The sequence below is a fragment of the Felis catus genome, chromosome F2 (assembly GCF_018350175.1).
Source record: "Felis catus isolate Fca126 chromosome F2, F.catus_Fca126_mat1.0, whole genome shotgun sequence".
Lineage (NCBI taxonomy): Eukaryota > Metazoa > Chordata > Mammalia > Carnivora > Felidae > Felis > Felis catus.
The window spans coordinates 77,764,895-77,836,983 of NC_058385.1; the positions used below are offsets into that span (position 1 = coordinate 77,764,895).

The 72,089-nt window shown below is 42.7% G+C and overlaps 1 long non-coding RNA gene across 1 annotated transcript; it reads right to left on the minus strand.

Moving 5' to 3' along the window:
- Window positions 1–28,021: 28,021 nt before the first annotated feature.
- Window positions 28,022–44,744, minus strand: LOC123383129. The gene is made up of 3 exons (XR_006592531.1): window positions 44,266–44,744; window positions 39,026–39,158; window positions 28,022–30,841 (listed from the first exon to the last, which is right to left on the minus strand). It is a non-coding gene; the product is annotated as an uncharacterized LOC123383129 (long non-coding RNA).
- Between the last annotated feature and the right edge of the window lie 27,345 nt (window positions 44,745–72,089).

Genomic DNA, 72,089 nt, shown 5'->3' on the forward strand with positions numbered 1-72,089 from the left:
ATATCTTCCAAAAATTCTCTCATACCTTCTCATCTCTATCTACCTCTCTGTTGTCTACAAAATCCCAAGACATCTACAACCTATACTTGTCCTTGATCTCACCTTCTTGGCTCCCCCTCTCAATGGCCCTCCGGCAGCCTTGCTTGCTTCCTTGTTGTCTCTCAAGCACATTCAACCTGCTTCCTCCCCAGTGTCTGCACACCTACAACAGCCTGGGGCTTGACTCTTCTGGGCTTGCTCCCTCCTTTCCTTTAGGTCTTTGATCAAATGTGACCTACTTGATGAGGCCTCTGATGAAAATACTTTCCCACCCCTGACACTTGTCAGTAACTTCGCCTGAGCCTGCTTTATTTTTCTTCATGGTATTCATCGCAATATGTACACACAAATGCATCTTCCGGCATACATAGATGTGAGTTTATTATATATCTCCTTCCATAGAATGTGCTCTTTGAAGACAGGAAAATTTTATCTGTTTTGATTATATCTCAAATATCAAAGCCTAGAATTAAAAAAAATAGTGTAGGGGCTTCAGAAGTATTTCCTCTTAAAAGAATGAAGAATAGGTAGGTGAATGAATTATTTCTAAGTGAGTCAGAGTTTAGGAGGGAAGAGGGATCTCATTGCTTTATAAACTTTCACACAAACAATTTAACAATCGTAATTTAATTCCTTCAAATTCGTCCTGCAAAAGGCACAAAACTCAGACATCAGTTAAGGCTATATTTAATGAAATGTCTTAAGTTTAAATAAGATAATTTCCTAAAATAATGTGTAGAAGCATCCAGGGTACATATGGCAAGCATATACATATGGCTTCTAATTTATGATCTCTGTTGTGTTTTTGAAACTTATCACTTCTAGCTCAAGAAACAAAACTCAGGGGGTAAAAATTTTATCTCCATGACACCTCTTGGGATCTTCGCAATCATCCTGGTGTAAGTTCAGCTCCTACAAATTCTGTTTTCAAGGTCGCAGTCTCCCCTTCGATGCATCACACTGCCGTGTCATCTTCTCTGAGCGCTCATGGACTTCTGCCTGAGCCCTAGACTAAGAGACAAAAATGTAATAAGTGAAAATGGGGGTGGGGTTTAAAATGGGATAATGGGCCCAGCCAGCACCCATAATTAATAAGGATTATGGATCACATCTCGACATAGACAAAGTGTCCTTGGTAGAGCTCTGCACATTCATCCTGACAGAGGCAAGGTAACACAGGAGGGAAGGAAATTAGCAAATAGCATGAAACACTGGAGCGTCACCAACCCTGCAACAGCCTTAAAGAAATCCTCCCGCTGCACCCAAAATGAGGGGTTATCTTCTGTGATATCATTTCGTGTCCAAGACGTAGAGTTAGGTCAACCGCTGAGTGTAGGGAGAAGTACCCTGGGAAGTCCGGGGAGAAAAGAGGAGCTATGAAATACACATCTCAGACAGCAGGAGAGCAAGGCCACAGGAGCAGGGTGATATGCATTCCCAGCTGCTCGCAGAGTCTGTTAGGAGTGTGAAATCACAAAATTAAGCAAAACCCAACTTCTAGGCTGTGCAATTTTCTCCAGCGATGTTCAGCCACTCTGGCACAAGCACACAGAGGCTTATTTTATCTGGGATTGGAGTTTTGTGAAGAAGGAAGAAAGGGGCAAGGAGATTTGAGCAGCACAAGCAGGCAGGAATTCACAGCGGGCCAAGTACTGTGAGAGTAACAGTCCTTGGGCAAGAAAACAAAGGATAATTATGGCGGCATATTTTCAATGCAGGTCTGCTTTTGAAAACGTTCTCCATTTGAGTAGTTACAACAATCAAAATACTATTGTGCTCAATATAAAAGTACCCCGTTCCCACTAAGAGCAAAGCAGTCTAGAGCCTTGTTATTCTCTGAATGGGCTGCCAGCTTCTTAATCCAATAGGCTCTCCTGCCTGTTGGGATCCTGTGGAGCTAATGGCCCAAAGTCTCCCCTCTCACCACTTCCTGTTGGCATGGCGTCGCCTCAGCTATCACTGGAATCAGACAGCTCCTGCGACCTGTTTGGCCCAAAGTCTTAGCGCAGGATAGAGTTGGAGAAAAGAATTCCAATTATTAAGCACCAGCTGCATGCAGGACTTTGTCAGGCAGGAACAACACATTGTACATCTACACACATTACACCGAGACTTACACGTAGCAGATACTCAAAAGGACTTTGTTAACTACAAAATGAATGATGCTATTTTATTTGCCAACGCGTAGAGTTTCTTTGGTTGCTTGCTCACTGGAGCACACTTTGTCCTCAAAGTTAATAACTACTTTTTTTCAGAAACTCTTTGAAGATACACAGTAGCTCCTATCACTTCTGCTGTTCAGTTGAAAAAAAAAATTAAATTAGAAATACATTCTGAACCTCTGCAGTTTAAAATGAATAACAAAAAAAAAACCCCATTCTAATCAAAAGCTCTGTGATATAATATTTAAGCTCACAACTGGCTGCTCTCAAGCTTAGAAATAAAATATCCTAATGGAATAGGTGGTTCTCTATAATCTTCTTCCTGGGATTCATTACATCTTGCCTCTCAGAGAGGACAGCTGGTGGATAGAAAATGAAAGCATTTCAACAGCAGATTTTTCAGCTCAGAGCCAGCATTATTTACTTTAAAACTTGCGCTAAGAACACAACCGTAGAGAATTATCAATGAATAGTGCATTGGTATGCAAAGAGATCGCCAACAATTTGCTAATATTTAAGTGAAATATTATCCCACAAATAATCATAGGGACAGACTCATCAAAGAACATTTTTATCTTCAGGTTTGAGAGTTAGCATTCGATAATGAGGTGTACTCGGAGACTGGGGGAGAAAAGCACAAGCGAAAGAAAAGGAGAGTGATTAGTGTGTTTGAGGGATAGAGAAGGACAGGAGCACTTACCATAATTTTTAAAAAGAAGGAGACAAATTCCATTACATATACGTGTTGCGATTGCTACAATTCAATAAACTAATATTTAAAATAATTCAGACTAGGGGCGCCTGGGTGGCACAGTCGGTTGAGCGTCCGACTTCAGCCAGGTCACGATCTCGCGGTCCGTGAGTTCGACCCCGCGTCGGGCTCTGGGCTGATGGCTCAGAGCCTGGAGCCTGTTTCTGATTCTGTGTCTCCCTCTCCCTCTGCCCCTCCCCCGTTCATGCTCTCTCTCTGTCCCAAAAATAAATAAACGTTGAAAAAAAAAATTAAAATAATTCAGACTAGGGGCGCCTGGGTGGCTCAGTCGGTTGAGCGTCCGACTTCAGCCAGGTCACGATCTCGCAGTCCGGGAGTTTGAGCCCCGCATCAGGCTCTGGGCTGATGGCTCGGAGCCTGGAGCCTGTTTCCAATTCTGTGTCTCCCTCTCTCTCTGCCCCTCCCCCGTTCATGCTCTGTCTCTCTCTCTCTCTGTCTCAAAAATAAATAAACGTTAAAAAAATTTTTTTTAAATCATTCAGACTAGATGATCTAAGCTATGACTATCTTTTTGTGCAAAGCCAGACAAACAGTGTTGCAGTTGTAATATCTGATTGTGGCTTTGGTGTATCCTCTTGTGTCTGTATCACTGGGGTCCAGAGTGTGTTCTCCATGCAACATCCATATCAAAAGCACGAATGATCCGCCATATTGAAGAATCCACATATTTTAGCCCTTCTTTGAATACTTAGAATGTATCTGAAAGGCTCTGGGGGCTTCACGGTAAACGTACCTAATGAATTTTATTTTAACAGACTTGCAAAGAAAAAGCTTTCCCTATCTTCTTTTACGCTCATTATAACACACAACACTTCTGATGCGTGGGTTTATTCCCCACACCAAACAATTCTCTGTGACACCACCTGGGCACCCTACAATTCAATTCAATTTTGACGCTAAGTTGGCACCAACCCAGGATCCCAAGAATTGCCTTACTATAACAAAAGGCATTCCTACTACTCGCAGAATTCCCAGAGTTTTAGGAACCCTGTCTCAGGAATTGGGAGTAGAGACCAACCTATGGATGTTCCATGATTTTACAGTACCAATTCCCATCTCGGTTGACTATGTAGGTGTGTGTCCACCTATGTGTTCATCCATTCCTTTACTCATTCTGTAGCACCTTTTCGCATTGTGGAAACAAGTGCTATGTGTCACAGACCAGGAGTACAAATGGACTGGCTCAATTTTTCCCTTGAAACCTATTGTTCCAGCTTCCAGACCACTTTACCTCGTTTAGCCTGTACCCTGTGGACGTATGGAAGTGTAAAATGAGAAGCACATGTGGCTGGTGAATTGTAGCAAACTTTGTTAGTCACTGGAACCACCGTGTGCCAGTGGAGTAATGTCCCGGTTCTAATGATCCAGAGATATTTTCACAAGAGTTCTGAGATCCTAAATTATAATAGCTTCCAGACATCCCCACTAATCACCTCCCCTCCCTAATGTGGCCTGCTCACTTTGCCCGTCCATATCCACGTAACGGGAGACGGTGTGGGGGTGTAGGAAGAAGACACTCACTGAGGCAACCTTTCACTGGAAGGCCTCGCTGTGTCCTTGGATGAGCCAAAAAGCCATGTTGAGATAGATGTTGTTCTCTAACAACTGCACATATGTTTGTTTGATTTTGCCTAGCTTTTGTTTCTAGATGGGAATAAGGAGTGTAGCTACTTTATACTAGGATACTCTATAGTATACTAGTATAGTATATAGTATATGGTATACAGTATATAGTATATCGTTGGTGACTGTCAGTCCATAATTAGGTCTAAATACAGAGACCTGAACGGAAGAGTTCTTTCAGTGTGCTGTGAAGAGAAAGAAAGAGAGAGAGAGAGAGAGGAAGGAAGGAAGGAAGGAAGGAAGGAAGGAAGAAAGGAAGGGAGAAAGAAAGAAAGGAAGAAGAAAGAAAGGAGCCAGGATTGGGATTTGTAGCCTTTGGCAGTTGTTACCTTATTTACTGCTTGTTCATACTGAGATAATACAAGGTCCTATAATGAGTGTAATGTTTTGCAAATATGAAACTCATCCATTTTAATTTATTCCCAAGCCAGGCTCCTAGGCTGTCTTCCACCTCCCTGGTTGAAGCCTCAGTTTCCTTGCTGTGTCCTAGAACAGGGGCCATGGAGAAGTCTGAGGCTTGAAGCTGAGTTTTTTTTACTTGCTAGTTGATATGTAAAAACAAAACAATAAATGAAAGCAAAATCAAACTGTCATGTTAGGGGAGGAAAGGATTTTCAAATTTCCTGTAGTTATGTTTTTTACCCTCAAGAATGGGTCATAAAATTGATTAAGTGACATTAAGAGAAGTTTCAGTGTGCTTTTTTGTTTTGTTTTGTTTGTGGGTTTTTTTGGTGTTTTCTTTGTTTGTTTGTTTTGTTTTGTTTTTCTTTTTTGGTGCGTTTGTCCCCAGTTATTGATTAGGACACAACAGAGCCAATAGACTAGAACAGAATGCATCATTCACAACAAGAATACATACTGCTTTGTGAAGCATAGGTCTGTGAAGCAGGTTATTGCAATCGGTGCAAAGGCCCAGAGAGGGAGGAGAGCAGAGGTGCTGGCGAGGAAAATGACAACTCCAGGCCTAAGGTCCCTTTCTGGGACTGTAGCAGGAGATGCCCAGCAGATTGCCTCCGCACGCACACTTAGTTATGCAGGTGTGGCAGGTAGCCTGCTTTCTCCTCGGTCCTGTGGAAAGAAACGGTGTCAAGGAGAAAATGCTAAAAGAACCAGAGTGCTGGCCATGTTGCCAAAGACAGTGCAGCAAAGCCCCTTGTCTGCGAGCCATGCAATCAAGAGTATGGGTTGAGCCGGGGTCTGCTCCACAAACGGGTTTGGAGGTTTTTCTCCTTTTCCATTTTTTTATTTTTACTTGCTTTTTTTTTTTTTTTTTTTTTTTTTTTTTTTTTTTTTTTTTGTAGAGAGACAGGTGGAGTGAGGGGCAGAGAGAGAGGGAGACACAGAATCCGAAGCAGGCTCCAGGCTCTGAGCTGCCAGCACAGAGCCTGACGTGGGGCTTGAACCCAGGAACCGTGAGGTCATGACCTGAGCTGAAGTGGGACTCTTAACTGACTGAGCCACCCAGCAGGCGCCCCTGAATGCCAGCATTTCTGAATGGATACCACCACCCAAGAAATTTATCTGGGTTTGCTTTTCTTCTCACTGTGCGTCCCTCACACCTCCACCTGAGGATTTCAAGAAAATCGGATCTGTCAGCATAGAATCCCACTCAACACTGTATCAGACCCAGGAACTCATTTTATTACAAAGGAGACAGACAACAATGCACATGCTTATAATGTGCTCCAAACTCTGTGAAGTGGCCAAATGAAGTATATGACCTTTAGCTTCAGCTGGCGTGTTCCTTGAAGCTGTGTATGCATGTGGCATCTATTGTATGCATTGCCTCAAGAGCTGGAATGCATGCATCTGTATTCCAAGAGGTCACAGTAGATTGTTCCCTGTCCACAAACCACCAATATCTCATTTGTGGAACTTGTACTTCCCAACGTTGAAACTTGGGCTTCACTAGTAGAACTTGGGTCGTCGTCTCAAGAAGAGGCTGCATCTCCTAGGGCCACCATGTAAGAGAACCACCAAACTGAAAACTGCCAATCCCATCCTGACATTTTGGGTGTGCAGAAGGTCCAGCAGACCAAGTTGGTGTTACTCTATTGGTAGGGGTCAGTGATCCCGATGACCTTGATTCTCTAGCGTTGTTGCTTACCTACGGGGATAGAAAGGAGTGTGTCTGGAACCAGGAAGCTTGTAGGAGTAGCTCCCATTCTGTCCTTGTTGAGGACAAACATAAATGGGCGAACTCTGGCAACCATGGCCCCCCCGGGATGGTAACAGAAGCCTCAGTGAACCAGACTCAGGGTCCCCCCACTAACTACACGACCCAACAGCTGAGGTGCTGACTGAGGAAATTCGGAATGGCTGTTGGCGGATGTGTTGAGTAACAATTGCGGGCTTGAGAATAGAGGCAGGTAGGGGGAGAGTTTGTTCTACTTTCCCTAAATTGAGTCTTTTATAGAGGTTGAGCTGGTCACGCCATGGAAGCTGACTTTGGGGGCTAAAGGAGACACAGTAAATCCCAGCTGTACTCCCTGCCTCACGCTTCCCTGTTAAGATGTTAGGGCTTGGGAGACCCCAAGTTTCTGTTGCTTCTCCCTTTCCTAGCAGTATCATAGTCTGCACCTAGAAGATGAGGTGGCTGGTTGCTGCCTTGGGTATCACAGGTTGGCCTGACCTTGCTAAACGCCCATCCATGGATTCTCAGAACCCAAAGCCTCCCCTTTGCCAGTCTTGTCGTGGGGGAGCCAGAGCAGGACAAGCCAGGATGCAAGTTTGAGTTTTTGTTTCAGAAAATTGAAAATAAGGGAAAGAATTCTAATCAGAAGCAATGCGGGAGACCCAAGAAGCCTGGGGGCACACTCATTCACTGGTGAAAGTGAGGGTCTAAATACTGAAATGTCTGAGGCCAAAAACCAAATGCAGGGGACAAAAATAGATACTCTGGTAAATGGCATTGATTCTGGAGGTCAGATCTGGGCAGAAATGCAATCTAAATGGAAATAGGTCAAGTCAAAGAAAATACAAAAGCAAAATAAAAATTGCAATAAATAGCAGAGTATATTAGTCAAATGTATATGTGTCTGTCTATCGTATCTTTCCATCTATCTTTCTATCATCTGTCTAATTTGGGGTTGTGTAACAGAATACTCAGAATCTCAGTGGCCTACAACATCACATGTTGCTTTCCTTGCTCAGCAGGGACAAGGCTGATCTCATCTGGGTCCGGTGAACTTGTCTACAGGGTACAGGTAAGATCAAGCTTTGCTCTACTTCTGAGGTCCAGTCTGCAGAGTCAGCAGCCACCTGGAGTGTGTGCCTCTTTTGGAGGATTACAGCAGCACAAGAGGACACATGAAACCACATAACATGATTAACCCACGTCATATCCCTTTACATTCCATTGTCCAAGGCAAGTCATGGCCAAATGCAAAGTCAGTGGTTCAGGGATATACACTCCACCCCAGCTGGTGAAGGAGAGGAGGGGTATTTGCCGAACAACAGTCTATCACCAGTGGGCACACTGTGGCTTTCTTGAAAGGATGGGCACAGGCGACTTGTGTATGTGTGCCGGTTTCATCAGGCCATTGGCAGGGCTAGAGCGCACCCGAGGTTTGCCCACCCACCAGCTCAGCTTTGTCACTTCACCAAGAGTGAATCAGACATCCTGGGACTCACCTCAAGTGGAGACGAATGTGCACGTCAGGATGCCAGTTAACTAACTTATACAAGAGTTGACTATTTTTGCTAAAGTAACCTGAACATTTATTTCGATTGATCAGAACACTTTCTTCTTAAAAGCAAATCTATGAGGATGTCAGGTTAACAACAGCTTCTGGCTTGGTGAGTATGAACTCAGCACAGAGCTCTAATGGGTGGTGTCTCTCGTAGCCTTAACCTGTGGATCCCTAATAACAGGAGGCACCACTGGGGTGAGCGGGCTTTTGCATGTCCCCTGTCCTAGCACCAGAGAACATGATGCCAACAGGACTCTGTCATTTGGATTTATGTTGACCACCCTGCGCCTAATTGAAACGATATTTCTTTGTATATAGGAAACAACTCATTAGGATGGAGATTGCCATCCTCTTAACCTAAAGGCTATATTGTTTATTTTTAAGGGAACTTTCTATAGTAGAGCATCCATATCCTTATGAGTTGCTTTCATTTGTCAAGCTGAATTGTGAAGGTGTCCATTTGCACCATCTATAGCAGCCATGCCTATGCAACGGCCTGCATGCCTTGTTCATTCTGGGTCACTGAGGTTCAAATATTCTCACTGTTCTTTCTCATACGCCTATTTTGAGTTTGGTAAATATGGCTACTCAGCATGTAAAGAGTTAGTGAGATCTTTTGGGTTAGCGAGTTTATTTTTTCAATTCTGACTTTTTATGATAGGCATGAAAACATTCGTTGATCGCTGCCTTCATGCTGCCGTTTCATATTATGTTACAAATACGTTTTTGGCATTTGAGAAAGTTTCATGAGTATTTTGAATATCTTGTTTTCTCATTTGTAAATTGGCAGAAAAAACCCCTGCTTTACTTGTCCTATACTGAAAAGGAAATTAGATAATGTATGAAACACAGCTACTTGGTTCATGGGAGGGCCTCAACAAATGGTTGATGAATCCGGTTAAAATTTTGAGATGTTTCTATTAACTTTCAAGCAATATATATATATATATATATATATATATATATATATATTACAAGGTAAAATGTTTTAATTCTATTTGGCATTGATTGTTACTGTTGTTTTACATCTTCCTTGTGTTTTCTGTTTTAATGTTTAGAAGCCTTTTTGTCAGGATAGCAAATCAGGTTACACCTCCTTCCCTACCCTTTGTGTTTTGGACCTATTGTCCTCACACATAGAAAAATCTTGATTGATTTGTTCCTATTGTTTCATCTGTCAACACATGACAACTCAAGTCAGCAAACAATAGGAAAAGAAAATATCAAAACCAGTTGAACAATAGACCCAATTTTAATTTTACTGCAAAATCTCCCCAAGGAAGATAGCAACAGAAATGCCACTGTCAGCATTAGCAATGTGCATTTTTCTACTTTGTTCTTCTATTGTGAGCCTCCCTGGCTCATTTTATTCCTGACAGAATTCTCTATAATGGTCATTAAATTTCAAAGTACTGCACAATTAAAGATTAGTTAACTATTAGACCATATAATGCCACTCTGATTTATGCAAGCTTCATTAAAATCTTTTTCAGCTTAAGATCTGAAGGGGATAGGAAATGCATCAGATTTAAGAACCCCAAACAGCTTAATGAGACTTTTCCTTTCTTGAACTCCAGCTATGTGCTTGTGTGGCGCTAGATGCTTCTGAGAATGAAAAGAATTATAAATGGTTGGTAATAATGACAAAAAAGATAATTTGGTACTTACAGAAGAGAAAGGAGTTTAAATGTATGGCCAAAAAAAGGTATTTATTTATTTATTTATTTATTTATTTATTTATTTATTTTTGCATTAGCAAAGTGGTAGAAGGCAAAGGTTTTTGATTCAGACTAAACTGGGCAAGTTAGGCAATCTTTCTAGATTCTATTTAACTGTGTATTAGTTTTCTATCGATTTGTAGCAAATCATCACAAACCTGGCAGCTCAAAGCAATACGCATGTTAAATTTCAGTTCTGTAGGTGAGATAATAGGGTCAAGGATGAGATAATAGGGACAATAGGATGGTCAAGCTCTTATCTGCACGATGGGGAGAAGAATCCACTTTCAAGCTCCTTCAGGGAACTGGCAAAATCTAATTCCTTGTGCTTGGAGCACTGAGGTCTGTTTCCTGAGATTAGAGGGGGTAACTGAAAGTCCCTCTCTTCTCCATATCGTTCATATTCTTTCTCACATGGTCCTCTCCATTTTCAAACCAACCATGTACAGCTGGTCCTTCTCATGCTCTTTCTGACTTCCAAATCTTCCTGACTTCCCTTTGTACCTTCCTCTTCTACTGCATCCCAAGAAACTCCCATGATTTTAGGGACTCCTGTGATTAAGTTAATCCTGCCTGGAAATTCCCTCTTTCTTATGTCAACTGATAAGCAATCCTAACTACAAGTGTTAAGTTTCTTCACAGCAGTACCTACTTTATGGTTTGATTGGGTAGCCAGAAAAAACAGAATCCTTGGGGGGTGGGGCAGCACCTTTAGCATGTTGCCTACCCCAAGACATACGATGGGGGTAATAGAAGGATTTACCACTGGACTCTTAAGAAAATTAAATGGCGTTAAGTAGGTAAAGAACTTATTGCTAGCACATGGTACATTTAAGAAGAATGAGCGTCACCATTTTGGTTACTGTTATTATCGCTACTTTTATTATTTTTCGGATTTGAAAGATTGGAGAAGTCATAAATGGACCTTCAAAGTACATTGTGGTTCCATGCTAGGATTTGCCTCCCTCTAGCAGAGAGTTATTTTGAATAGAACCTAAGCTATGCCACCCTATATAGAGAGAAAGGGAGAGCATATATATATATATATATATATATATATATATATATATATATATAATTTATATTATAAATACATATATTATTTATATTATAAACATAATTGATATTATTTAGAACAACAGAGGAATCCAAAGTTATGTGTGGGCACCCTTATCCTTCATTTGAAATCATACAAGACATGTTCTCTGACCCTACAGGATTGAAACTAAAATCAGTAACAGAAAGAGAGATGAAAAAAATCCTAAGTTTTGAAATGAAACAATATACTTAAGAATAACACATAGGTCAAAGAGGAAGTCACATGGGAAATGAGAAAATAGTTTTAATTGAGCAAAGTGAAAACTTAAGAAAGCAAATTTGTTGACAGTAGCTAAAGCAGTGCTTAGAAGATTGATGGCATTAGATGTTTAAATATTTTTTAAAAATAAGTTATTTTTTTAAATGGTAAGAAAAGCAACACTCTCCATTTCCACCTTAAAAAACCAAGGAGAAGAAGAGCAAATTAAACCCAAAACAAGCAGAAGAAATGGAACAATAACGATGGGAGCAGATTGAATGAAATGGAGAATAGCAAAACTAATAGAAAATCAATGAAACAAAAAATAAAATTTGCTAAAAAGCTCAATAAAACTGAAAAATATATAACCAGGTTGACCCAAGAAGAAAATGTCAGAAGTCACATATTGCCAATATCAGAAATGCCAAAAGAGGCTAACACCAATGCAAGAAAGAAACATGGGAAAAACACAAATGATACATGCCAAACATTCTACATCTTAGATGAAGTGGACCACTCACTCGTAAGACACAAACTAGCAAAATTCAATAAATGAAAAATCGATAACGTGAATATTGCTATCACTTTTGAAAAAAAGATGGAATACCTTCCAAACAAGAAAACTACTGGTTCAGAAATCTTCACTAGGAAATTCTATCTAACTTTTGAAGATAAATTACCCATTTTATGCAAACTGTTCCACAAAAATAGAAGAGGAGGAAACATTTCTGAATTTGTTTCTTGAGGCCAACACGATACCAAAACCAAAGACATCAAAAGGAATAAAAATTACAGATCAATATGACCTGTTAATATGAACACAAAGTATTCTTACAAAAATATTAGAAGGTGGAATTCAGAAATAGATTAAATGGAAAATATGCCACGACCAATTTGGGGTTTGTAAGGCACTAAAATATGAGAACTAATAAGTGAGTTTATTAAGATTACAGGATACAAAATCAGTATACAGAAATCCATTATATTTCTGGATACTGGTAATGAAAACGCAAAACTGGTAGAAATACAAAAAAACATAAAACATTTGAAAATATATTTAATATATGTGCAAGATTTGTATACAAAGCAGTGCTGAGAGAGTTGAAAGGAGTCTACATTAAAGGAGAAATGTACCATGCCACGTTGAATTGGAAGACTCTATACTCTTAAGATATCAATTCCAATAGCTTAGTCTATAGATGAAACACAATCCTGAAGAGAATATTAGCAAGACTTTTGGAGAAATCAACAAGCAAATTCCAAGTTTATTTTGAAAAGCTAAAAAACAAAAATAGCAAAAACTATTTGGAAGAAAACAAAGTTGAAAGACTCAAACTACCTGCTTTCAAGATGTAGTCTAAAAGCTACAGTAATCTAGACAGCCACCTATAGGCAGAAGCAAAGAGACATAAATCAATGGAACATAATAAAGTGCCCAGAAATAGACCCACACACATACGATCAATTGATTCTCAACAAGATGCAAAGGCAAGTCATTGGAGAAAGGATTGTATTTTCAACAAATGGTGCTGGAAGAATTGGTCATCCACAGGCAGAACAATAATTCCTGACCCATATCTCCATTTATTTAAAAATTGTGCATGATACTTACATATTTACCTTAGGTTGGTTCTCCCAAAAGCAGACCCTAGTGAAATATTCAAGTGCAAGTATTATAGTGAAGTTCAGTAGGGATGGTATTGGTGGGGGAATGAGGAAGGAGAACAGAAAGGAATCAGATAATTAGGGCACATTTTCCAAGTGAGGGCTAAGGCCCAGATGAATCCGTCAGGGATATCCGGATTGCAAGTTTTACAACAGAGATGGTCCTGACTTGAGGCAAGAGAGCTGGATGTTTTATAATCATACACTGATGATTGCTTGGCTAAGAAAGTATAAACTCCAAGGTACTTGTGGCTCTTCATGCACACAAAGCAGCTTTGGTAGCCCTGGGCCGCTTGTCTGAGTAAAATCTCATATGTGAGCCTTTAGCAGCAAAGTGCACAGAGGCTAAGAGTGGACACATAAGAAGTGTCCTACAAGGATACATGGGGACCTGTGTGGGCACTGAAGCTGTGGACAATTCCAGACCACCTGCTAGGTATACATGGGGAAGAGATAAAGACACTAATGATAAGGATTCACAGGCCAGAAAAGGGGTACAGAACACCTAAATAAAAGGTGAGATCCAGTTCCAGATCCAATATGTGAAGTACCTGTGAGTTACCACTCCTGTTCCCACAACAACAGAATCTTAAAGAAACTGAAAATCATGAGGGACTGAGACCTCAGGGCAAATTGCCACCATGAAATCCAGAACGATAAGTGAATCTGGAGAGTCACAACTCAGATTTGCTTAACCAGAGCAGAAAACACTGGAGCTAAAATTGGTAGGAAAACTTAGGTGGCAATTTTGATAGATTGCTGGGTACAGAAAGAAAAAGAAGAAAAATACAAATTACTAATATCAGACATCAAAAAGGTAACAAATTCCATTAGTGACTCTGTGCCCACAAATTTTAAAAAAATGTTTATTTATTTATTTTGAGAGACAGTGAGAGTATGCGAGTAGGAAATGAACAGAGAGAAGGAGAGAGAGAATCCTAAGCAGGCTCTGCATTGTCAGCACAGAGCCTGATGCAGGGCTTGATCTCACAAACCATGAGATCATGACCTGAGCCAAAATCAAGAGTTGGATGCTTAACTGACTGAGCCACTCAGGCGCCCCTATGCCCACACATTTTGTACCTTAGATGAAGTGAACAAATTCTTTGAAAGTCATAAACTACCAAAGCTTACACAAGGAGAAATAGATAATATTAATAGTCCTACATCTATTAAATAAATTGAATCTATAACGATAACCTTCTAAAAAAGAAAACACCAGGTCCGGATGATTTCAGTGAATCTCACCAAACATTTAAGAATAAATTGTACCAATTCTTCACAAACTTTTCCAGATAATAGAAGCCAAGGGAATATTTTCTAACTTATGCAATGAGTCTAGCATCACTCTAAAGCCAAAAACAGACAAAGGCGTTGCAAGAAAGGAAAACTATGGACAAGTATCTCTCATGAACATAGATGCAAATGTCCTCTGCAAAATATTAGTAAATGCAATTCAACAATCGAAAAGAAAGGACTAAACAGCATGGTCAAGTTGGGTGTAAAACACAAGGTGATACATACTGCAGGGAAGCTCCACAGATTTCTAGGAGAGCATCTGTGAGGGTAATGTACAGACTGCATGTAAGTCGGGGAGAGCTTCCTGGAGAAGGGACATGGCCAAAGATTTGGAGATGTATATAGATATAGGTATAAAGAAAGATGATAGATAGATAGAAAGATAGAGAGATATAGAGATTGTTATAGATAGGTAGGTAGATGATAGATGATAGATAGATGATAGATGATGATGATAGATGATAGATGGATAAATAGATATAGAGATAGATATATATAGGTAGGTAGATGATAGAGGATGATGATAGATAGATAGATAGATGGTAGAGATAGAAAGATAGATAGATAGATAGATAGATAGATAGATGATAGATAGATAGATGATAGATAGAGATAGGTAGGTAGATGATAGATGATAGATGATGATGGTAGATGATAGATAGATGTAGGGATATAGAAATATAGAGATAGATATATATAGGTAGGTAGATGATAGATGATGATGATGATAGATAGATAAATAGATAAATAGATGATAGATAGATAGGTAATCTGTATCCAAAACACCATGTATCATATGGCTGAAGTTTAGGACCATGAACTGGCAGAGGACGCAGAGCTCAGCTTATAAGGTTAAAGCGGTTGAGTGTGAAGGGTGCCTGGGTGGCTCAGTCCATTTAGCAACCAACTCTTGGTTTCAGCTCAGGTCATGATCTCACGGTTTCGTGAGTTCGAGCCCTGCATCAGGCTGTGTGCTAGCAGCACAGAACTTGTTTCAGATTCTCTGTCTCGTCCTTTCTCTGCCCCTTCCCCAGCGCTATCTCTGTCTCTCAAAAAAAAAAAAAAAAAAGTGGTTGAGTAGGTAAGAGCACAGATTTTGCAATCATAACCTGAGTTTGAGTGATAGCTCCCCACTTGCTGGCTGCACGTCCCCTGGAGAATTATTTGAAACTTCTGTGCCTGAGTTCCCCCACCAGGGAAATGGAAATTTCTCCTAGTGTTTTGATGTAAGTTGATGTATGTAAACCACTCAGAACACTGGCACATAGTTAGCTCTTACCCTCTGTTTGCTACTAATGTTATTAATCTAGAATTTAAAATATATTGGCAGGAGCGTATCCTAAAGGCAGCTCGGAATCACTGAAATATTGTAAATAAGAAGTTTGCAGAGTGATATTTTCATCTTAGGAATAAATGTAATCACTCTGGAAGCAGTGTAGAGCTGCAAAATGAGCTTTGGAGAGGGGGTTAGAGTCTTTAGCAGTTGTCAACCAGGACAGAAAGAATGAAGGCGATGCCCACCCCATACCTTTAGAGAGAGATCTGAGTGGGGAGACAGCTCTGAGAGGTGTTCCGGAGGGAGAATCAGCAGGACTGGGCACCTGATTTAGTGTGGAGATTGTAGGAGAAATGCCGCCTGGGGAAACAGTAAATAATCTGCAAAGAAAGTACACGCCTACCAGACAATTCTTTATTGCTGCAAACATCGCTCTGGAGTAACAGCTTTGTAAATCACTGGCGTGAATGTCTTCAGGAATGTGAAGAATCGGAACAGGAGCGGTAAACCTCACTGGTCCCTGACATAAGCAACAGAAACCTGGGAGAAGAAACCTGGAAGGCCGGCTGGGGAGTGCACAAAAGTGGAGAAGAGGAGACAGGATGGTTTCTAATAGCCACAAGGTTCTGGCAAATCCTAGCAGCTTACAAGCATAGAGACCATTAGAAGGCCCCTCTGCCCTGGACACATGGGCTCATCAGCTGAGATGCAGGTTCCGAAGGAGGAAATATCACACAGGCAAACACACACACACACACACACACACACACACACACCCCTGGATCAGTGTCTCCAATACCTGCTGTAGGTTTGAGGATCTCCCTAAAATATCCAGCACCGCTTGACTTAACTGTCTTTCTGAGATGTGCAGTAACTACTCTGAAACAAATCATTTAGCTCAATGTTCTCATTTTCCATGTAAGAAAAGCTGAGGGTGTAGACATAGTTACCAGTGCTCCGAAGCAGAGCCCACAGCGCCCCCCTTTTGCAGGGAGGCTCCTTCTCCACTGCTGCACTACTCTGCCATTTTGCTCCTCTCCCCTCGGCCCCTTCTCTCCATCCTTCTTCAAAAAATCTGATACGTACTACAGAATGGAAGGCATTTTTCCATGTGTAAGTTTTCCTGAAGTTCTTTCCTACAAGATGCCGTACTCAGCCCACAGTCATAAAAGAAAATATAAATACAGGGGTGCCTGGGGGACTCAGTCGGTTAAGTGTCCAACTCTTGACCTCAGTTTAGGTCCTGATCTCATGGTTCATGAGTTCAAGCCCTGCATCCAGCTCTGTGCTGACAGCAGGGAGCCTGCTTGGGATTCTCTCTCTCTCTCTCTCTCTCTGCCCCTCCACCTCTGTCTCTCTCTCTCTCTCAAGATATATTTCACTACACACAGAGGAGAAGAGAAGGCATTCCAGGCAGACACATGCATATCCAAAGGCACAAGGACAGGAGGGTGAGTGGTATAATCAGACAGAGGAGGAATAAGTAAACAGTCCTGGCTCTCCAGGCTGCCAGCCCACCCTGCAGGCTTTGGATTCGCCAGTCTCCATGGTTGCAGGAGCCAATTCCTTAAAATCTGTCTCTCTAGGGATGCCTGGGTGGCTCAGTCAGCTAAGCATCTGCCTCTTGGTTTTGGCTCCAGTCCTGATCTCACAGTTTGTGGGCTCAAGCCCTGTGTCGGGCTCTGTGTGGACAGCATGGATCCTTCTAGGGACTCTCTCTCCCTCTGTCTCTGCCCCTCCCCTGCTTGCTTGCTTTCTCTCTCTAAATAAATAAATAAATAAATAAATAAATAAATAAAACTTTAATTAAATAAATGAACGGATGAATGGATGAATGAAGGAATGAATAAATAAATAAATAAATATCCTTCAAACGTGAATGGCATGCTTGTGCTTCACCCACAGGTGAAGAGAAACATCGCAGTCACCTAACGATCCCCTTCTGTTCCCTGAGAATCCACTTTTGGTTTCCCGGCTTCTGAGTGTCCTCCCTTATTTAGCTAATCAGTCACTTGCCTGGGACATGCCTGGAAGATGGGGCGTGGGAGCAAGCCTCCTCCCTCTGGCATGCTTCCGCTCGGCGGTTGCCCAGGTGCTGTTTGCCAAGACTGCCCCTGTCACATTGCACCTGCTGGGCCCTGCCAGCACTGCTGTTTCCATCTGCAGGGGCCCCATCAGCTGCCCATCGTGCCCCATGAACCCCAGATCTGCAGCCACTCATTGTTTCCTTCCAGCCACAGGAGAGCCCTTGCCTCCCCAGCACAAAGGGCGGAGGCAAGTTCCCCAGAGGCCTGGGGAGACTCCCTGAGGTGTCTCTTTCTGGGCAAACAGGCAGAGCTGGGGCGGCCTGGAATGCCCTGCGTGCGTCCTTGAGGACTCTCAGCTTAGGCTTCTCTATTTTCCATTATAAAACACTCTCTATTTGTTCAGGTAGTACTTATTATGTCTATTTGCATCATGTCCACATGATTGACTCTTATTTTCTAAAATTCAGTCCTGTTGTTTATAATACTCTTGTGAGTTCTGTCACCTAATTTCGGTGGTTTTTATCAATTCTGATGTACATTTCCCATTCATGCCTTGTATGCATTTCTTAATGTGTTTCAGCCAGTTTTGAAGTAGTGTGTTCCAGTTTTGATCGTCCAGGTCTGGCATGTTTTCCTTGTCTCCACGATCTCATTCTGCTGCATTTTGCTCACAGTGACGTTCCAGGGAATTTGATCACCACACTGCTCTCATGCTCATTTGAAGTCACTTTACTTCTTCTGAAGTTTAGGTCAGACAGCTACCCTAATTTCACAAACCCCACACTCTGTCGTCATCCTGGGGTTTTAAAAATGTGGCAATTTGCTTTCTGACCTTCCAGAGACATCTTTGATTTTATGACTCCCCTTTGTAACAGCCTAAACCTCTGCGCACGGAAAAAGTGGCTCTTCCAAAAGCATTTCCCTACATCCTCTCTCCAACCGGATCTCTCAGTGCCTCCCACCCTGAATATTCCAAGTCAGTTGCCCAGGACTCTTTACTTACTCCTCCTCTGTCTGATTATACCATTCGCCCTCCTGTCCCTGCGCCTTTGGGTGTATCTGTCTGCCCAGAATGGTCTCTCTTCTCTGTGCATAGTGAGATCACATTTCCTTTACAAGATCCAGATAAAGCGGTGTCTCCTTTGGAAAAGTCCTCTGCTGTCTTCAGGGAGATTGTCCCTTCTGAGGTAGTGAGCTCTCACCTCTATTAGCACTCAGACTGCCTGCAGACAACAGTGGGCTTTGTCGCTTATGAGCTTTGTTCTTTATTAGCTGTGTGAGCACGGATGAGTTAACTCTTTGAGCCTCATTTTACTCACATGCAAAAGGGTTTAACAATCAACTATTCTCAGAGGCTTGAGGGAATATCTTTTTAATTTTATTTATTTATTTTGAGAGAGACAGGGACAGCACAAGTCGGGGGAGTGGGGAGAGAGAGAGGGAGAGAGAGAGAATCCTAAACAGGCTCTGTGTTGCCAGTGCAGAGCCTGATACGGGGCTCAAATCCCCACAGCCTTAAGATCATGACCAGAGCTGAAACCAAGAGTTGGACGCTTAACCAACTGAGCCACCCAGGTGCCCCGAGGCCCAAGGGGATATTAAATAATATAATAGTAGTGGTAAATTTTTTCTCTTTTCTTTTTTAAAAATGTCTCCCACAGTAGATCATAAGATTATTAGGTCAGAAACTGTCCTCTCTTCCATCCCATTCAAATGCCTTTCTTTCCATCCTCCCAATTTCCTCTTGTCTTCTTCTCTGCTCTCACACATTTACTGGAAGCCTCTGCTAAGTGACATGTGGTAGGAACACAAAACACAGGGAGGCATGATCTTTTCTCTGAGAAACTAACTTCCCGAGTTAAGTTGTACGACAACTGCCACGGGGCACTAGAGAGTGTGAAAGACAGTGCTGTCATTGAGGAGATGGGGGGCGCCTCTGAAGGAGCAGTGTGGGGGCGTTAGACAGACACACATCTGGTCCAAGTGGAAAGTGGCTAGACAGAGAAGAGGGCCATTCAGGAAGGGACACACCATGACACACACCATGCCTGACATTTGCCAGAGGTGCATACAGAGAACACAGAAGGCTGGAGCGCATGGGTGGAGCGGGATTCTGGCCCGTCTTGAGTGCCTTGGATGCCATACCCAAAACACTTGGATTATTTTATTCGCGAATAGCCAGCTAAAGAGGCCTAAGCAACATATCCAATTTTTCCAGTTAGCTCTGGCTCTCCTCCTTCTGTATACAGGACTACGGGGGAAAGACAGAGAATCAGAGAGACAGAGACAGAGTCAGAGAGCTAGGCAATTCCACATTTAGGAAGGAGCTTGGGCAGCATTGCCAGAAGAGAAATGATGAGGATTTGGACTGTGTTGCAGCAGGAGAGTGTTTGCTGAATACATGAGGCATTAAATCAGTCATTAGTGCTGGGCTCAGCGGGCTCCTTCCTCCTCGAGAGCCTGCCTTTCTCCTGTATGTGTCCCTCTCTTCCTTTGGATTAACGCCACCAAAGTGGCTTCTCACTCACTCCAGAAGTGATGATGTAATTTCCTGCCCTAGCTCAGACTTCACTCTCTTCATTATAATTGTGTTTTTATCTCTTTGGCTCCAACCATTTATGCAAGGGCTCCAAAGAATGGTTCGTTCTGCTTTCTGGTTTTATGTCTTTTTATTGCACCACGGTGCAGTCTTAAAAACCCCTAGTCTTTAACAGTTCCAAAACAATCTGCAAATATTAGCTAACTCGATTTGCACCTCGGCCCCGGGAGGCTGGGTCAGTGTGATTATTTCTGCTTTATACATGAGAGCACTGGATGGAGAAGGTTGAGGAATTTGTCTGAGCTTGCAAAATAAAGTCAAGACCAAATGCATGATTCACATGAAGACTACTCCTGACTGATCTCTGTTCTGTTTTTGAGAAGCAACTAGAGGAAAAGAGGGGTTGGAGGCTGGTCAGGGGAATCCAAGGACAACTTCCTGGCTTGAGCAAGAGACTCCATGAACATTAGCCAGCTTTTTCACTGGAGGTCATATCTGTTTATGTGTCTCTCGCCTGTGAATGCTCCTTGAGGGCAGTAATGGACATGCACCCACCTTTACAATTAGCATGATGCATAGTATGTATTTAGTAATAACATATGCATCTGGCAATCCCAGTCAAAATTGCACCAGCATTCTTCTCGAAGCTAGAACAAGCTATCCTAAAATTTGTCTGGAACCACAAAAGACCCCGAATAGCCAAAGTAGTATTGAAGAAAACCAAAGTGGGAGGCATCACAATCCCAGACTTTAGCCTCTACTACAAAGCTGTAATCATCAAAACAGCATGGTATTGGCGCAAAAACAGACACGTAGACCAGTGGAATAGAAAAGAGACTCCAGATTTGGACCCACAAAAGTATGGCCAACTAATCTTTGACAAAGCAGGGAAGAATATCCAATGGAAAAAAGACAGTATCTTTAACAAATGGTGCTGGGAGAACTGGACAGCCACATGCAGAAGAATAAAACTAGACCACTTTCTTATAACATTCACAAAAATAAACTCAAAACGGATAAATGAGCTGAATGTGAGACAGGAAACCATCAAAACCCTAGAGAAGAAAGCAGGAAGAAACCTCTCTGACTTCAGCCACGGCAATTTCTTACTTGACACATCTCCAAAGGCAAGGGAATTAAAAGCAAAAATGAACTATTGGGACTTCATGAAGATAAAAAGCTTCTGCACTGCAAAGGAAACAATCAACAAAACTAAAAGGCAACCGATGGAATGGGAAAAGATATTTGCAAATGACATATCAGATAAAGGGCTAGTATCTAAACTCTATAAATAATTCACCAAACTCCACACCTGAAAAACAAATAATCCAGTGAAGAAATGGGCAGAAGACATGAATAGACACTTCTCTAAAGAAGACATCCAGATGGCCAACAGGCACATGGAAAGATGCTCAACGTCGCTCCTCATCAGGGAAATACAAGTCAAAACCACACTCAGATATCACCTCACGCCAGTCAGAGTGGCCAAAATGAACAAATCAGGAGACTATAGATACTGGCGAGGATGTGGAGAAATGGGAACCCTCTTGCACTATTGGTGGGAATGCAAACTGGTGTAGCCGCTCTGGAAAACAGTGTGGAGGTTCCTCAAAAAATTAAAAATAGATCTGCCCTATGACCCAGCAATAGCATTTCTAGAATTTACCCAAGGGATACAGGAGTGCTGATGCATAGGGGCACTTGTACCCCAGTTTATAGCAGCACTTTCAACAATAGCCAAATTACGGAAAGAGCCTAAATGTCCATCAACTGATTAATGGATAAAGAATTTGTGGTTTATATATACAATGGAATACTATGTGGCAATGAGAAAGAATGAAATTTGGCCATTTGTGGCAATGTGGATGGAACTGGAGGGTATTATGCTAAGTGAAATAAGTCAGAGAAAGATAGATACCATATGTTTTCACTTTTATGTGGATCCTGAGAAACTCAACAGAAGACCATGGGGGAGGGGAAGGGGAAAAAAAAAAGAGAGAGGGAGGGAGCCAAACCATAAGAGACTCTTAAAAACTGAGAATAAACTGAGGGTTGAGGGGGGTGGGAGGGAGGGGAAAGTGGGTGATGGGCATTGAGGAGGACACCTGTTGGGATGAGCACTGGGTGTTGTATGGAAGCCAATTTGACAATAAATTTCATATTAAAAAAATAATAATATATGCATCTGCAATACAGAAGGTGCCAGAGATTCCTTCCTTTCCTTGACCAGAGCAAAATGAGTAGCATTAGACACATTTTCACTTCTACTTTATTTGTGGGATCTGGAGTCAGCCTAATTCCATATCTTGGCTACACCCACACCTTGCAATCTTTTTTATTAATATTTAATTTTTTAATATTTATTGTTGAGAGAGAGACACACACACAGAGCACGAGTGGGGGAGGGCCAGAGAGAGGGAGACACAGAATCCGAAACATGCTCCAGCCTCTGAGCTGTCAGCACAGGGCCCGACGCGGGGCTGGAGCCCACGAACCGCAAGATCATGACCTGAGCTGAAGTCAGACACTCAACCGACTGAGCCATCCAGACGTCCCCCCACACCTTGCAATCTTGGACAGATGACTTAGCCTTCCTAACTTTATTTTCCTCACTTCTGAAACAAAAGAAAACAATGACAAACAGTAATAATACTTCTTCAAGGAGTTGATGTGTAAGGGCAACTGAAATAATTAGAACAAAGCAGAACACAGCCGTTGTGAACTACGCGCTCTTCCGCCTCCTGTCTTGAACACACGCGGGCACCAAAGCATCCATATTTCACGTCCCCTCACCGTGCCAAGTGCACAGGTATCAAATGGTGAACGTGAAATACATGTGCTTTGGGAAACTTAACTGCCTCCATCCGAAAATTAGAAATAGCTGAGCACTAGTTATGCTAAGGTAAGCTGTACAGTCGTCTTTCCAGGACTAATCCAGGTGGTTGTAACTAGAATTCTTCTGAATTAATACTGAATACTTTTGGTTGGGCAAATGCTTTTTGTTTTGCCAGAGAAATTCTGGGAATAAGATTTGCCTCATACAAACATTAGGACAGCTGCATGTGGCAACAGCTTGTCCGTACCTCGTGTGGGACTCTGCACCCATGGGTGCTCGTTCAGTGTTGACTGGCAATGAGGATAATTTGGCCATGAGGCAGTGTTTTTCACTAACAAACACGGAGAACTATATAAGATAAAAAAGATGCTCACTGTCTCACTATGTGATACGGGAGTGGTCAGAATTGTTTTTTAAGTTTATTTATTTATTGTGATGGAGGGGGGGTGGAGAGAACGGAGGAGAGGCAGAGAGAGAGAATCCCAACCAAGCTCTGCACTGTCAGTGTGGAGCCAGAGGCAGGGCTCGATCTCACAAACCATGAGATCATGACCTGAACCCAAATTAAGAGTTCGGTGCTTAGCCGACTGAGTCACCCAGGTACCCTGGGAGTGGTCAGAATTTTTACATCCAATTCATACTTCCTGAACTCTGAAGATAGAGTGGATTCTTTATATTCACAGATATACAAGCTGGCACACTGATCTGAAGATGACTTTACACTGAATGCCAATTGTATCTATTCTTTTATTCTAAAATGTTTTCTGTGTTTTGAAATCTACAGGATGAAAAGTGTTTATCAAACTGACCAGATGTCGAATACACTATTTTTTAAATTTAATTTTTATTTGCTCTTTGTGTGTATGTGTGTGGCATCATTTCCCCTAAAGTGCCATATGGTATTCCCTTGCCAGGTTTTGAAGAGATGAAGAATTTTGTTCAAGTGTATTTTGAGACACCTGTAAGACCCTTAGAGAATGGAGGGAACTGCAGAGGCACAACCAGAATTGCAAATCACTCACATTGGAGTTTCACCGGCAAAAGAGGAAAAAATTAAGTGGGAAATGCAGAACAAAGTGTATTCCTAGTACCTATATTCTAGGCTGTCACTTTGATAATTCTGATTCAGGTTTCTGATGCATCAGGATGAATAACCAAGAAGGCAAAAGAGACAGAGTTTTAAAGGAAACATCAAGAACTTGTTTCCCAGAAGTAGATTATGCATGCAGTATGCAAATTACTTCTTGAACTTCTTGCTGAAGCAGGAACACAGAACAGCAAAGGCCATGTGAACAAGGCACATTCTCTCGATGACCTCATCCTTTAAGAAAAAGGGGAAACAGGAAGCTAAGCACGTAGCAAAGAGAACATTGCAATCTTTGCTAAAAGGGTCATTTATGTGGGTGTGTTATATTGAAATTACAAGGCTTTTTCCATCCTAAATTTGAGTGCCATGAGAGGAGTTTTCATTGGATGGGAGAAAATTTATCTCTTAGATGGTTTCATCTCATTCTTGGTTTTGAGAAATAAGAGGGGGCTTCATGAATCTCTTTAGGGTTGCTTGTATTTTGGACATACATTGACACCAGGGAAAGCCTTGTTTTGGCTACATGGCTTTGACCATGGTCTTACAATCCAAATAAGCAGACTTTCTGTAAGTAATGCCAAATGTATGAAAGAAAATTCATTCTTTCTTATTCCATCTATTTTTTTACTGTTTATTTTTTTTATTTTTGAGAGAGAGAGAGAGAGAGCAAATAGGGGAGAGACAGAGAGAGAGGGAGACACAGAATCCGAAATGGGCTCCAGGCTCTGAGCTGTCAGTACAGAGTCCAACGCGGGGCCCGAACTCACGAACCGCGAGATCACGAGCCAGAGTCGGACGCTTAATCGACTGAGCCACCTAGGCACCCCATTATTCCATCTATTTATAGTGCAAAGGCTCTGACTTCAATATTTTTTCTCTCTCTGCTTCTATTATTAACTTGTGCATACCTCCATTGTGACAAACACATTTTAATTACATTTTCTGCTTGATGAATTTCCAATTCCCTGTCTTTTATTCTATGTAACCCCGAACATAGAAGAGGGACTGAATAATTGAAGAATCTCAAATGCTTAGTGAATTGGAGGGAAAATAAAAATGGGATGATTTTCTTCAGACATCTAAAACCTTACTATTTGCTAATTATCACTGCACCAATTGTTGTTTGGCTGGACCCCCAAACACCCGAAGCCCACACTGTTTTCAGAGGAATGTATCCAAAGCCTTAGCATGTTAATTTGATTTAGACTTTGATTTTGCTTCTTAGGAAAAGAGAGGCCATGTTCCTTCCAGCTCAGATTAAAATGGCATGGTTGTCCCTCTGTATGCCTCTAATTGGCCCTGGTTGAATTCTGTTATGGATGTGGGTGGGGGGTCTGTGCCACGAGCCAGATGCTGTGTCAACCTCTGCTGAAATGGAGCTGGAATAGACATGGCCTCTGAGATGGAGATCCTACAGTGCAGCTTGGGAAATGGTTTTCCATGCAGGAAGGGGTTTATGAAAAATGCAGTATCTTCCTTCTAAACTGTGTTCTTCACAAACTTTTTCCTGCCTCTATGTATGTGGTGACATAGAGCTATAACAGCACCCAAAGGGGCCTTAGCTGAGGGAAAGAGGGATAGACTTCTGGTGATGGGAATGGTCCCTGCATTGGACACCTTCTGCTTCACTGCTTATCGTAGTGATAACATTTAAATTTGTCTCTGTCTTCTGTTTTGAGGCTGGCAGGGTCCAAGGGCCTAGAGGGAATTAGGAGGGATAGATTCCTAACGATGACTACTCAAGGCACTTGTAGACCTGGGAACCAGGGCTCCTCCTCTGGGTCCCCAAACACTGGAGTGCCCCATTCCATCCCTCAGCAGCCGTGTCCCACCACACAGAGCACGGAGTCCATGGAGACCTGGGACGCACTGCTGTACCTACTGAGAACCTAGTTCTTTCTTTTAAACCACTGTCTTGAGACACAGGCCTCTTAAATCCCTAACAGCTTCCCACCTCCTGCCAGGCCTATCTGACTCACTTTCTAAGAGCCTTTCCTTCCAAAGGCAAGCTGCCCTAGAGGTGTATATACTTCCCAGCTGCAGGGGCAGGAAAATGTATGTGTTCTCGAGGATTGGAGTGCTGTGGGTGGGACTCAGGTTGGACGGGTGGGCAGCTTGACAACAGGTGTGCCCACAGGGATCCAGTGAGGACAGGGTGGTGACAAGGCTGAGGTCTCTCTTGGAAATCTTGCTCCCGGCTCCGTGAGTGTGAGGGCTGGGCCTGAGGCTGTGACCTCGCTTATACAAGAGAGGGAAAAAAAGAAGGTCAGAAGCGATGCGTGGATCAAGGCCCAGAACGCTGGTAGTAACAACAGCCAGCACTTACATAGTACTTGCTGTGTGCCAGGCTCTGTTCTAAGCCCATTACAGTTACTACCCCGCCTTACCCTTATGACTGAGTCATACAGACTCTGATGTGAATGAAACCCCTTGGATTGTGCGAATCACAGCATGACTTGTGAGTCCTACAACGTTATGAATTAAGGCCACTATTAACACCCCATTTCGTAAATGGAGACACTGGGGTGTGGAGTCAAAGCGACTTACCTACAGACACCTGGTAAGGCTTGTTCCCAGCCCATCCACCTACAAGTCCGTGTTGAGCCATTTCCCCGCTCTGCCCAGTTGAGAATCCATATGGAAGATCCCTCTGGGACTAGGCGTGGGCTCCTTCATTCACCGGCTTTCGCGTCATATTTTCAGGACCTGTCGCTTTAAATGTCAAGGCCTAGAATTGGAGAAGCAGAGGGACTTACTGGCAGAAGAATCCTGTGTAACCTTTGGCTGAAAACCCTCAGTGGTTCCCTGCTGCCCTCGGATGAATGGAATCCCAACCACGGAAGCTGACTCACAAGCCATGTTAACATCGGATGGCCTGTTTCGCTTCGGAAGTGTGTCACATCATTTCCATTGCCTTTGGACAGTGGCACACGGGTCCCTTGTTACCAGGGTCTGTGGGCAGTACCTCTCCCCCCAGTTAAATCCCACTCATTCTTCAATTGTCAGCTTCCGCATCGCTTTCTTCCAAGGGGCCTACCTCCACCAACATCTCCCTTGTACTACTACATATTTGTTAGTGCTCCTGTGATGTTCCAGATTGTCCATCCTGGTTGGCATGAATGTCTGTTATCTGTGTCCTTCATGAAATCGCGACTGTCTTCAGACGAGGGATCGTGCTTGGGTTTCCCATGGAGTCTGCCAGAGCCTAGCACAGAGCCGGCAAAATTCAGAGTTGAACAAAAAACTGAAAACACTCATTATTTAGTGCATAAGTTAATAAAATCGCAACAGCTTCCAAATCATTAACTGTAATTTTAGGAATAATTAGCCTCGGGTGTCTCTTTTTTCTTTCTACTTCTCTTGACAATTTGCAATGGTAGGGAGTATGGTGAAAATAAAAAGAAGAAAAGTTAGAGGAAAATATGACTGCTTCTCTACATTTAGATAACAGAAGGTGTAGAATTTAAAAATGCAGGTTAGGATTTAACAAATTCCAACTTGTTCAGAGTTTTTTGGAAACCATAATCTTATCACCACATTTTTCCTGCCTTTGCCTCCCATCCTCTATTTCAATTTTAACAGGCACGTGCAGTTCATATCCACTTTTCGGTGTGGGCCAAGAAATTCAACACATTTTTCAAAAACAATCAAATGTAAAAGGAATTAAGTTTATTGCCTCTCACCAACTTTTACCATGAAACTGAAGAGCCACAAGACATCACCAAAAGGAAGAACATAAAACAAAAGAACTCACACACACACACACACACACACACACACACACAGTCTGGGTAGGACTGAATGCGACTAAGACAAAACCAGCTTTGATTTTTTTAAGAAAATCTCCCTAAATAACCCTAACTTCATTCCCAGTTTATAACGAGTATGGAGTGATATTATATGCAATGCTAAAGAAGGTGGATGGAAACAGTGGCAAAAATGTAAAAGTGTTTCTAAATATTTACATATGCTTGGAGTTTCCCAAAGAAATCACTGATTTAAGGATTAGTAAATGAATGAGCACTTTTAATAACAATGCAGTAACGACACAAAGACAAACAATTCTGAAGACAGCTGCCTCCATTCTGAGAAGCATGTGGCGTGTACACATTTGGCTTCAAGAATAAGAGGAAATTCTTAGTGAAAAAAACAGCCCAGGAAAAAAGAACAGCGAGACGTGGGGACTGGTGGATGGAATAGAAAGCAGAAGTTTGATGAACATTGCTGTAATCGTGATACCACAAAATATGGGGACCTGGGGAGCCATCATCCACCCAAATCTATAAGGTTGGGTTATCCCTCTCTCATTTCTCTATAAAATTTGTACATAACATTTTAAAGCTCTAAAAATTACTCTCAGACATATAATAAATAAGTTGTACTGCCGTTATCTATTTCCTAAGTGTGCTGTGTTATGAGGAAGTTATTATGGAGAAAAATAAAAGCCAACCAAAACATGGCGGAAGGAAGGGACAATGTGGTAGGGGTGGGAGCCCCAAACCCTCTTGGGGGTGAATAAGGCTGTTTGGCCATCTGTAAAGTGGGGTGATCTGGTGGCATGAATTTGTATGATCTGATTCAGACTCACTTATCATCAAGCAAGAGTTGAGTGAGTGTCTCCTGCTGGAATACACATTGTTCTCAGCACTGATACACAGTCTAGGTGCGGGTGGTAAGAAGATAATCAATCATAAGAAGCAAGTAAGTAAATAAAAAATAATTTAAGACAGGCATTAATATTCATAATTAAAATATAATACGGTCATGTGAGAGAGTGACTTTATATAAGAAGAGGGTGGATTGATACAAGAAATGTCAACAAAGAGGTACCATAGGAGCAATACCTACATAGTAACTAGGATGCAGCTCTAGTAGAATGTTGGGGAAGAACGTTGTGAAAAGACAGGGCATCCCATGAAACAGGCTATGAGATCAGAAAGAGCAGAGATTTTTCGACAAAGGGAAAAGACGGAAGGACAAATACTCCATGATTCCAGTTATATGAAGTGTCTAAAATAACCAAAGTCATAGAAACAGAGAATAGAATGATGGTTGTTGCCAGGAGCCAGGGGCGCAGGGAAAATGGGGAATTATTTGGCAAGTCTGTTAAGCAAGATGAATTCAAGTTCTAGAGCTCTGCTGCACAACTTGGTACCTATAGTTAACAACACAGTATTTTGCACTTAAAAATGTGTTAATAGGCTGGTTCTCATGTTACGTGTTCTTATCAAAACACACACATGTGAACACAAAGAAAGTTTTGGATATAATGGATATGTTTAGTATTTTGGTTGTGGTGATAATAGCATGAGTGTATAATACATATGTAGAAACTCATCAAGAGGTATATTAAATCTGAGCAATTATTTGTATATCAATGATATCTAAATGAAGAAGGAAGGAAGGAAGGAGGGAAGGAAGGAAAGAAGGAAAGAAAGAACGAAGGAAAGGAAGAAAACCAGTAGTATACATTGAATGGAGGAGAAAATGGTAGGAAGCAGGTTTGGCAAGGTGCAAAGGACCATCATGTGTAGATTCTTTCCAGTCAGGATGAGTAAAATAGATTTACACTTCCTATTAGAAGAAGCCACTAGAGGGTTTTACATTGGGAAATATTAATTTGGCTTAGGTTATTAAAATCTCACTCTGGCCACTGTGTGGGAAATAGACTCTAGAGAGGCAAGAACAAAAGCTGGCAGGCCAGGGAGTGGACAATTTCAGCAGCCAAGTGGGGACCATGAGCAAGGATACAGAGGGAGCCGTGGAATTAGACCCTCATCATATGTGGGATGTATTCTGCACACAGCGAAGATCAGAATTGCCCATAGATTGAAGGTAGATGCAGGTAATATGAGGGATCAGGGTAAATACAAATTTATATGCAAATGTGTTTGCCCGTGCAAGGGCATGCATGAACGTGCATGTGTAGTTTTTCCTTTCTCCGAATGAAAGGGATAAAATATAAGCATCTAGCTCATTAAGGTTGATGCATCTCAGTTAAAAGATTTTCTCATGAGAACCAACCTAAATCACTCATCTCTGCATTGCCTCGTTCTCAGTGCACACGGTCTCTTGGGATGGCCCGGTAGGTAAGGATATAATGGCGTTGGCCCTAAGCTTCAGTTACTATACTCGGGTACATCTGCCCAAATCCTATGCTAATATCTGAAAAGACCCACCATTCCCCGTCACAGACAATGAGTAGCTAAGACATTTCGTTCACAAGAAAGAATGACCTACCGCCAATTACTGTATAAGGATATTGTATGTGGGAATAATCGTTTAGGATAGTAATTCTAAATATGGTGTGCAGAAAAAATCTGCAACAGGATGCAAAAGGGAGGAAGATTGAATTGAAGTTTTCAGAACAAAGAGATGAGATGGTGATATAAGACGTCTGGGTTGCCATGGGAATCAGGGAAATTAAATGAATATAAAGGTGCAGAACAAATATTAGTTAAGTGCACACTATGCATGAAGCACGCAGCTAGCACAGGAGGCCTTTAGGGAGGGATTTCAGACGGACTGACGCGGAGGCTGAGAGGTTATGCAGCTCCCTCCAAGTCTCACATCAAGGAGCTCATAGAGCCAAGGCTCCCCGCAGATCCATGGAGGTGAGCCTGTAACTGTCTTACTGCACAATACAGTCTCTTGGTGGCGTCTTCTACTTCCCAAGGCAAATCCATTCACATGCGGTTGGTGATTGATTCTGTCTTCATTCACTGGTCTCTGCCATTGGCATGGCCCTCATTTCCACCCCTCTCGTCTCTCACCTGGTGCACTAGACACATGAGTCCATTTTCTAAAACCTAAGAAGGGAGAGAAGCCAGACATTCAGGTTTAAACAATGAAGGCGGATTTTAATATTGGAACCCAACCACCTGAGGCTTTGTGTGTGCTTTCCAAAGCATTCAGTGTGGCCCCCACACTAGAGAAACATGATTACTTAAAGGTATATTTTGCATAAAGCCGGGTTAGGAATCTGGTAGCACTTCTGCATGTTTGAGCCAAGAATGCAACTCTCCTGATAAACATTTATTCTCTACAAACATTGGCAGCAGCAGGAAAATCAGAAAGCGCCTGAAATTTTGCCAGACACATCACTAGCTTGTTCACTTACTATGAATTGTAGGGAACAATTAGCTGCACTCAGTTTGAATCAGATAAATCATGTCATACTTCCGGTGTCCTGGCATCTGTATATGTTGTTTGTCTAATTGGTTGAAAAGTGCTTGTAGCTGGATTTATGGAAGCTTTGGTCTCTGTGCTTCTCCAGATAGCAGGACAGGTGGTGCCCCTGGGAGGCAGGGAGCTCTGAAGACTGTCAATCCAAATAAATCTCTCTAATGCTAAGCAAATGAATGGATGAGTCCTGTGGCTGACTCAGAGTTCCTTAAGTAATTGGAATGCTCTCAAGTTTCCTGAAGTATTTTTCTAAGGTCTCCAATTCCAAGCCTCCAATTCAGTCATGATCACACTTTATTTTCAAAGTGTCAGTTGGATGACACCTTCATTAAAACCATTAGGACCTTAATACTGATGATCATTCCGGGAAACTGACAGCCTACAGGCATTAGGAAAAGATGGACTATTGTTAATCTATAGCTCTTGGTGTTCTGTCAAAATGGAAGGCTGCCCAACCCGTCTGTCCCCGGCGTCCAGTTCTCTAACCTGAGCAAAAAATTGTAACTAGTCAAGAGATTGAACCTCAGATTCATTTTCTCTTTATCTTGCCTCTTTCTTCCACCAGTTATCACTTTCCCTTATTTCTCACTTGGAGAGATCTCTTAAATAATCTCCTTCTCCAGTTTCCTGTCTGCTAACTTCGTGAGCAGTCATCAAACTGTGCTTAAGGAGGCATGGTCCCCTCAGCTACTCCATGTTTTTAAAGTCATCTTTCAAAGTCATACTATTTAGGAAAACACACATGAAATATCTTTAAAGGCATCCACAAATAGTAACAGCACAGAGGTCCTTAATAAGAGTATGAGACTGGCTTCAAAATAGAGAGACGGAGACAAAATCGGAAGTGCAGAAACACTTCAAAGTGTGTGTGTGTGCACATATTTATTATTTTTTGATTGTTTTCTCTGATAAAGTGCGTTAAGTCAAATCTGAGGAATGGGAGAGGTTTATCAAATAAAAAAAATCAAGGGACCTGGTTAATTATTGGGGAAAATCTGGGACCTAATTCAAGTATCTACTAGTGTGATTTCAAGTTTAAAATATTACCAATAATATTTTTAAAGCACTATAAGGAAAATAAATAATGTTAACCACAGGGTGGGAAATGCCTAAGAATAATGCCATGGGGGAAAATCATAAAGAAAAATGTACATAGGATTGATAAAATAAAACTATAAAATTATTGTACATAAAAGGACATAATAAAATATTCAAAACCAACAGATTAAGAAAAATATATTTCCAACACATAGGAAAGACACAGAGTTGATATTTTTAAAGGGCTTTAATAAATTAGAAAAGCAATATACCAATAATAATATAAGCAAAGAAGAAATCCTCATTCTCTCTCTTTCTCTCTCTCTCTCTCTCACACACAGACACAGTTAAAATGTCATGGCTCAAAAGTTTATAATAAAAGTAATAAAAAATAGTTTTCAATTTAACCAGTAAAATAAATATATCTTACATTTGAAAAATTAGTTCTTTGCATTACACACCAAATTGGCAAGATTTAGAAAAAAAATAACTAGTGTTGATTCAGAATTTGTGTTTCTATCCCAATTAAATTAGAACTATCACATATAGAAGATTTATCAAGAAAATTCCAAATTAAAAAAATTCTACCTTCATGTGTTTTCTAGAACTTAACTGTTTCTTAGAGCAACTGTCTTCGTTGTCACTTCAGAATACAGCTGACCCTTGAACAACGCGGGGGTCAGGGTCACCACCCCACTGTGCACTTGAAAATCCTCATATAACTTTGACTCCCCCAAAACTTAACCACTAATAGCCTACTGTTGACTAGAAGACTTACCTGTAATACAGTCAATTAAGACGTATTTTGCATGTTATATGTATTATATACTGAATTCTTACAATAAAGTAAGCTAGAGAAGAGAAAATATTAAGAAAGTGGTAAGGAAGAGAAAACACATTTACAGCACTGCACTGCATTTATCGAAAAAAAATCCTGATATGAGTAAACCCACCCACTTCAAACCCATGTTGGTCAAGGATCAATTGCATGAAGTCAGCAAGGAGAACTTCTAAAGGCATGTCTATGCTCATCTGTGGAGCTACTCAGTACACAGTCTTTATCCACTCTATCCACTCTATCCGGTGCTGGAGTGGCCAGTGGCCTGGCTCATCTGGTTGTAGACCTAGGGCAGGTGAGGTGCTTCAGTGCCCATCTCCTAGTCTTTCAGTTCAACATATGTCTCCTTTCCTCCATTAGTCATACCACATAGAACTTCATGGAGGTGGAGTCTGAGCCTGTCTGGGTCACTGGTGAATTCCCAGCACATGGCACAATGCCTGGCACGCGGTGGGTGCTCAAAACATGTGTAGGTAGTTTTGCCCTTCCCTGAGTGTATTTGCAAATGGTTCAAGCTGAAAAGTCAGGGCTCTTCTACAGCAGATTTAAGAGAATCAGGGTTCCAGAGACGAGATAGAGGGAAATCACAGTCAATGCTTGGGTCCATCTAAATGCTCCCTTTACTCACGCTTGGGTGAAGACAAAGCGTAGGCGTTAAGAAAAACATCCAATGAATGATGGTTAGTCTTTTTCCAAAGCCAGAGAGGCTCAAATTAGAAAACACTGAGGAGACAATGTGAGTGGGCAGTCCCAGTCGTGCCTTTGTTGTTCTTAGAAGGGAAATGCCCTTTGGCTCAGAGGATTTGCCATCTACGTTTGCTCCGTGAGAATTGGAAGACACGCATTCATTAATTGTCGTGAGAAAGTAACATAGCAAGTGAAATAAAATACAAATGAGAAATTTTATGCCGTGGAGGACATTAGGAGACTTTATTTAAAATTCCCCTCCTCTTCTGATTCATATAAAGGGAAACTAGCAATTGCAGGGGAAATGTGCCTTGAACTAAGCTCACAAAGAAAGTTGGTTTATGCAAGCAACAACAACAAAAAAAGAATCTCTGGAAAAAGTGCCCGCTCATAATAAATAATATTTATTTTCATTCCTCCCAAGTTCCTTCAATGTTTTTTTTTGTTTGTTTTTGTTTTTGTTTTTGATAAATGAAGTCTATAGAGAGAAAGGGAGGCTCACAGAAGTTACGGGCTCTTCAGGACTGTTTGGTGGAGGGAGTGAAGGGTAGCAGATATCGACATAAGCTTTTCATGTCATGAGGGTAGGAAGCAGGATTTACAAAAGCCTGGATTTCCTGGCCTTATTTACATCTAATAGAATCTCAGTCCACAACCGTGCTAACGCTTGTGTGTGATTTCCAGGTCCAAAGTCACCCTCAGTCTTGTCCCTCTCCTCTACCTGTATTTCCTCATTACACAAAACCATCCAGCCAAATGTGTTTCCTCTTTGTGTTGGAAGGCTTCATCTGTTCCCTAGATGATGTACCTAATCTCTGATTCTTTCCTCTGATAATTGATGGCTCTCAGTTGGCAAGGATTCAAGCACTAAGATGTCTGATAAAATCCGCCTCTGACTGGGTGGGCAGGGAGGATGGCACTTGCTTATCAGGGGACATAGGATAAGGAATAAGCACTAGGGATGGGTGATTTTTCCTTCCTTTCCTGAAAATATTTCCCCTAACTTTCCATGTTTTGGGGTAAGTGGTTAATACATTTCAGTTATTTTAATGTTTATTTATTTTTGAGAGAGAGAGAGTGTGTGTGTGTGTATGAGCTGGAGAGGGCAGAGAGAGAGAGGGAGACACAGAATCTGAAGCAGGCTCTGGGCTCCAAGCTGTCAGCACAGAGCCTGAACATGGGGCTCAACCTCGTGTACTAGGAGATTATGACCTGAGCCAAAGTCAGACGCTTAACCGTCTCAGCCACCCAGGCGCCCCAAAGTGGTTAGTTAATATTTTAAGGGTGGGGGGTTACTTGGGAGAAGAGTGTGCAATCCCACTGTTGAAAGGTGTTTTCTTTAGATAAGCCTGTCTCTGCTCAAATCTTTTTTTGAGACTTGATAAACAACGTGGCCTATGTTGCATATTGCATGTGGCTTCAAAATGAAGAGAAGACCACTTTTCTACAGCCAAAGAGCCATGCCTACTTAAAAACTAGGTAGAATCTGAAGGTAAAATTAACTAAAATACCCAGAAAAAAATGATAAGTTATGACTCTCCTTTAGTGTATCTTTTAAAAAATCAGTTATTTTGGGAAAGGGAAGAACATGTTGTACGGTTTAAGTTATGAACCTGTATATCTATCTGCCTGTCTTACCTCCCCCCAAATCCTTCATAATAGCTCAGAAAAATACAATTTTCAAGCTCTCCCCATCTTGAAAAAATTGTGAGCTAGCCTTCTTTATCTCTTGTAAGTTTCCTTCACTGCAAGAACACTTCCGATTATCTACAAATGTGGGTCCAATTCCAAGTCGATCCCTTAAACCTGGCCCTCCTGATCAATTTCCCTTAACCTCTCTGGGCTTTGATTTCTTCAGGTGCTAAGTGGTGAGAGTATTTGTCAGAGGCTCATTTTGTGAAGTTTTTAAAGATGACATATGGAAAATAGTTATCGACACGTGTGGCACTAAGAAGGCGATCAAACGTTTGATATAAAAAGCAAGTCTAAAAATAACAGCCACCCCACTACGATCAGTATCTCCCAGTAAAGAGCCCAGGAGCATCCTGCACCATTTCACGGTTCATGAAGACTCCAGGGAAATACTACACTTCCCAAAGCAAGCTCTGTGGACCACAAAGCCCAAGAATCTGCCTTTAAAAAAAAATAACCGTTTATTTATTTTTGAGAGGGAGAGAGACACAAAGTGAGAGCGGGAGAGGGACAGAAACAGGGAGGAGACACAGAATCGGAAGCAGGCTCCAGGCTCTGAGCTGTCAGCACAGAGCCCCACGTGGGGCTGGAACTCACAAACCCTGAGATCATGACCCGAGCGGAAGTCGGACGCTTAACTGACTGAGCCACCCAGGCGCCCCAAGAATCCGCATTTTAACAAGGTCTACAGGTGTTTCCTATGTACCCCAAATTTTAAGAAGACGTGTAACTTTCTACAACAACCCAGACTTCACATAATTCTAATTTTTTAACTTGGAGTGTTTTGTTAAATGCATATTCATAATTTAGTCATTTCAAAACCTTTTGTTTAGACTTCCCTTAAATTGAACATTAAATAAAACGTTATAGGGAGGCTGAGGAAAATGCAACTAACCCAGCTGGGGAATGCTGCCAAAGATTTTATGTCCTCAATTATCACAAACATGTTATCAAGGAAAACGGCAGCAAGGAAGCAATTATACAGAAAAACTAATGGAAAACATGCTAATTATCTGGATTGTTCAGGTGAAAGGTGTTTTTTTTTTCTTCCTTTCTTTTTTTCTGTCCTCCATTAACTGATTTATTGGCAGAAATCCCAACTTGGGTTTATTCCATTATGTTAAGTATGAACATTTTGTCTGAGGAAAATCCCCATTATGAGATAGTAGGCGAGTGCAATTCTATTTTTCAAATGATGTTCCTGGCCACTGGCTAGATGCCCTCATAGGATCCTCCCACAGTGAGACAATTGTATTGGGAATTGGGTATTAGAGCCAGTCATGGATTCTGAAGGTCATTCTAGGCAGAGCGCCCTGCTGTGGGTGACTGTGGCCCACTCGCCATGGGGACAGGTGCCACCTTCCTTCCAAGCCAAGTTAAAGAGCCCGCTGGGTGCTTTCCACCTGCCGGTTGCCCGGGGGCACTGGTGAGTGGCTGAGTGGAGCCGCACCGGAAAGGGCGGGGTTTAGGAAGAAAGCCTGTTACCAAAACCAGGAGGCCAAAAGGCGTCGCAAGTCCTCTCCCAGGCAGGCAACCTGATCCAGGGGAGCTTTTCTCCAGAGGTGCCCTTGAAAGGAGGTGGGGCAAGCAGGGGAGGCCGAGTGGGGCTCTGCGTGCGCAGGGCTGCGGGAGAGTGAAGACAGCCAGCCTCAGTGGGGACGCGTCCTCAAGGCAGCACATCCGTGGGGCGACACAGCCAAAAGGGCTCAACCCAGTGTCAGCGCATGCGCAGTGTCATCAAGTTCTAAACGCCACGGCGGTGCAGGACAGTTGGGAGCCTTCGGGTCCCCTGACGTCACCTCCATTCCCCTGCTTTCACTCTGCAGGGATCTGTACTAATCTACTCCTGCTACAACACTTACCACAAACACAGTGGCTTAAAACCACGCAAACTTGGGATCTCACGGTTCCATAGGTCGCTGCACTGACATCAGGTGTTGGCAAGGCGGCGTTCCTTCTGGAGGCTCTAGGGGAGAATCTGATTCCTTGTGTTTCTCTGCTAAAAGGGGCCACTCACAACCCTTGTCTTGGCCCCTGTCCCCATCATAAAATCCAGCCGCATCCAGTCTTCCGCAGACTGCCTTCTCTCTGTGCCCCCCCGCTTCCATTTTTAAGGACCCATGTGATTATGTTGGGCTCACCTAGGTAATTCAGGATAATCTTCCTACTTTAAGGTCAGATGATTACCAGTTTTAACTCCCCTGTGCCCTGTGGCCTGACATATTGCTCATAGGTTCTGGGGATTAGGACAGAGACTTCTTGGGGGTCCGTGATTCTACCTAGCACAGGCTCCAACACCGCCATTCCAAAGCCAGGGACAAGAAGTGAAAGTTCTGCCTCAGGGGAGTGAGACTATGACAACCACACCCTCAGTCTTCCCCCTGGAGGCAGGGCGGGGGGGGGGGGGGGGGGGGGGGGCGGGGTCAAGAGGAGAGTTCTCCGCTGTCAACTATATTCTGAGCACTGGGGTTTACACAGGCCCACATATTTGAATTAAAAAAGAAACTGCTTATTTATTTTTAATATAATTTATTGTCAAGTTAGCTAACATACAGTATGCTCTTGGTTTCCAGGGTAGATATTTATTTATTTGTTAATTAATTAATTTGAGAGAGAGAGAGTGTGGGACAGGAGCAGAAAGAGAGGGAGAGAGAATCCCAGACTGACTCTTCACTGTCAGTGCTGAGGCCCAGGTAGCGCACTGACTCAGGAATCACAAGATCATGCCCTAAGAAGTCCCACGCATAAGCGACTGAGCCACTCAGGTGCCCCCGTATATCTGAATTTGTGAATTTTGTACCTTAAAATGACCTATGAGGGTTTTTGTTTTTGTTTGTTTGTTTGTTTGTTTGTTTGTTTTTTAAAAGATGTGAGTAGATAAACTATAGAGCTGGCCAAAATTTAATCCACTGGAGGATTAAACTCATGAGCAAATGTAAAAGAACAAGTCATTTGACGGTTTCATGTACGTTGCTCAGGGCTCCACATAAAGTAAAACAATACCCTGTTTGAATTAGTAAAGACATGTTTCTGTGCAACACTTTGCAAACTGACAGTGTTGGTTGCTGACTTTTTGTCTGGGGACATACGATGTTTATTTTTTTTTTTAAGTTTGCTGCCCACATGTTAAAATTGGAAATTTCACTTTAACAAGATCCAGTGTTCTGACTTCTTTATGTAATTGGAAGATCTGCAAAATGTTGACCCTAATTCCCACTTGATGGCCTTTCCTGGAGAAGGACAGTGGCTGCCAATGATGCTTCCAGGTGCAGTCAGTCCTACTTGGGCATCTTGACTTGTGTGGCTCAACTGTCTGACCCCTGAAGACATTTGAGCTTGTGATCTGTGTAGACCAATACAATACCTTGCATAATGTACTTTGTCAAGTGAATATATATTTAGTGTGCTGAATTAGAAAATCAGGAACCTGGTTAGAATATTTGGTTTAGATCCTAGCTCTGCGATTTAAAGCTTGTGTAAAATTAGTCAAGCTGGTTAATCCCTCTGAAGATGAATTATTCATCCATTAATTGGGAAAAAAAATAATACCTACCCAAGAGGATTGCAGTGGACATTAAGAGAATTGTGTCATATAAATCCCTTAGCATATTGTCAGGCACATTAATAGCATTCAGCAGATGGTTTCACCAGCAACCCAAAGTTTGAACAGAATTGTCCAAGATTTTCTGAAAGATATGTAGAGTTGATGACAGTTATTTTTTTTATCACATAAACATATATACACCCTTCCTCCAAGACAACCCAACTCTAGACTAGCAACAAATAAAAGATGGAAGAGCATTTATTTTTTTTTAAGTTTCTTTATTTATTTTGAGAGAGAGAGAGAGAGAGAGAGAGAAGGGGAGGGGCAGAGAGAGCAGGGGAGAAAGAGAGAGAATCCCAAGCAGGCTCTATACTGTCATCATGGAGCCAGATGCAGGGCTCAAACTCAAGAACCCTGAGATTATGACCTGCACTGAGATCAAGACTCAGAGGCTTACCCACCTGCCCCTAGAAAGAGCCTTTAAAATCATTTATTTTACAAAGAGGAAACAGAGGCTTGCCAAGATAATGTGCTTGTTTGTGACCACCTATCAAACTATACAAGAGGTATGCCTATTATTCCTACCCCTAGCGCCCCATCAACTACTCTACATGGGAGAAATCTGACTGGTGTATTCATAATAAGAGAGATGGTTAGCCTTGGGAGACCCTGATGTGAAAAACCAGGGGAGAATGAGAGTCTTTAAGTGCAAGTGTGACTTGTATTTCCTGCTGAACTAAGCCTGGGGCTTAACTTTGAAGGATTGTATCATGGTCCTATTTGTGGTTCTGATTCATGATAAAGTCCCACCACCTGTACAGTTTATGAAATATGTTCCCATATGTGACCTTATTTGATTCCCCATAATCCAGCGAGATTTACTTTATTATCCTCATTTTACAGATGATGGAAAATCAAAGCCAAGAACCTAAAGGGATTTTGGAAGTAAATAGACTCATTTTTAATATTAGAAAAATAATATTGGAGAAGCAAATAATCCTTGGGAAATGAAAAGACACGTGTGGCAGAATCTGGACTAGATGCCTGACTTCTAAGTCCAAGCCTTGGCCTGGATATTCATCTCTACACCTGACTCTGCTGGCATCGAATTCATCCAGCGGTCAGTTTTACAAGAGGTAAGAATACAGATTATAATGATAATTCATCATTTGCAATGGACTTGCCATTTGCTGAGCATTGCTTTTGTCCTGTATCATATTTGCAACCCTCAATTCCATTTGATGATGTAATTATGATGATGTCGGTTTACAAGTAAGGCAGACTCAGACTCAGCTGTACATAGTAGTAGTAGACTCAGCACTGGGATCCCACCTCTCTGATTCTAAAGGTCATGGGCTGAGTCATTTGCCAGTTCTTAGGTTATGTCTCCTCTAAACAAACTCTACTGGCCAACTGCCTATCAGGATGCGGGCAGGGCGTTTTGATGGACAGACTTCAACAGCAGTGACTCCCTGCCTGTCTTTCCAGTCTCTGTAGCATAGGTGGTGCAGTGCATGTTATGATGAACCTTCAAAACCCAACCCTTGTCTAGACAGAGGCCCCAGTTCCGTCAACTGCCAGGACAATGGCCTCCGAAGTCTCAGAGCTAAGTGTCTTCCCAAGTATTGGCCTTCTGTTGAAGGGGGTGCCTCGCTCAAGCTTATGCACCTTACACAGGGCCAAGCTGCAGCCACTGGCCAGTTGACATGGGGGCACAATGGCCAGGCTCCAGGCATAATTTAGGGCATCTCAAAGGCCCATCTGCACTCCAGAGCTCACATGGGATCACCTGAGATCTTTGTTGCAGCTACTTCATATTCAACTTGGACTCTTTTAATCCAATCCCGCTTCTCGCACTTCTTCTAAAGTGTTAATTCCTTGAGAACCCTCTAGTAAACTTCTTGCACATATATCTACAATTCACAGTCTGTTCCTGGGAGAACTCACCCAGGAAAGTTGGAACTGGAAGGGACCAAAGGAATGGGGTCTGAACTGGAACTTTGGAGCTGGGTTGATTGCTGATTGGTTGGCAGAAAGGCCCTTGCTGCTCCTGGTAGGTGGGGCACTGTTGAGTCCCTTGCAGGCTGTGGTGGTGCCATTATTAATACTCACTAGTTTTAAAGTGGGATGGTGTCTTAGGCTGCCATGACAAAATTTCATAGATTAGGTGCCTTAAATAAGCCAGAAATTTATTTTTGGGGTGCCTGGGTGGCTCAGTTGGTTAAGTGTCTGACTCTTTTTATAAATTTTTTTTAATGTTTATTTATTTTTGAGAGAGAGAGAGACAGAGCACAAGCGGAGGAGGGGCAGAGAGAGAGAGGGAGACACAGAATACGAAGCAGGCTCCAGGCTCTGAGATGTCAGCACAGAGCCTGACACGGGCCTCAAATCCACAAGCCGTGAGATTGTGACCTGAGCCGAAGTCGGTCACTTAACTGACTGAGCCACCCAAGCACCTCAGTGTCTGACTCTTGATTTCAGCTCAGGTCATGATCTTGCGGTTCATGAGTTCAAGCCCCAGCCCATGTAGTGCCTGTGATGCTTACTGTGCAAAGCCTGCTTAGGAGTCTCTCTCTCCCTCTCTCTCTGCACCTCCCCCCAAGTCCTCAAAACAAATAAACTTAAAAAAAAAAAAAGAAATTTATTTTCTCATGTTCTGGAGGCTGGAAATCTGGGATCACAGTGCCAGAATGGTCAAGTCATGGTGAAGGCCCTCTTCCTGGCTTGCAAGCAGCCACCTTCTACCTGTGTGCTCATATGACCCCTTTGTGTGCTCATGGAGAGAGAGACTGAGAGGAAACAAGGTCTCTGGCATCTCTTCTCACCAGGGCACCTATCCCATCATGGGGCCCCACCCCCACCCTCTCCATCTAATCCCAATACCTACTAATGGCTCTATCTCTGAGTGCTGTTGCACCAGGGATCAGGGCTCTAACATATGTATTTGTGGGGAAACACAAACATTTGGTGCATAACAAATGGGAACCAGTGGAAAGAAAACATTAGCATCAGCAATCTCACAGGCTGTTTGACTTCAGTCAAAAGTAGAAACTTTAAGGATCATGGATTTGAACGGCTCTTGCTGTGCTCTGGGTGTACTGGAACAGGTCAATGGAAAGTGAATGGTAATTAATCAACAATTTAGGAAAAGTATGGGAGACAGTGGACTTCCTTGGCAACATATAAAGAGGCCATTAGCTAAAGAATAGAAAAAAGTGAGGGTCAGGCAAAGCATGTAATTACAAGGGTTGTGGTGCTCCAGGAAGGTTGAATTCTCAGCCCCAGTAAATTAGCTGTGCTCAGCTCATGGCCTGCTTGGGAAGTAATGGGATCCAGAGACTAGGGATGGAAATTCTTGAATCAAAGCACTCAAAAACCTTGAATCTCAAATTCCCTTGACCACCCTGCATGGGTGCAGCCTAATGCTGCCCTTTGGCTTTGAGGCAATGCAGAGACATCTGACTTACAAGATGGCACATGTGTCTCTTCGGGGTCTACTTCCATTTCTCCCCCAGAGTGCCCAGCTAATAACTAGGGTCCAGCTGACTCTATAATCTGATGACTAAGTACGGGGCCTGGTAAGGGAGAGAGGAGACTTGATGCTGAAGGAGGTTCAGAACCTGGGAAACACATACCTTCAGCAGCAGGGACCATGGATAAGACATGGGATTCTGAATGTACAGAATCTAATGGCAGCAGAACATCAAGTTCAATAGGGAATGAGTTCATCGACAAAGAGCACTACCAGGACATGCAGGCTTTAGCAGCCTGGCAACGTCCCCGGAGATGATGCTAATGCATGGTTAGGATGTCAATGAAGATTGGATACGGTGACGGCTCACACTAAGTGGAGTAGAAACTTTAGAGCAACTAAAGCAGACTGTAAGGGGAGGGATAAAAAACAGACACAGAGGGGATGCCTGGGTGGCTCAGTCGGTTAAGCGTCCGACTTCGGCTCAGGTCACGATCTCACGAGTTCGAGCCCCGCGTCAGGCTCTGTGCTGACAGCTCAGAACCTGGAGCCTTCTTTGGATTCTATGTCTCCCTCTCTCTCTCTCTGCCCCTCCCCTGCTCACTGTCTCTCAAAAAAATGAATAAACGTTAAGAAAAATGAAAAACAGACCCAGAGGTGTGCTACCAAGGATATTCCATATAAAGCCAGAAAACCACCAGCTAACTGTACTCTGCAGAAATGCTCAGAGGGAGTTGTTTAACAACGCAACAGAAACGTGTTCTCAGGAGGCACCAGTATCCATGAGAAGCTCAGGAGCGGTGGCCATTATCTCGGGGGAGACCTGGATCTCTGGCAACAAAGGAGTTAAGACTCTAAATAATAGAGGCCAGGTGTTAGCTTGCAACCATTCAGAAGCCAGGTGGACACGATTACAGTAATGAGTTGCAAGATTGGCTTGGCAGAGAGGAAGACCTGACCTACTGCGAGTCCTTGAGATAATTAAAGAACAGGGAGTTTCCATCAGGAAGAGATGGAAGTCCAGAAAGAGTATTGCTCAACCTACGTCAGTGAAAAGAAATCAAGCATGCATCATTAGCAAACTGAGGACAGTCACTCTAATAGAGGCATAATCTTTCACCCAGCTTCCGGACATGTGCCAACCGACTCATAAGGAGACCAGGTCCCCGTGGGGAAGGACTTGAAACACACTAATGTACGTGGTGGTGCTTTCTCCAATCACTTCTCGAAGGGGTCTCTAGCCACTTATGTAATTGGGCACTTAGGAGAAATTAATCTCCAGTCATTTGAGGACCGAGGGAGACAGCATCCTAGTCGACACCAATAGCTGAAAATCCAAAGTATAATGACAGCCCCTGTTTGGGTAGGGACGTATAAGGGCCACATAATGAATAGAGTGCTAGAAACATTGGGGCTTACAGGGAACATATACTAAGTTCGTGAACCCACCCAGTGATCATTCCCCTGTCCCTAAGTATATAATTTAACTGGAATGGACATGCTTGAGAGGTGGCAGAAACCGGACATAAGTGTTTTGGCCTCTGGTATAAATAGCTATTGTACTTGGAAATACCAAGGGTCAGTCTCTGACATGCCCCTATTTGGTCAAGATCATAAATAAAAAATAAAAAACACTGCATCAGGGAAGGAATGGTGGAGATTAGTGCCACCTTAAAGGGTGCAACAATTGTGGTGTTTATCATACCTCATTTAATAAAAGCAAAAACAAAAAACCAGAGCGACCCTGCAAGATTACAGGGAGCTAATGCACACTCACACAGGAAGTGGATCCAAGTGTAGCTTTTGTGTCAATATGGCGTCTTGACCGGATCATAAACCCAAATCAGGTACATGGCGTCCAGATACTAATTGCGAAAATAAGTGTTTCCAACCCTATGATGAAGGAGAATCTATATAGTTCACATGTATATGGAGCCAACAATACTATACCCTTGCGGTCTTGCCCTCGGGCCGTGTTAACACTCACATTCTCTGTCCTAACACACTCTGAAGGGACCCGGGGCATCTAAATATCTTGAAAGATATCATGCTTGCCCCAAATATCAAAAGCATCACGTAAATAGGGCCAAAGGAGCAAGAAGTGACAAGATGGCGGTAGGTCTTGGCGAGACACCTGCACTTCCAAGGGTGGGAGGGAAATGATACAAAGTTTCTCAGACTTACTACCCAGTGAAGTTTCTGTCACACCAGTCGCATCCAGTTCTCCAATGTGGAGGTCAAATTATTGCATTTAATGCTCCCCCCTGCCCCCCCCCCCCCCACACACACAGTGTGAAGAAGGAAGTGCAATGTCTGTTTCCTGGTGGACCACACGGAGTTCCAAGGCAGCAGGGCATTTTGGGAATTCGGGTCAGACCTGTTTTCTGAATGACAAGGAAGTCTCTGGGCTTGGAATAGGGCCAAGGGTAGTGACAGGCTTTGCAGCGGACCAAAGCTGTACTTCAAGGCAGCCCTGCCCCCCGCGTCATGCGGCCCTGCGAACACTGTGTTATCTATTGGTGGCAAGAGATGCCGCGTGCGTTTTCCAGCAAGTTCCAACAGGTGCATCACGAGAGAGAACACCGCAATCCCACGGCAGCACTGTGCCATCTGTGGCAGAAAATTTCACAGCCGGGTGATTTTGATTCAGGGTTTCTCATGAGGCTGTGGTCAAGCTGCCAGCCGGACCGGCAGCCACATCGAGATTCGGTTGGGGCTTGAGAATTCACCTCAGGAGCTGATTAACATGGCTTTAGCAAACCCCAGTTTCTCGTGGGCAGCAGCAATGAGCATTTCTGCTTCTTGCCACATGCCCCCCCCCCCACAGGTCTGTATGAGTGTCATCCGGATACAGACGGTTTCTTCCCCCAGAGCAAGTGGGTTTGATATAAAAAAAGCAGGAACTCAGGACAGAAGGCACCGTCTTTCTATACCCACCCAACAATGGCATTTCATTGACGTAGCTGTATTCTAGTCATTACAGTAACTTTCTGTGGCCAGCCTACCTTCAAGGGGAGGAGACTGCAAGAGCTTGAAGACCAGAAGGGGTGGGGGGTGGCTGAAGGATAGCTCCTGGGCTGTGGTGGTTGCTGCAAAGCTCTTTAAAGAATGCCTCTCCCACCACGAGAGAAAGGCATCTGTTCCCCAAGCTGCCGAGGGAATTTTCCACTGATGAATTACAGCGGATCTCCTCCCCTGGAGTTGCTAGTGACCAGAGATGCCTCACCCAAGTCTGCAGCCCCTCCTCAGAGCGGGGTCTTGTACCCAGGGACTTATTTGTGTGGGCTACAAAGACCCGTGCCATGTGGCTCACCTGGGCGTTATTTCCAGGATCCACCCTAGCTGCTGAGCCCTCTGGATGGGGCCGGGGAGGCTTCTGTTGTGGCAACCACACTGGACGTTACCTTTTCTTCATCCAGCCCCACTTTCGTCACATCCTAGTGAGTGTTGTGGCCGAGTCTCCCTAACCCGATAAGCGGCCAGCATGCAAATTGTCATCCTGTTTCTCTTGTCTGGGAAGGCTAGTCCGAGACGAGCAGGTCAAAACCCTACATCATCGTTCCTATGTGTTAAAGTTAAACATCTTAAGGGCATTGTATTATCTGTGTCTGTTCATCTTTCAGTCAACAGAATCAGCTGCCTAGTAGATAACTGGGAAATGTTTTTCAAGTAAATGTGTTCCTTTTTGGAAACACGGAAAAAGGATGTCAAGCGTGCTTCACAAAATCCTTCTTTGCTCCTTTGGGTTCTTTGGGTCCTGGTCTCTTTGCTAATCTTCTGAAAGCTAAGGAAACATCACCTTTAAGAAAACGTGGCAATGCATAAGGGCAAAATGGTATATATGTTTTCAAGGGGTGGATTGAACTACTTGAACTTGCCTTTGGGTCAGCTGGAAGCCCTCTGATTCCCAAGTGAGATAAAGACGATGCCTTAGGGTGCGCAGGTGGCTCAGGTCATGATCTCGTGGTTTGTGAGTTTGAGGTCCACATGGGGCTTGTTTCTGTCAGCACAGAGCCCGTTTCAGAGCATCTGTCCCCTTCCATCTCTGCCCCTCTCCTGTTCGCATGCTCTCTCTCTCTCTTTCTCTCTCTCTGTCTCAAAAATAAGTAAATATTAAATTTTTTTTAAAAGATGATTCCAAAAGACATAAAAAAATGAAATAAAGGCATGAAGAGAAGAGATAATGGCAGTGGAGAAGACACAGGAATGCGAGACAAGGTCAGGTATTTGCTGATTCTGAGGGGTAAAGTACAGCCTCTCCACTGTGATGTCCTGCTTATCTCACAATAGCATTTCCCAGTACTCCTGGTGAAGACACTCATTTTATAATTTTTATTTTTGAAAGAGAGATAGCACAGGCTGGGGAGAGGGGCAGAGAGAGAGAGACAGAGAGAGAGAGAGAGAGAGAGAGAGAGAGAGAGAATCTCAAGCAGGCTCCACACAGCATGGAACCTGACACAGGGCTCAATGCCATGCCCCAGGCATCTTGATCTGAGCAGAAGTCAAGATTCAGAGGTTTAACCTACTGAGCCACCCAGGTGCCCTGCTCATTTTATAATATTTCTAGGAATGCTACCTTTAACCCTTAGGCAGACTCTTTAGGGGAAGAGCCTTGATATCTGCGTTTTAAGAGGCCCTGGTGATTCACATCGGGAGAAACTTTTCTGAAGAAACCGTCCTGGACAGCCACAGAGAGATGCTGAAGAGGAGAGGGAACATGGCGGCCCGGGCAGCGGTTGGGAGAACGCCCCAAGGTCTCTGTGGAGAAGGCTGTGCACAGTGGCTTGTGGGGAAAAGAAACGAGCACTACCCGAAGAAAAGGCAGGACGGAGTAGATAAGATGCTGGGAAGCCTGTACTGAGTGACTAGGCCCGCCAGGCCCTCTCTCTGTACCTACTTTCAGTGTCCGGAAGGACAGGTCTGCACGTGGGACCCCCTCAGCTTCCCTCCCGGCTGATGGTTTTGCGATTCGCTCTCTGAATCCCTTCTCCCTCAGGAGTTTAGAGGGCAGGGCTGTTTAGAGTCTGGCTACGTGTTCACTGTGATTGTTTCAGATCCTTAGGAATTGTTTCTCTTCTCTGCAAACTAAATACAATATACCTACATAACACAGGTTTTATACCTATTTATACCTATTAATAGCAGCTAATGCTTAAATATTCCTTACTGTGTGCCAGACTCTATATTAAGGGTTTTGCATGTCATAAGTCACTTAATTCTTACAAGGACCCTTGTGGTAGGTACTTTTTTTCTTATCTTTTTATAGATAAAGAGACTGCTTTATTTATTTATTTATTTATTTATTTATTTATTATTTATTTTGAGAGAGAGCAGAAGAGGGGCAGAGAGAGACAGAGGGAGATAGAGATAGGGAGAGAGAGAGAGAGAGAGAGAGAGAGAGAGAGAGAATCCCAAGCAGGCTCCACACCATCAGTGCAGAACCCTATGTAGAGTTCCAACTCACGAACCATGAGATCAGGACCTGAGCCGAAATCAAGAGTCGAACGCTTAACTGGCTGAGCCACCCAGGCTCCCTGAGACTGCTTTCGAGAGAGCTAAGTATACAGTATGCTCACCATCACCATCCAATAAGTGCTTGCGGTCACGCAGACACCAAACTTGGCATATAAATGCTTCATTGCCACACCTGCCTTAGGACCCAGGTATCATTTAAAATTGCCTCAGAGATAAAAACCGGAATGGGAAAGAGATGAATGGGGTTGCACCGGGTCACACAACTGGAATGAGAACTTGAAAGCGGGTCTGGAAACCTTCAAGGCCCGTGTGCATTTGGCCATAGCAATTTCTATGCCAAAGAGAAATACAGAGTTTATGGCCATACAGAGAATGGCCATAGCAATTTCTATGCCAATAGAGATACAGAGTTTCTGTCTGCTGAGTTCCTGACACACCTCGGGCCCTCAGCATGTACTCATTCTTGCCTCTGCCCACATCCGCCCCAGCAGCAGAGCTCCACGTAAGGAGGAGCTCTGGGCTGATATTTCAGACAAGATGTGGCAATGGGGGCATGGGGTGTCACAGTCTCCCGTGATTTGAGGGGTAAGTGGCCAATTCAGGGCAGCTATACGGCCTTGAGAAATTATGAAGGTTGTTTTTTTTTTTTTCCGCCTTAATTACAAAATGCCATTTCGTTTTGGACCTGTTCAGAAGAAGCATAAGGCCAAGTAATAAGCTATTCCTAAATCCATTAGTGAGTTCGGGGTGCACAGTCTTCATATAAGCCACCAGGATGGCTGTTTTGATTGGAAAGGGATTATAGCAGAGAAAGAGTGGACTTTGCTGCCTCACCCAAGGCCCTTCGGTACGAGGACCTGCTGATAACGGAAAGGTCATTGAACATGTATCAATTTTACATTTTCTGTGTAGCTCGCTGAGAATCTACGAAGCACCTCTGCCCTCCAAAATACATTTTTTGTTGTGGTTGTTGTCGATAAGCAGGCATTTCCCTATGTCTGGATTAGTCTCGCCTTGTTAAATTTGCCCATAGATGACGCTCCGTCTTTAGGCCCGCTGGCCAGTCAAGAAAGCTGCTGTTTATCTGATCCGGGAAGCATTTTACCTGTGGCAGTTTTGTCTTGGAAAATCTATTCATGAAAAAAAATAAAAAATAAAATAAATAAATAAATAAATAAAAAAGAAAATCTATTCATGGCCTCCAAACACTGTGGCTGTGACCACGGCCCACAAAAAAAAAAAAAAAAAAAAAAAAGTAAAAAGTAAAAACGAACGTGACCTTTTATTGGCACAGCTTTATTTATTTTTCCTTTCTTTCTTCCCCATGGGTAATTACCTTTAGAAAACTGTACCCGTATATGTTGGGCATGTTGTTAATTCACTTTTGCCAAAAGCCATCCCTAAAAAGAACGTATAAATGAGCCAATTTTTTAATTCAACAGGACGCTAAGTAATGGCTAGTCCCACACTGCCCATGGTAGGATGAAGTGAAAATAGCATGGGCTCTGGAGTGAAATGAATTAAGATTAAATTCTGGTGTGATTTAGGGAGAAGGTTCTACCTTTTGAGACCACAAATATCTCATTATGCGAAGTCTTCTAGGATGCTTTTAGATGAAAATTGGCGTAGATTTGCATCACCGTCCAGGTTAAATGTTTCAAATATGTTTAGTGCTGCTTCCTGAGAGCATGATCGAATATCAAAAGTACATCTTAGTGGAAATCTATCCCTCCCAGGCACCTAGGACCCAATCCTGAGCTTAAAGATTTTCTGTTTTCTGTGTATACCCATCTCATACATTACATCATAAATATCGATCTGCCCTATTGACTACCTTTACGGCTAATATGATACACTGTTAAATAAAGCCATCAGGTAGAGGAGCATAGTAACTATACGGTGCTCAGGCAGAGAGCAATATTGCCAGTGATTAAACATGCAATTGCTTTCAGGGAAAAAAAATAACCGAAGCAGTTTTATGCATGGACTTCAGCCTGAGTACTTCTTGTCGCCTGTAGCACTGCCGGAATAAAAATGCAAAGAGAATAACTTATCATTAACTAATATTGACTTCTAGGGGAATGATATCTCACAAAGGCGGAAGGTTCAAAGCCCTGTGTCACATTGTTTGAAAATTAGTGTCGACAGGCCCAGATGTCTACATGACATCACGTGCCCTGCTTCAGAAAATACCTGTAGAAATCATTACCAAAGTAGCGCCATTTGGACTGTGTGCTTTTAACAAACGGGACCTCTGTGCAGAGGGGCAACGTGATAATGACGATGCGTTTTTAATGACATGAGTTATTCCTTTTCATAGTTTCGTTTTAGAACTATAGACAATAGACATCATTTCGATTCCTACTTCATCAAAAGAAAATCAAACAAAGGTGCATGTAACGATTTCCTTCAATTCCTCCTCTCTCTGTTCCACAACGTCTTCACCCTTTCTTCCCATCTCTCTCTCTTTCTTCCCACAAGGTGCCTTGTGAAAGTCAGTGTAAGTAGTCAAGGGGGTGGATTGGGACATCAAGCAGACGTGAATTCTCATCGTCGCACTTCCCGACACACGCCGAATGAATTCTGGCGTGTCACCTGAGTTGGTGAACCCTGTTCTTCTCATCTTTCAACTGGGGATGATAATAAACACGGGCTAGTGTAGACACTTAGATGCATTAACACATGAAGACCACTTGACATACACAACGCTCAGTGTAACGGGGGTGGTGGGGGGGAAGGCGGGAACACTGAAGACTGCATTAGCAGAGATGGCTGTGCCCACCTTGCATAACGAAGCATATTTGCAATTTAAATACAGGAATCTATGCAAGTCTACATCAAGTATTATACTTTTATAAGGTTTAAGTCTTTGAGCACGTAGCCTCCTGGATCCCCTGGGGGTATACAGTACTTGCTATTTTCATCCTTCCTGTGACTTCAGCCTGGCTCTTTCTCCTAATTTCCAAGTATTTTGAATTCGTTCCATTGCATCTCGGTTGATAACTTGTATTGCTGCTTACTGACAACCACAGAGTGTTTGAAGACGTCTTGTCTTACTGGCTTCTCTTTTAATCCCATTTACATTGATTTGTTCTAATAGATTTTATTGCCATTCAAATTACACCCGGTTGCCCAAGACTTCAAATCTGTAATTCATGTTCCAATCTACTAATTCCTAGAAAATCCATTGCAAGGGGCGCCTGGGTGGCGCAGTCGGTTAAGCGTCCGACTTCAGCCGGGTCACGATCTCGCAGTCCGTGAGTTCGAGCCCCGCGTCGGGCTCTGGGCTGATGGCTCAGAGCCTGGAGCCTGTTTCCGATTCTGTGTCTCCCTCTCTCTCTGCCCCTCCCCCGTTCATGCTCTGTCTCTCTCTGTCCCAAAAATAAATAAAAAACGTTGAAAAAAAAATTTTTTTTAAATAAAAAAAAAAAAAAAAGAAAATCCATTGCAATGAATAATTAACTGACAAATAGGTGTCCTAGAGGCACCTCCAACTCTCAAAATTAGACCTGGACAGGATCCCTGATGTGTGTATCATGCAAACAGGAAATCTCTAGACACCTCCACCTGTGCTAGTCACTCAGATCCACAGTAGTCGTCAACCAGTCCTTCGGATGGCGCCTTCAGCGTCTTCCTCATCTGCCCTCTCCTTTCCATCCATGGGGGGCTGCCCTGCTTTCTCAGCATCCCCTCCTTTCACCTTTGCGTTTCTGTTCGTCTTTCCTCTCTCTCGGTGTTTTCTTGCTTAAATCACAAATCCTGTAACTTGAAGAAATCTCTCTTAGAAAATCAATAATCCCAAAACCTCATATGCATTTTTGTCTATATCTTATCTATCCTTTTAAATCTAAAAAACTCTTGAATATAATAAATACATTTAATTGCTAACTAATTACTATATATTGTATGTACTTTGGGATCCACAGTCTTTGTTTCCAAATTCTATCACTCCTGAGGGATTGTGTGAATTCAAGGGGGGAAAAAAAGTCAAGTATAATTCACTTGGCCATGTGTAACAAATGATAGAAACAAATTTAATTCCCTATTGGTAATTTTTAACTGATTTAGTTGTGATTTGGCCTGTGGATGAAGCATGAAGAACCATGGGGTTACATTAAGTGGAATCTCTGATCCATGTAGCTCATATAATCCCAATCTGAACTCATAATATCTTTTTCTTTATCCATTTTTGTCAATATGATTCCACGACATTGTTTGTTAATCTAAGAGCACCTTAAACGTATGCCACCAATATGTATTTGTTTATATTTTTATATTAAATTGAGTAAAAATGGAACTGCCATGACTTCCCCCATGGAGATGGGTAATCCAAAGAAGCAGCAAATCTGCTGATAGAGAAATGCCATAATTCTGGAATTCTCTTACAGCTGAAGGATGTGTAAGCATGAAGAGTAATGGAAGTCCTAAGAAATATTGCCAAAACAAAGATGTAAGTCGACCTGTACCTGCAGGGAGACAAGGGAACTCCCACCTAGAATGTTCATGTGAACTCCCTCTGGATGGTGTTCTTCCCTCACCCTCACCTACTGGTTGCATTGTCCTGTTTTTATCTAGAACAACTAGAGTTGTAGTTATTTTGCAAAACAACTGTTATTGTCTTGCTGAATATCTGGTTCACTCAAGTAAAAGCAAACAAACAAAAAAATATGCTGGATTCTGTCTTACATGAAAAGAGGTAGCTATCAGGCTTCACAGAGAGGTCTGTTCCGAGGGTGCCATCCAGAAATAGCCTTTCATTCATGCATTCATTTCTCAAAAATATATATAATCAACACCTTCCATGTTCCACCTGCTGCACTGTTTAAAGGATCAGTCTGCAGAAAAATCAAATCCAGGCGCTGGCCATGTGTACTGTATAATCTGGTAAAGGAGAAAGGACAGCACTACGGGTATCCCTATTTGTAATTACATATATTTTCCATTGATGTGAATACAGTCTGCCCCCTCCACTAGACAATAAGTCCATGAGAAAAGGGATTTTGTTTCTATTATATTTGTCTCTATGCCCACTAAATAGCCCGGTGTCTGAAGGATAGATGCTAAAAATATTTGATCAATACTAAATAATTTTCTCCTGTGGGAAGTTACCTGCCTTAGTTATCCCTCCACCAGATACCGTTGCCAAATACTTTTGCTTGTTTGGAAATTGGTCACCAGGTAGTCCTGAGTCAAATAATAGCGTGATTTTTCGGTTTTAGTAAAGATTGATCCTGTCCAGTCAATCAGTTGGTTTCTCTAATACTGCCATAGTGTCCCGAATCTGCTTTTTGGAATCACTCTACAAACACATCCCCTGGTAACTGGAGAGAGGATTAATGGTGTCTGCACAGGCTAGACTTCCTGTATCTTCCTTAGGATACCATGGACCGATGAGAAGGTATCACATGACGGCTTCATTGGCAGATGTAGGTCAAGTTTACAGCTGTTAGCAGAAAAACTGGGAGAAAAGCCTCATGCTGTTAAGCACGAGATTCCACCAATCATCCTCCCGGACTGAGGCAAATGTCCCCGATCACATTTGTTGCTAGGAGACAAAAATGAAAAAGTGTGCTCCCCCCCCCCCAACCTGGTAGCGATTTTTAAATGGATATAACAATAAGAAGAATAATGATAATAATGATAATACCTAAACCAGATGGATGTGCAAAGGATTGTAAAATCATAATCTTTACAATTTCCAAGCCATTGAATTCCCTGGTTGAATGGCACAAAAACGGGGACGCATTTTCAAATATTGCTAAACTTAATATCTATTTGTATCATTAATATCATATTGTACAAAGTAAAATAGGACCTGGAGATTTATGCCGAGAAAATTGTTTTAGAAAATCAGGTTTGATTATGACCTAAGCATCATCTCACCTAACCTTTATTCAACCACTGAATCCAATCTGATCTCCCGAGAGACTGTTTATCCTCTGTGGGAATCAGCTGATGCGCATATGACTCATTTCACTGAAAGTTCTCTAAACATCGTAAAAACCCATCAGGGTAATTTCAGAACTCATGCTTCAACCCCGTGCTCTGATTTGTTATCTAATGGTAATAAAAGCAATGTATTAGAAATACAGAAGGAAGGAATATCAAGCCTCAAAGCGTACACATTGTTAAAGAGTTTTCCTGGCTAAATTAGCTAAAGGTACTGTGGCAGATTTTTTTTAATTTTTTAAATTAGTTTTTTAATGTTTATTTATTATTGAGAGACAGAGAGAGACAGAGCATGAGCAGGGGAGGGGCTGAGAGAGAGGGAGACACAGAACCTGAAGCAGGTTCCAGGCTCTGAGCTGTCAGCACAGAGCCCGACGCGGGGCTCGGACTCACAAACTGCGAGATCATGACCTGAGCCGAAGTCGGTTGCTCAGCCGACTGAGCCACCCAGGTGCCCCTGTGGCAGATTTTAAGTGGCACAGAAGAACAGAAATGGGTGGGCACCGGAGTGAAATTCCAGGCGTGCAATTTAGGGAGGGGTGGTAAACCTAGAGGGAGGAGAGAAAGTCAGTGGAAGCATGCCGAGGGATGGCACACTGGGAACATGTGATAGTGTGGACTCAGGTTGCTATTTGTTCAAGACTCCCTTCCAGCCAAGTGAGCGCCCCTGCCCCTCATGAGCACCCCGTCAAATCAAGAGAGGTTAGGCTCTTCCTGTCTCACTCACCGTGCCCCGAAACGGTTCTCCACCGCTGGGGTTACTGCCACTACAATATTCAAGAGATGAAACCTGAACACATCTAACTCGGCAAATGAGATGAGATGCTCGTGTGCATCAACATACGTGGCGTCATGCCGTCCCCCGTGGCATGTGAACGCTTGCTATTTTCTGAGCACCAGCAGCCTGACTTACAATGCAGGAACTGTCCCGCCGTGTGAGTTTAGCTACCTCCCACTTGGTCACAGCTACAAATGGCTTTCACAAGACTCACTCAGCAGTTACTGTGTTTTGACATGTCTTGTGCTCAGAGCGATATTGGGAGGCTTTAGAACTAAGAAACACCGCTTTTGGATTCAGTGAGGATAAGCATGTCAGACTTTCTGGCTTCTGGAATGTAGACATTTCTTCATGAGTGGTGGGTATGACTCTTCTACTGGTGTTCTTTAGCCCAACACTTGCCTACCATGGTTGGTTTGTACCATGGGGTCATAGAAGGACAGCTGAACTCGGTAGGTAAGACTTAATGTTGATTCTGGGTCCACGACGTGTTCCGATTACTGAACATGGAACCCATTTCAACTTTTTATCAAAGGAGATAAAATTGTTTTTTTATAAGGTGATTACAATTGAATTATTCATTAGCTGTGAAAATGTTTTTTGGTTTTTTTTTTTTACTGCTAGACAGGTGAGATATTTCCATATGACAGTTCCTTCTAGTTTCTTCTTAGGACGATAAACTTCTGTGGCTCACATTTCACAGGCAACAACCACACTGAGTCACGTAACCATTGCTATGTCTGCATCACGCCATCAGACCTCAAGCTAGACCTCAGAATGAGATACTCCGACCGAGGAGAGAAAAAATAGTAACCCTCATCCGTAATTTTCTTTCCTTAAGACACTTGTGTATTTATTTACTCAACAAATTGTAATCAAGCACCTGCTGTGTTCAAGGCCCTGATTGGATTGTGTGTGTGTGTGTATGCACACACACAAACACATGTGCATATTTTATTTATGCAGACTTAGACATATGTACTCATAAAGGCATGTGGATTTTTTTGTATTTATACATATCTGTGCATTTATATGCATGTACGTACACGTGTGCGTGTGCGATTTAACATGGGGCCCTCGACAGAGCAAGCACTTGATACACATATGCACGCTATTTTTTCCCCTTCAGCTTTGGGAGATTCTAAGGCCAGGTTAACTTACTTCTATGAGATAGAGCTGTAATAAGTTCTCCTATAAATAGACATTGAGAAGGGAGTGCACAGTAGCGTGGGATGGTGAGGCAGGTCTTCACAGAGGTTGGCATCAATGATCTTTATCTGGAAGGTTAAGTAAGAATTTGGCTCTTTGTGGAGAGTGGGGAAAGTAAGAAGGCGTATTCTGACATCAGGAATAGCAAGTTCAAAAGCACAGAGGAAGGAAAATACGTTTTTTCAGTTTACACTGAGAAATTCAGTGAGCTTAAGCAAGGCTGGTTTGTGCAGTGATGGAAAAGGAACAAAGCTCTTAGTTCTGTATCAGAAAACCCAATGTTGTAGGGACATGATTCCCATATAAACATTAGTTAGGAGCTAGGAAGCCTGAGGCTGATACAACCAGCTTTGCAGTCTTTAAGGACTAAGGTTCTTTTTCCATTTCAAACATGACTTTGTATTTCTTTTTAAAAAAATTTTTTTTAACGTTTATTTATTTTTGAAAGAAAGACAGAATGCAAGTGGGGGAGGGGCAGAGAGAGAGGGAGACACAGAATCCGAAGCAGGCTCCAGGCTCTGAACTGTCAGCACAGAGCCCGATATGGGGCTTGAACCCACGAACCATGAGATCATGACCTGAGCCGAAGTTGGATGCTTAACTGACTGAGCTGCCCAGGCACTCCACGACTTTGTGTTTCTAAATGACTTCTGCGAATCCAATCATTATCTCCGTATTAAAAGAAGGAAGGAAGATGGGGCACCTGGGTGGCTGAGTCGGTTAAGCATCCAACTTCAGCTCAGGTCATGATCTCATGGTCCATGAGTTCGAGCCCCACGTCAGGCTCTGTGCTGACAGCTCGGAGCCTGGAGCCTGCTTCGGATTCTGTGTCTCCTTCTCTCTCTGCCCCTTCCCCACTCATTCTCTCTCTCTCTCTCTTTCTCTCTCTCTCAAAAATAAACATTAAAAATTTTAAAAATAATAAATGAAAAAAATAAAAGAAGGAGGGAAGAAAGTAGAAGGATGTGAGCTGCACTCTTCTTGGACCAGCTTCTTTAAGGAGGCTTCTGGGGCATCCCCCAAATCATAATCCACCCAAATCTCACTGGATACACCAAACTGAGGAGCAGGAATATGAGGTTCTTAACTGGGAGTAATGCAACCCTGGGTAAAATTATGGATCTGGAGGAAGTTGGAACAGAAGCCACTCGGGCAATTTAGCAGTCTCTGGAACATGTTCCTCTGGGGACAGCCTCATCTCGAAGGAGCACCCGCCATGTGCCATGATCTAAATCGAAAGTCTTGACCTATGATGTTTCATTTAGTCTCCATAGGAGCTCTTTGAATTATGTTCATTATTTTCAAAAAAAGAAATTTAAATTTCAAAGAAGTTCAAGTATCCGCCCATGATCACACAACAGTGAGTGAGACGTTGCAGCCATTTTGAAGCCGGATCTGTCTGAAGCCAACTGTTCCCACCACATGATGTAGCCTCAGGAAGTTAACTCAGAAAAGACCCATAACAGGGACAAGGCTTTTCAAAACTGTTGCATAAGTAATAAATGGAACACCCTGTTCTGGCCGATGGATCACTAAATAATTTAGCTAGAGGATAATGGTGTATGTCTCCATTAAATAAAAGTTTGGCATAATTATAATTTCATTTACAGGCCACTTAACTCATGCTCACTGGAGCATTTTTTCTCTCCCTAAATTGCCACTGCGTATTCTCATATTGCTCATTGGGATATTTTGGTGGCCATAAGGGCTGCAGAGTTTCCCGGGGAAGTGGGGTGGTGCCGGTATGGCCCCTGGTAGAGTTTCTGGGCACTGAGGTGTCCCGGCAAGTGATGGAGACAGGACCACCTCCTGCAGGCTGGGGCCGAGCCCAAGGAAGATTTCAGATGCTGCGCCTTTGCCGGGACCGACATATAGTTTCAGAGAGCGTAGAGACCATCTTTTCTATTTCGGGGAAGTCCTTGCAATCCCTGCCTCTCTGTCTCCTGCTTCTTGCACTCGGAACTGCCCTGTACGTAGCCCATAATGGTAGAGGGGCTGCCTCTGCCACTAGGAAGGCCTGAGGATCTCACCTCTGCCTTGGAGTCCCTTCCTGCCCAGTGTCACAGAAACACCCTTGACGTTCTCCTCTCTCTCTCTCTCTCTCTCTCTCTCAGTTATATTTTGTGCTTCCCTCCGACCTCCTCCTCTCCCTACCAGTTTTAACATGCTTTCACTCTCTCCAGTATATTTTAATTTTTAAATCTTTATTTTTGAGAGAGAGAGAGAACAGGGAAAGGGCAGAGAGAGAGGGAGACACAGAGTCTGAGGCAGGCTCCAGTCTCTGAGCTGTCAGCACAGAGCCCGATGCGGGGCTCGAACTCACGGACCACAAGATCATGACCTGAGTCGAAGTCGGACGCTTAACCGACTGAGCCCCCCAGGCATCCCTAATTCTCTTCAGTTTAAACACACACACACACACACACACACACACACGCACACACACAAAACAAACAAAAAATATATTGACCCTACATAAGCCTCCTCTCCTGCCTCACAGTCCCAGGTTGTCTCCCGTTCTCAGATATGTCTCTCCCCTCCCAATCCAACCCCACTACACCGGTCAGCAGCTCTGCCACTCGCCCTGGTGACAACCATCCTGACCAGTGCCGGCCATGTCTTTGTACTCAGCCGCAGTGCCCAGGCCTCACGTCTCTTGGGTCCTAAGCAGGGCTTGCCCCCCCACTCACGGTCTCCTTCACTGGAACACGTGCTTCCTCCCGCCTACACCACAGCCCCGTTTTCAGATTCTCCCCCCAGGATCTTAAGTTGCTTCTATGCCTGCCTTGGTCTCTTTCTCTCACTGCTTATTCTTTCCTGGGGCCTCTCGGGGCTCTATACCGGGCCCTCTCTTTCTCAGGGTGACCTCAGTGAGTATCGAGGCACAGGTGAAGGCCACATTTACAAGTCAAGCCAGATCCCCATCCGGCATTTCCAGCACAGGTTTCTAATTTCCCTAGTGACACATCCTCATTAAGTGCCTCAATGTCATCTAAAATCAAGACATCTAAGAACAAACTAAACATCTTTCATCCTAAACCTGGTCCTCTTGCCTGTGAAGGGAATGATGCCAGCTTCATCCATCCATTTGAGCAAACAGATACATTGGCATTGTCCCTTTTCACCCCTCCTCCAGCCCTTAATTTTATTACGTTCGCCTCCTCAATACTTCTGATCTTTTATTCTTTTTTCTCCTATCACTGAAGCACCCTGGTCTGAGTAATCATCTTCTCTCATCTGGATGCCTGCAATTTTCTCCTAATTGGACTATTCTCATTCCCTTCTCTATTTGCTAGCCCTCCCTCCTCCTTACCCTTGCCCTATTTCCATCTGTTCTCACAATACAGCCAAGAGAATTTAATCATGTCACAAACCCACACACTGACTTAAGACACAGCGATGGTTTCACACTGCTCTGAGGCTAAAGACAAACATCCCTACCGCGGCCACAGCCCCCTCCCTGCTCTCTCCCTACACCCCTACCTCTCCACCTCTCCCCTCATGGCATCTCCCCCCACACTAGCTGGGTGTAGGACCCTGGCCACCTCAAAGCTTCTGAACCACAGGACTCCCCTCTTGCCTGGGAATGTCATTTTCCCCATCCCACCTGCATCTGTCTATCATCTATTGACTCCGCCTTGACCTGAAAGGCCTTCACTAAACCCAGGTGGTTTCCGTGAGCCTGAGTCCTCAGCAGATCCCGCCGTTCTACCACAAGAGCAGCATCACGTGTCTCCTTTCCACAGCGCCTAGGGCAGGTCGGAGGAACTTCGCGGCCAATCGCAAGCTGACGTTGCATTGTCAACAGTGTGTAGATTTCAGCGATGTAAACATCTCGTGGAGAACAGGCCACGCGCCTCTGAAACAGCGTAGGACTGACATCTCCAGCCTGCAACACTTCGTCGGAGGAAACATCACCCTGTCTTTTCCCTCTTCGCTTTGAACAATTCCCGAACGAAATGACTTTCCGGAGCTCAGAGGTTTCCGAGAGGGAAGGGCTGCCTTCCCGGTCCTGTTGGTGACTCTGCTGCTCCGGGCTCCGGTAAGCAGGCTTTCACTCCAGAACCTGGTAAGGCCAGAACTTACACAAGTGTTGATCCGATCTTCTCCACAGGAGCAATACCGCCCCCAAGAGGACACAAGTTGGTACTGGGGTGGGGGCCCAAATCTCTCTTTAGCAGATCGGGAACAGATATGCATACAGGACAAGGAGATACGGTATATTTGCGATAATTAAAATTTCATGAGAGGAGGTAAGGAAAACAATGTCTGAAAAGCCTCCTTAGATGAGGTGATAATGAAAACAACGTTGATAAACGCTGAGTCAGATCCTCCAACAACCTCCGCGGTTCCCAGCAAAAGGAGTCCAACTGCTGTTAAAGACATGATACTATCAAGTCCCAAACACACACTGTTTAGGTTCTTAAAACATGATCCTGAGCCAAAGTCTGGTGCAATCCATTTCTGACCGCCTTCAGAACTGGGTGTTCACCAAGGTGATGTGCACCAAAGCAATGTCTACTCCCAAAGATTTGTCAACACTCTGGGCCTGAATCTAGAACACCTCCTTAAATTATATCTGCCATCACGGGGATTCAGGGAGCTTGCAAAGAGTCTGGATATTAAGCTCTATGTCCACCTTTATACTCACATTTGTTAGCAAAGGCCCTGACACCCGGCCAGGGCTAGAACCAGACAGTAAATAAGATGGGAGCTACAGCTTATTGAATACCTACTCTGTGCGGAGACTGGGAAGATACTGCAATGAATCTTCTCACTTAAAGTACCCCTTCTATGTTGGTTTTATCATTCCCTTGTCAGAGACGAGGCTTATTAAATCAAGAGGCTAAGTTACTTCATCAAGGCCACACACCTAGAACACAGCAGACCTAGGATTAGGATGAAGTTATGCTGGTCTCCAAGTCTTAACACTTTGCATTTTAGGATCAAACACCGCCACCTAAAAATGCAGTGATTCCATTCTATCAAACTTAACAGAGCCACGCACCGTGCTCAGTTTGTTGTCATTTATGAAAAGCCACCTCGCAATCTAGTTTCTATGAAGGGAATCGATACCTGCACTTTAACTAGATTCACAGGGATAAAAACTCTTCATCTGATGAATCAATAATCAATTTTTAGTACTCTAGAAGGCTGAATGAAAAAATACAGTAGAACTATTGAGAATTAGCTTTTGTCAATCCAACGTGGTCTTGTTGCAAAGGGCAGGGTGACACTTGGTGTTGAAAAATGGACATATCAGCCTGGGGAATTGGGATGGGGGAGGGAGGCTGGCCAACTCTGCAAGGGTCATCTCCTGGCCCATTCTTCCCAAATAAATTCAAAGAAAGGGATATCAACACACCAAGAGCATGCTGGGGGAATTTCCACTGCTTCTTTTGGACCCAGCAAAACACAAGATCAATAAAGTTCCCCATCCCCATTTAAGCCAAAAATTCAACACCAGGCAATTAATAGGCAGATTTTGACTGAGAAACCAGACCTTTAGAACTCTGTTCTAGCCGACTGCATGGGATCTCTCCAGTCTACTTATTATCATTAAAATACTACTACTTTGATGGTTTAATTTTATGTGTCAACTTGCCTGAGTCATTAGGTGTCCAGATATTTGGTCAAACATTATTCTAGATGTTTCTGTGAGGTTGTTTAGGATTAGATTAACATTTAAATAAGTAGACTGAGTAAAGCATATTGTCACCTTAATGTAGGGGTCAATTTATATATATACACATATATATAAATATATATATAAAGCTTATATAGGTTTTTCCTGTTTTCAGACTCAAACTGAAACATTGGCTTTTCTTGAGTATACTGGTTTTCAAGCTGATGCTACACCATTGGCTCTCCTGGGTCTCCAGCTTGCTGACTTACTGTGCAGATCTTGGGGCCTGTTGCTCTGGATAATTGTGTCAGCCAATTTCCTATAATAAATCTCTGTCTCTCTCTGTCTCTCCATACATATATATATATATATATATATATATATATATACATATATATATACACACACTTGTATATGCATATACATACGTCATGTTGTTTCTGTTTCTCTGGAGAATCCTAACAAACACAGTTACCTTGCATTATTTTTATTATGTTTTCTGTGTCTTCATTATCATACTATTTCAAAGATTTACTGTATTTTCTTCAAAACACTCATTAGTCCCACCCAAATAGCAAACAGAACCACCTTGAGCATCGCCACTCAAACTATGGTCTGTGCACTAGTAGCCGTTACCTAGAAACTGGTGATAAATGCAGATCTTCAGGTCCTCTTCCAGACCTACTGGATGACAACGTGCATTGTAACAAGATACAGGCCGTTTGTATAGACATTCACTTCTGAGAAACACTCCCGAAAGGCACCCGAATTTAGCTCAGTTATGTACTCTGCGACATGTGTCGGTTTAGCCATGGGACCTCATTTTCTTCATTTCTGAGGATTTGATCAATCAAATTCTCAGGACAGGGTGTGGCATGGCATAGAAAACCACCGCGATATAGCTGCTAGTGATACAGAAGACGCAGTATTAGTTGTATGAGAAGTAACAACAACAAAGAGCGAGATTAACAGCACACCGCAGAGTCCCTTAGTCTAACAAGGAAGGGTCCTACGTCTGGGTTCAAGCCCTACACTGGCTGGCTGAATGACTTTGTGTTAAGTCACTGTGGCTCTGAAACGCCACGTTCCTCATCTCTAAATCCATGTTGCTGGACTAGTCCTCATGTATTTCCTTTAGACTCTATTTAGGGAGCAGTGATACTCTCTTCATCACTGACTCATTGTATCCTTCCTAGGTTTAATTTTCCTGCTTTTGACAGCATTCCCTGGGCTAGCCTGTAAGCACTGGAAAATAATGAGGGACATTGCTTAGGCGTGATTGACATCGGTGGGAAGAAAAGCAGTCGTCCATGGACTCCTTACCTTCCCATTCATTTCTAACCTGTGACGATGGACAAGTAAGGGATCCTCACTCATCGTAGCCAACGTGCTATAACATTGCACCATTTAAATAAATTTTATCGGATACTTCATTGTCCAAATACTATTATTGGAATACCCCTGAGGAATTGTCTTACTTGAAAAATGTTATTTCAATTAGTTGAATATCATTCTTTACAGGATTTAGGTCAAACGAGGGCCAGTGCTAAATCCAAACCAAACAATATGTGTCTGCAATAAATTCCTGTTCCTGAATTATTCATACATAATGGCATAGGTGACTCTTCAAGCATTCTGAATTAAGTAGAATTGATTTCCCACTTTTTTTATGCTCTGTTGTACAAGCCTTTTTGTACTTTTACTTCTCCTTAACAAATAAAGTATTGATTCGTCTCCACCGAACATGTTTTATTTAAACTTTGGTCTTTGTCAGCAACTTCGTCCTTGGTACCTACAACTCTCTTCCCTCACTTCCCAATTGTCTTTTGATCTTGAAGGTGAAATCCTTCAACCTGGCTGCTTAGCACCAAACAACCGCGGAGGGGGTTAAGAACGCACCAAGAACAGTAACCCAATACCCTTCCGGCGTTCCTTGGGGGTTTTCACTCCATCGACACCCCCAAAGGTGGCCTATACATTTTTATTCCATATGAATGACTTCGAAATTGACACTGGATTTGAGTTGCATTGTCTCTGTGATTTTTATCCAAAAGTCATCACGACTCTTTCCACTAAATCCACGAGCAAGCGCGTCTATCGGTAGATCGAGAGGGAACCTGGGCACAGAAGTGATCCTGGCATGAAGCACAGGGCCAGAGTCAAAGTTGAGTCTCAATAAGTATTTATTAAGTAAACGAGCGAATCAAACTTTTATCAGGATTTATTCTTACCTCTTCTAAAAACAGTTGCCAGAAACAGAAAGCAGGGCATAGAACTTCGATTCCTAGCTCGCTTGGTACCATCAAGTTTTCTAAAAGGATAATAACAAAATGAAGAATTGAAGGAATTAACAAATAAATGAGTCATGTGACCAGATTTTGAAGCGCAGATCTGCCATTTAATTTCTGGCTAAATTTCTCTATCTACATTAAGAGGAAATTCTTCTAGACCCTGTCTACTTTGCAGGGCTGGCACTGCTTATGATACAGATGTGGCCCAGCTGATACGCTTGTGTGAACACAACTGTGCTTATTACCTACTCTGATTCCAATAGGTTCTGGAGCCTGGCCGTCTCTCCTCTCCTCCCCCATGTTCTGGGTGGTCTGCAGCACAGCCCCCAGCAGAGGTGTCCACAAACTCTTGCCCGTATAGTCCCTTGCAAATGGCCCACAGTATGTGGCCCTCACGGCACATCTCCTCTCCTTGTCGAATTGTCTGCCGCAGATGCCCTTTGAGACACACCCACAGTTACCTTGCACCTGTCGAAACTTCAGGCCATTCTTTGTTTTGCGAAGCCCAACCACCAAAATGAATGCTCTGTTCTGTCCTGCTCCGAATATATTTAGCATGGAGCTATAACTTTTCCTGGTAAGCCAGATCCCTGGGTGTGGCACAAGCCTGTGTTTTTTTTTTTTTTTTTTTCCCCTGGCTCTTCCCTTCAGCAAAGGATTTGGTGCATATTTACGGAACCCATGCTCTGTGCTCTGTACTGTGATGAGTCTGAAGATGCAGAGAGGAACCGGGCACGGCTCCCACTCTGGAGCAGTTTTTAGTCTGGTGGGGAAGATGTATAAATGCAAACGATTTCCATGCAGACAACTGCTATTCCCATGAACGTCTCCCCCGCAAACAAGCCATTTCTCCAGGCATCTGCCTGCTATTTGCTTTAATGCCGAAAGCCAAGGTCCTCTTCTGCTGTGCGTTATGCTCTGAAAGAAATGTTACCGAGGACACATGGCCTTTGCCCGAATCCTTTTAAGGAAACAGCACACTCTTCTCTTCTCAGCTCCCTCCTTCTACGTGGATACCTTAGAGGCTAGACCGATTGTATGCCAAATGATAAGCTCTTTCACACGCCCTCCCTCTGGTCCCCAAAACCGGGCATTGAGAGGAGTCCAGTGGCCCTGATGCTTTCTCGTGGGATGTTTCTCTCCCTGGTGGGCGCACAGTTTTCTTTCTTGGAAAAATCACTGACTCCTTTTCTTGTCAATGCCCTACTGAGGGATTCTTACAAAGATCCAGCTTTCCCTCTGAAGTTAATCTTGCCCCATCTATGCCCTTGTATATCTTACACTTGGATTACCCCTTTTGCCCATTCGGTTGAATACTTTGGACATGCTCTCTGCTTTTCAAAAATCAGTTTTTTCTCACCGAATAGCCTTTCTAGGGTGACATTCCTTGGTGTCCTCACGCAACCCCTCATGCCCACATACCACTTCTGCAAGACAGTGCTTTGGTTCCTGGTAGTCTCAGACCCTTTTTACTACAGGGTTCACTACAGTTCTTGCTTCTTCCAAAGAAACGACAACAACAACAAAAACCAACGCCAGCTGTAAAGGGATCTTCAAAACATGTGTTTTCATGATGCCTCCTAAAATCCAGGCAACATATCACCTACACGCAGATAATTCAAACCCCGTATCCAGTGCCATTCCAGAAGAAATGATGTTCAGGTCCACCGTGCTTGGACTTAAATTTTTTGTAGAATGCGTGTGCTAGTCAGGGTTTATGGACTTTCTGTGCATTCGTATTGTGATGCTGAGCATAGCCCTGAAAAAGCTGACCCCAGACTGCCGAAGACTGAGCTGTGGTCCGTGGGCAAATCAATTGCTCCCTCAAGAGGTGAGAGATGTGAATGGGAAAACCAATGAAATAAAGTAAAATAAAATAAAATAAAAATTGGCAGCCCTTCATGATTTACAGTCACTGTCTTTGGTGTAGTAAACCTAATCACATTGGTTACTATTTCACTGCATTCGCCGCCGGAGTCCATTAGAACAGTCTAATTTATACTGCAGTGTAATTCATCTGTTTTATTAAGGTTGTTCTTGTATTTATGTTAGAAGTAAAAGTGGCCTCTGGCTCAATGTTATACAGTCATTCTGAGAAAATGCCACAGGGCACAGCAGTTAATAAACCTGGGAACTAGATTAGAGCTCCCGTATTGTTGACATCTGACAAGTTTACTGTGAACATAGTTAGGCTGATGCAGAATCTTATAAAAATAGGCATTAGCGGCGCCATTACAGGCCCATTGCAAAATAATCGCAGATCCCATTTATGGAGGTAGTTAAAGGTTTTTGCATATACTCTACTGAAAATAATGTTGGCCTTTAATCTTTCCCCCATCTTCTTCCCAAGAAAGCCTACTCAGGGGTAGCTTGCGATGACGGTAAGAAAATTACCTTATCAAAGAATGATGATAAATTTGAGCCTGGGAGATGATTTGGTGAAGGCATGCCCTGATTCCACCAAGATTAGAATTTCCATAAAAATCAGCTTTAGGTACTGAGAAGGCTCTCTCTGTTGTGTGGAGGGCGGCATGGCCAGCTCTTGTCTGTAAATAACCAGCACTGACAGCTGACAAGGCACCGTCCATGTCACTCCCTTAGTGATGCTCACAGACATGATGCTCCTATAGTGAAGGATGCTAGTTACTCCCCAAGTGTCTGCTAGGAACTTTGCTTCCAAGAAGTCATTATTTGCACTGGTATATGGATAAAAAACATCCTCTTTTCTGGAAGGAAAAGAGAAGGAAGTGTGGTAGAGAATAACTTAATGCCAGCTATAATTCATAAGATATGGAAGAGGTGGAAGAAACAGGGGAGCAAGTAATGACTGCAAAAATAAACTGAAGACAGTTCTCAGCCTAATATTCTCTGCCTGGCAGAAAACACAGACTTTGGCTTAAAATTAACTTGAACTTGAATCCGAGTATTAAAACTCACACCCTATGAGAATAAATAGTGTTTTAAACAATGCCCGCTAAGCAGTGGGTACTCGGTGAGAAATTTATCAATATTTTACAGCCAAAGAGGACAATCCCGGGACCTAACATGATGCCTGCCATATTGGTGATAACCACCAGTATTGGCAGAATAAGTGAACAAATGTTCTCAGCTTTGTTTTATGAGGACATTCAAATGAACTTCAGGCGATGGCACCAAAGAACAGAAAGATGTCAGAAAAAATCTGGTGTATTCTGAAATGTGTAACGACTTAGGTTTCCTCCTAACGTAGGAACTAGGAGAGGATGACTCGGTTTTCAGCATTGATTCCACCCCCATCTGTTAAGTGACTTCACGTCACTCCCTCTGCCTACCTGGGTCTCAATCTATGCATCTTTAAGGATAGAAAATGACAATATTCACATTATCCCTTCTAAAACTAAAATTCTAGGCCTTCGACATTTAGTGAAAAGTCCAGCATTTCAAGGTTCTCATGGTTTGAGAAGAATCAGGAAGAGAATGACATTTTCTCAATCTGCCACATCTTTTTTAAAAACTCTTTATCATAATCCTTATCACTCGTGTCTTCTAAACCACCAACTTTTATAAGTTCTACCTCCTACACATTGCTCAAAGTCATTGTCTCCTGCCAACTCCTACAGCTGCTTCCTTAGATTAGTCCCACATCATTTCTTGCCAGAATTACTGCAAAGACTCCTTCAATTGATTCTCTGTCTCTAATTTTCCTTCCAACCCTTACTCTCTATTCCCTACCGTTTGGAGAACTGAACAGCTTGGGTTTTCCGTCATCTGTCTATATTTTCATTCACTGACCAAATACTTTGTACCTGTCTAACCTTGAGACAATTTTTAATACTCTCTATGTCTCAGTTTAAACATATGTAAAATGAGACATCTATAGAATGAGAAAAACAGTAAAAATACCCATTTCATTAGGTTATTGGGATTTTTAAAGGAGCTCATATATGAAAGAAGCTTAGAAAAGTGTCTGGCTCATAGTAAGCCTTAAGGTGACAGTTGCACGTGATGTTAGTGTGATCATTCATGCAATCTTGCCACGCCGAGTCCCACAGCCTTCTGTATTTGATGCTCTCTCTTTCTGGGCCTTCCTTTTCCCAGAGGTCTCCCTATCACTTTCTCTGGCTACATTAAGGTCTCTGTTCAGACAGCACCTCCCAAAAGGAATTCTTAGGTTTTGGGTTTTTTAATTTTTTTTCCCCGTGCGAAATGGCTTCCTTGTCATTCTCTGTCTTCTTTATCTAGTCTTACATTTCTTCCTGGCACTGACTGCTTAACTGAGATTATATTATGTGCTATCATTTCTCATTAATTATTTAGCTTCTGCCTTAGAATACACCTGCAGGGATCATGCTTGTTCATATCCATGTGCCCAGAACATAGAGAAACATCTGACACATAACAGGTACTCAAAATACACTGGACAAATAAATGAATGAATTGCTGAAGCACTCATTATGATTGTGATAAATGCCCTTAAAAAATAAAATAAGCCTCTAGCTTATAATAAAAGCAAAGGCCATGGAAACCTTCTCCTTTGTACTGGTGTCTACCTTCCCTCTACAAGCTGATTGTGTTGGCATCCTTCATAAATGCATTCAGAGAATCTTTACATCTTCCACAATGTGCTCCAAGTATTCCCCCATCTAGAATCTGAGATTCACAGGGGCTCTGCCTGAGTTACGATGTACTACATTTCCATATATACCCAGAAGAGTGTCTGAATTTATGAGAAATTTAACTTTGACCCCCTGGCCTTGTGTAACCTGCAGATTTAATAATTATTGGCTTTCAGTTTCTCCCAAGTTTGCATCTTCTCTATTCCTGGCATGCTTTGGCCTTAGAGCCACAACTACATTGTACATTTATTGAAGGTAGTGGCACGGTCTTCTCCTTATCATGAATCGTTCAAAAAAAAAAGGGAGCTAATCAAAGAGTCAAGGTTGACTTCAACATATTGTGTCTAAACAATTGTGAAGCAGGGTTTGCTTTTTGAAAATAAGCAAGTTTCATTTACAATAGTGTCTTTACCATCATTAAGAGTAAGTGATTAGCAAATAATAATGAAGAGATCATCTGCAATAGATGAGAATTACCGAATGCTTACCACATGCAACACTGAAATGTGATGTAGGGAAGGGGGCGCTGGTTTCGAAGTCTAGAGAACTGTGTTCTCTTCTGAGCTCTGTCACTATACAATTTATCTTACACTTGGACAACATATTTACTCTTTAAAAATTCTGTGTTCTTCGGGGGGCCTCTGTGGCTCGGTCGGTTAAGTGTCTGGCTCTTGATTTCAGTTCAGGTCATGATCTCATGGTTCATGAGTCCGAGCCCGCATCAGGCTCTGTGCTGACAGTGCAGAGCCTGCTTGAGATTCTCTCTCTCCTCTCTTTCTGCCCCTACACCACTTGCTCTCTCTCTCAAAATAAGTACACTTAAAAAAAAAAACAAACTCAAAGAAGTTTCTATGTACTTATAGGAAAAACAAGGGACTGGACTAGATAAAATTTAAGATCCTTTCCCATTGTAACCTTACATCATTAAATCATTAAAAATGATTAAATGGCAAAATCAACCAAAAGAACATTTTTTAGGTTTAACAAATCAAGATTTCCACATATTTAAGGAAAACACAGAGCTTACATCTCAGAGGGCATGAGGCCAACCCTGCTCCATGATGGTCTGCTTTTTTAAGGCAAATGCACCCTTTCTGGGATTTCCAGCTTGGCACACTGTATCTAAGTCTAATTAAATCCCTTTGTGTGAGCCTTAAATACACTTAATTAAAATAGGTAGACTCGGGATGATTAATTCCAAAAGTAAGTGGGTTAAAGTGCAGGCTTATTTCTTCTGCTAATTAGTTGAGGGATGATCTTCCTTGCCGAGAGGCCAAAAAAGACAGGAGATTCATTTTTTCCAACTCAACTTGTTTTTAAACATCTTTTCAAAGTCTTTAGGCTTTGGAATTTGAGTTCTATAAAATGTGAATGTCTGGGATTATTTCTCCTTATTTTATACTTAGTTAAACCCAAAGCAGGGCTCACTAGAGATCCAAGGGTTATAGAGTAACCAATGGTGGGTGAATCCAGACACATGGTCAGCAAAACCAGCCACGTGGTAACTTTATTATCACTCCATCACTCTTGAGAGGCTGGCTTAACTTCATCTCTTGTGATAGGTTTTCAGAAACTGTGACTTACTCATTAAATATTTGATTCTTTGAAATACTCGCTTTGGCACGGAGAAGTCAGATTTCCCCAGTACTGTAGCACATCCAACCTTGTGTATTTAAAACTGCTTCCATTAAGTGTTAGCAGTGTGGCCGGGCTAAAATGGCTCAGGGAGGTACAGTCCCTTGATGCCTAGGGACAGGACGAGAGACATTTTGTGCCAAATAACAGGGCCACTTTCCATGCAGCATTTTCTTACCAAATGAGCAAAGTCAAATGGCCTCACTTTCTTCCAATTTCCTTCCTACTACCTTGGGGTGATTTTAATATATCTTCTATAGAAGTGTTTCTAGAACTGGAGTAGCAGGCAGGAATATATGAGGTCTAAAGTGATGTCGAATTTCGATGCACTGATAAGTTTTTAAAAATGCCCAATTCCTTCCTTCATTTCTCAGTTATTGAACACTAGGTGCCAATCACTGTTCCAGGTTCTGAGAAGACAAAGTATCCTAATGGATGCCTGACTTTCACGGATAGAGAAAGAGAGAATATACAAAGAGGGTGATCACGGAAGAGAAAAAGCACAAACGGCCAACAGCTCAGCGGGCACCCAGCCTGGCCACACATCAACGATGGTCATTCTAATCTCCCCAGCGAAACGTCACTGTTTCTTCCATGAGGAAAATCAAGGTGGAGTGTGGAGAGAGGGAACGTAAGCTTCCTCTCTTCCCAGCAGAAGTATTGGGCCAGATCATCCCAGCTATGGAATCAACCATGTTATCAAAATTTAGCATTGCTAATAAGTGTGCAATCTGAGATTCCATAGAAAAGTCTGCCTTCCATCCACACTGCACATCTTCTGCTGCCTATTTCCTAACTACATTGCCCCCTGCAGTGACGTATCTTCCAATATTTATTATTAATAACAATTTCAAATCTAGAAATGTTGATTTATAATTGATATCGCAAATACACTATCTGATACATGTCGCTTTAATGAGTTTCAATTTGGCATCCTCATGACTAATTTAGATTTCTGTACAGTAGTTGTTAACATAAGAGTAGACCTTCATGCACGTCCGTGTTGATTTGTGTGTTAGGTCTATAACTTAAGATGCTATGACTTGTCATTGAAAAATGATTATCCATAATTTTTGTAGTCTGGGTTCGATGAGAAAAAACAGACATAACTCTAGTTTTTTTTGAGCAGCGAGACGTTTCATACATAAATGAGAAGGGGTGGAGAGCAAAGTTCAGTGAAGCCTCCACTGGCCTCAAGACACCAGGAAATTAACTAATTGATTGCAGGATGCAATGGACTTAGTGCCTGGACACTGCATGGGTGACTCCCAGGGGCACATCTGGAGGCTGTTTAGGAAAGCACTGCCCACTGTCTGTCACTGTCCTCTTGTAGATGTGGCCAGAGAATAAGGATTTGCCTTCCTTTCTGCCATTCACGTCTCACTGAAGTACTTTTAGTTAGAAGAATCTAAGCCACACCTGTTTAGCAAAGAAGCCAGGGAAGTGTATTTTCTAAGATTTAGGTCTCCAAAAGAGAGATGTTGCATATAAATTATTCCATCGTAATTGATCCTATATTTATTATAATTGAAAACTGTAAAAAATATATAAATACATATCTATATATAACATAAAACATAAAATATATGACATATATTAAGTATATGGATTATTAGATTATAATAGGATCCTATATATCACATATACATAAATGATATCAAAACATACAAATATTGCAAAGAAAAAAAAACCCATAACACATCAATTCTTTTGTGTGGAGATCCAAAAAGAAAAAACACACTGAGCAAAATCTGTAACTAACTCGTGATAAAATTTCTAATGAAGTAGTAACATAAGCAGTTTCCTCAACTTGGTCAAGGGCATCTATGAAATCACACAGCTAGCACCATACTTAATGGTGAAAGCTTGAATGTTTCCGCCCCCCCCCCCCAAGATCAGGAAAAAGAAAGGATGTTCAGTCTCATTAGTTTTATTCAGATTTGAGCTCTAGGTCTTGGCCAGTGCAGCAATACAGGACAAAAAGATAAAAGGCAGGGAGATAGGAGAGAAAGAAATGAAACTCGTTTCAATTTTAGATGGCAT